The 60,948-nt window shown below is 44.0% G+C and overlaps 1 protein-coding gene and 1 long non-coding RNA gene across 3 annotated transcripts; one reads left to right on the plus strand and one right to left on the minus strand.

Moving 5' to 3' along the window:
- Positions 1 to 38,433: 38,433 nt before the first annotated feature.
- On the minus strand, positions 38,434 to 56,124 carry LOC114783792 (period circadian protein homolog 3-like). Of its 2 annotated transcripts, none has more exons than XM_028969294.1 (23): positions 55,882 to 56,124; positions 53,531 to 53,989; positions 52,515 to 52,580; positions 49,993 to 50,150; positions 49,353 to 49,471; positions 48,628 to 48,829; positions 48,221 to 48,272; positions 47,716 to 47,858; positions 47,134 to 47,212; positions 46,902 to 47,008; positions 46,075 to 46,231; positions 45,879 to 45,987; positions 44,422 to 44,550; positions 44,200 to 44,308; positions 43,707 to 43,842; positions 43,484 to 43,620; positions 43,232 to 43,411; positions 41,831 to 42,088; positions 41,057 to 41,745; positions 40,787 to 40,979; positions 39,910 to 40,093; positions 39,515 to 39,665; positions 38,434 to 39,302 (listed from the first exon to the last, which is right to left on the minus strand). In XM_028969294.1, exons 2-23 carry the CDS (start codon positions 53,947 to 53,949, stop codon positions 39,168 to 39,170), a joined length of 3,912 nt encoding a protein of 1,303 aa, XP_028825127.1. In that variant the 5' UTR covers positions 53,950 to 53,989; positions 55,882 to 56,124; the 3' UTR covers positions 38,434 to 39,167. The 2 variants fall into 2 exon arrangements, with proteins under 2 accessions (XP_028825127.1, XP_028825126.1); XM_028969293.1 differs by having other exon boundaries at positions 43,232 to 43,414.
- Positions 56,125 to 56,344: 220 nt separating this feature from the next.
- On the plus strand, positions 56,345 to 60,691 carry LOC114783800 (uncharacterized). The gene is made up of 3 exons (XR_003748557.1): positions 56,345 to 56,432; positions 57,850 to 57,937; positions 60,358 to 60,691. It is a non-coding gene; the product is annotated as an uncharacterized LOC114783800 (long non-coding RNA).
- Positions 60,692 to 60,948: the final 257 nt, after the last annotated feature.

Here is a 60,948-nt window from a genome sequence, read left to right on the forward strand (position 1 = left end):
ACCACACGACTGACATTCTTACCACTACACACGTAAATGTGAGACTCCCTCTGATTCCCTCTCTTGACATCCACCACACATGTAGTAATTGTTTTGATCCATAGCACCGGCCCACAATATATAAAATGGCCCCGTATTTTTCCATCCATTATTCTTGAACAAACTCCAGTCTTCAGCATAAAACGACACACACAATTGGTTGTCCGGTGTAAACTCTTGGTCCGTGTCCACCGAGTACAGTCTCACATGACGCTCCTTCTTGTCAAAAATATAACCGCCGACACGTCCATCAGATAACATGCATTCATATTCTTCACAGCCACCAGGGTTCTGAAGAAAATTCACCAAGGATCGAGGCCTACTCCTTTTTGCCGCAAATGGTGTATCACAAACTATCCTGTTTGTAACAGGCGTAGGTGTAATAAGTCTCTTCATAGCTGCGGCAAGCGGGCTGGCCATTGTAACAGAATCTGTCGTACTCTGTTCAGAGACAACTCTCTTTTATTACCCTATGCCACCATGGTAAACACACACAAACACACACACACATCACCATAGCCATAGGGAGGGGATGGGGTTAGAGAAAGGTCAGAGGTTGTGAGAGAGAACGGTCTGGAATGCGCAGGTGTCCAGGAGGAAACAGGGGGAGGTAAGGAGGTAATAAATCACACCTTATATCAATAAGTCATCAATAATTTTTGACATAAAGTATATTTTACTAACTACTACCAGGGGAAAAATGTTTTTTTTTTTGTGGCCAAGATGGCACCGGTGAGGTTTATCTTGTTTTTGTCTTTTAAACCTATTTTCAACAACGCTTCACCGGCAAATCCACCACCATTGAGCGCATTGAGTACAGTAGAGACACTCTTGTTTCTAGTAGTATACAATGCACTTACAATACGTATATTTTAACTTCTCTGGATCCCAGCTGGCCGAGTGAGATCCTGAGGAAGAACAAAGGACGGCGAAGCGAGCCGGCGCCAGGAACAGGCTGAGGGCCCGTGCACACCGCACACCTCTGACTAGCATCCTGCTCACCAACGTCCAGTCACTGGAGAACAAGCTCGATGTCCTCAGGACCAGGGTAAAGTTCCAGAGAGACATCCGGAACTGCAACCTCCTCTGCTTCACCGAGACATGGACGAACGCCATCCAGCTGGCCGAGTTCTTCTCGGTTCACTGCATGGACAGGACACGGGACTCGGTGAAGACACGGGGAGGCGCCGTGTGCTTGATGGTAAACAACAGATGGTGCAACAGCGTTGCTCCCCTCACTCGCTCCTGCTCACCCAACCTGGAACTACTGTCCATCAAATGTCGGTTCACTGCATGGACAGGACACGGGACTCGTGGAAGACACGGGGAGGCGGCGTGTGCTTGATGGTAAACAACAGCTGGTGCAAGAGCGTTGTTCCCCTCACTCGCTCCTGCTCATCCAACCCGGAACTACTGTCCATCAAATGTCGTCCCTTTTACCTTCCTCGGGTCGGTCATCAGCGGACATGGACACTGCCTTATGCGAGCTGCAGGAGGCGCTCACACAACACCACACAGCACCACGTTTGGTAAATCTACAGGTTTTCATATGTGTGCTACTCTCTTTGTCTTCCTTAGATGGGAGACACCGGGGGCGTGATGTCAGAAACAACAGGTTCTGATTGGTGTGGACAGCTTCCTGTAGGCCAGATGTACATTCACATTTACATTTACAGCATTTATCAGACGCCCTTATCCAGAGCGACTTACAATCAGGGACTTTTTTAAAAAAATATTTATTTACAGGGACAGTCTCCCTGGAGCAATTTAGGGTTAAGTGTCTTGCTCAGAGACACAATGGTAGTAAGCGGGATTTGAACCCGGGTCTTCTGGTTCACAGGCGTGTGTGTTACCCACTAGGCTACTACCACCCCATATGTAGAAAGATCTGTTCACATGTAGGGACTTTTTTTTCCTTTCTTAGCTGTTTTTCCATCGGAAACCTTCCGGCTTCCGAGTCTTTTCTCTCCTCCCATTTTTCTCCTGGATCAGGTGATTAAGGTGATCCAGAAGAAAAATGGGAGGAGAGAAAAGACTAAAGGCTGCGCTGTCCTTTTCTATCTTTTTCTCATGTCTTTCATTTTGGTTTTCTCTGTAACATTGGTACCTTTTTACAAACAATATTCACATGTAACTGCAATAATAATTTACTGGTGTTAATAAACTAGAAACTGTTCCATCTTTTAACCTCTAATGTGCCACGCCTCTTTCTGCCAGGAAGCATCAAGCTGGAGTGATTTGAATACAGTGCTTTTGTGTTTTTTTACTCTGTTCTCCCGGGTTTTACACTTTATTATTTTATAACTTATATATACACTGTATTCATGCCGGCCTATTTGATTTATTTTACATGTATTACTCTACCCAACCCATATCAAGAGGTCAATCCATTATTAATGTAATAACATTTACATTTATACTTAAATATCGTATCTGATCACAATTAATTTAGCAAAGAAAAAATTTCTTCTTTTGAATGGCCGCCGAGGCACTTGCGCGGAGCATTTACAGTCTCACACTCATTTATTTAAGTGTTATAAAAAAAAAAAAAAAAAGGGAATAAGAATTAAAAGAATATTCGAAAATCAAAGACTTTATGAAGTAAGAATTATAACATGTACATGATGATTATTATGTGTACTTGCTGGACAAATATTAGAATCATTTGTGGCCTGCCCCACTTGCTACCTTCTTCTTTCATGAGATAGCGGTTCAAGGTATGCTGGAAACCCAAAATATGTAGACATTCATATAAAGTATAGAAGAGTCAGAGCCCCACAACTTATATTTATTAATGCGGAATGGTAAACTCAAAGAATGTCCAAATGAACTCTAACTAGTTTTTGAGATGTTAGAAATGCTGGACTTGTGGCCCCTGCGCGACATGCTGTGTGATGGTTGTGACTCAATTTGGCCTTTGAAAATAATTCTGGGATAGATGTGGGACTGTTACGTTTCTCACGGGTTAATTGGGTAGAGTTCTGATAGCCGGCATCTATGTTCCTGCTTGGACATCTCGCTACTGTTCACTCACCAGTCTCGCTTATCATGCATGAAGAGTCTGGAAGAGAAGCGGGACACCTGGATACGGATACTGGGAGAAGACAGGTTCCTGTACCTCACTGGGAAAGTCCTGGACACACCAAACCTCCTCACCATGCAGCAACTCCTTTAGTGCCCTGACTACAGGGAATTTATAAGGATCTCAAAATACCTACCAGTCTATATCGGCCGTGATCTTTCCTTCTTTTTCAATGAGATTATTTGAATGAATCAGAGGAGACGGCAAAGCAATCATTACCGTATTTTACACACATTCTAATACAGGAAATGTGTGTCAGATGTTGAGGTGAGAAAAATATAAGGCCATGCTGAATTTGATGGCAGCAAACGGTCTCTGTAAGTGTCTGGTGATGCAGGTCAGTTACATCAAACATCTCACTTTCAGCATTTGATAGTGAATCACAACTTCATTTTTAACGTTTACGTGTACGTTCTACCTTGATGGGTTCCATTTCGTCTTTTTGGCACCTCAGTGGCACCTTGGTGTATTGGGATTCGAACCGGCAACCTTCTGATTACGGGGCCGCTTCCTTAATCACTAGGCCACCACTGATTCATCAGTCATATTCATCAATATTAAACTATGAGGACCCCAAAGTTTAAAAAAACTTGAAATCTTTAATACAAGGTACTAAGACGTAAATGGGTTAAATAATAATTTAAAAGAAGTACATTTATTGCAAAAATTAAAAAGGAGAGGATAAGCGTGGCGTTCTGGCAGGAACCCCAATCTTTCTGCAGCTGAGAGGTGAAAAATCCTAAAGCTGGGTTTCCTGGTACGCTAATATACCAAGTTTTTGTAGGAAGGTGTTTGACCTGATCACCATGGAATCTATTAAGACCCTCGTCTGGTCGTGGCATTTTAATTTTCTACTACATTTAAATTAAAACGATATGAAAGCAGGTATATTTGAATTTAAATGTAAGAATGCAAAAATAAATGTTTCTCAAATTAATTTTGCTGGCGTTTTTAATTAACACAGGAGTGAAGCCAAGTGTGTCTCTTTTGAAGGCCTATGAAAAGTTGATGGAAACCTTGTAGGAGCACCGAGTACAGCTTCAGAACCTCTCGGAGACCTTTAAACACATTGCTCACCTTCAAGAGGAGATTGGCTGGCAGCTGCGGCTCTCGTCAGCTCATTCAGTCATCTCCATTTGGTTGGAGGTAAAGAGGACCTGGTCCCACCTGGAGAGCATATTCATTGGCTCCTAAGTCATTCGTTCCCAGTTACCTGAGGTTAGAACAAGACAGAGTATATGTTTGATTAAAAACTGGCTGTGCAAACATAATTTCTTTTACACAGGACTCCAGATGCTTTGAAGGCATCGACACAGATTTTAAAGAGCTGGATGACAACCTTCACAAAAAAACTGATATTATTGAGGCCACAAGCAACCTGGACTATTACCCACACTAGAGGACCTGAGGGGAAGGTGTGGACTAGTTTATTAAATTTTTTAAGCAGTGCTAGGTGTATAATTATCATGGACATATTGATTTTTGTTTAGCCCTTTAAGCAACATTTATTTTTCCTGTGTGAGAATTGCTCTTTCCTGTCTATACACACACACACACACACACACACACACACACCTGCTAGGCTAGCTCGGAGTGAGGAAGCACTCTTTTACTACCTGGAAACCAAGAGGAAGATCTTTCCATTCCCTTTCATTCGATACCTATTGATGTGTGTCGAGTGTGGACAGGACACGGGACTCGTGGAAGACACGGGGAGGCGCCGTGTGCTTGATGGTAAACAACAGCTGGTGAAACAGCGTTGTTCCCCTCACACGCTCCTGCTCACCCAACCTGGAACTACTGTCCATCAAATGTCGTCCCTTTTACCTTCCTCGGGAGTACGTCATCAGCGGACACGGACACTGCCTTATGCGAGCTGCAGGAGGCGCTCACACAGCACCAGATTTTAATAATGCCAGCCTCAAACGTGCAGCGCCAAACTTCCACCAGCACGTCACCTGCCCCACCAGGGGCGAAAGGACACTGTACCACTGCTACACTACATTTAAGGACGTTACAGGGCACAATCTCATCCACTGTTTGGTAAATCTACATGTTTTCATATGCGTGCGTGTGTGTGTGTGTGTGTGTGTGTGAGAGGTGGACCACTCCTTTGCACACACATACACACACGCTTGGCTGTATAAGCAGTTTGTTAATGTGCAGTAGGAAGACCCATTGACGCACAAGGGCTCACAGCCTATCACACACTGACACGCTTCCGGGATGAGGGCAGAACACAGCCATCCTTCCGACATGGGCCGCATCTGAGACGTCTTACGAGCGACAGTGACCTTTCGAGACCTAAGAGTGTCTTATTATAATTTTCCGGGTATCCATGAAATGAAACCCATCATACCAAGACTGCAACATCACACAAATGTTCTAAAAGCTTGACACAGTTTCCAATCAAAATCCCAATTGGAAAAACAATGCTGTAATTGATATGTCGTGTGGCTTGACCTGTCCTGTTCTCGACTTCTTTTAGACCTCCTGACCTCTATTGTCCTCACTGCATCTTTAGACACTGTGGGTATTGCTGTGTGTTCTGGAGCGCTCCTGGTTACTCCAAACACGCGTAATGAACTGAGAGTATGTCCTCTTCTGAATTGAAGCTTGACAGTCCATTGTTAAGTCCTCCAATGTCACTTGCCCGTGATGCCATTGGCCATTAAAACCGCCCCCTGGCACCTCCCTCCGGTTCTCATAGGCATTAGTTTGGGCTCTGGGTGAACATGCGTTTCATCATGTTTGCATAAGCTGACTCCAAGCAGAAAACCGGAGATTTTTTTCCAGTCTGATCCTGCCATGGTGTCTGTGGTGCATTTTGTGATTAAATCTGTTTACGTCTCTTTTAAAGGTGAGCAGAAGCTTCCGGATTCTGCACCAGAAATGCACCAGCTCTGCAGCACCTGACACATCAAGATTTCTAGAAGATCAGGCCACAATGTTCCCCAGCTTTCTGGACAAACAAGTATATACAGATCTGGCAACCAGTCCCCTGATTTAGTTGAAAAAAGGTTGTTCATCATTTGAAGATGGCCTTGATAACAGAAATCTCAGACAGGGTCAAACCCGAGAATACAATACCAGCAGCAAAGTCTTCAAACAGCTGAAAAAGTCACTGGCCAGAGCAGATTCGGGGCAGCCGGACAGGGCCAGTGTGGCAGGGCGTGGCTTAGAAGGGAGGATGAGGGAGAGTCCGGTCCCTGACAGATGAGAAAAGATCCTGAAGATGCTGAACGTCGTGAAGGGCATTTAGAAGACTTACAACAGCACCCTGAGACAGCACCGACCCACTGGCCCTGAGCGGGAAGCCTTTTAAAAAGTCTCCGCCACCCTCGGGCAAGAAGAACAATAAGAGGTGAGTGTTCAGCAATGGAGGAGCACATCAGGTCCGGACAGAAGGTCAAAGAAACTCATCTTAACGCCATGAACACCACCGTCCAAACATGTCACCATTATGAACAACGTTAGAATACAGACCGGTACATATGGATTTGCTACTGCGTGTGAGGAGAGGAACTTCCCTTGACAACATGTTATGTGGTTATGATCAAAAATTATTTCAGCTTTATTTTTAAAAAAAAAAGGATTCCCACCTCTTTTGTAGACCAAACTTTATTCTATATATAACTTTACACTGTATTCATGCCGGCCTATTTGATTTATATTACATTTATTACTCTATCCAACCCATATCAAGAGGTCAATCCATTATTAATGTAATAACATCTACATTTATACTTAAATATCGTATCTGATCACAATTAATTTAGCAAAGCGAATAATGTCTTCTTTTTAAATGGCCGCTGAGCCACGTGCGCAGAGCATTTACAGTCTCACACTAGTCTATTTAAGCGTGATCATCTTGTCTCAAAAAAAAAAAAAAGAATGGAATTAGAATTAAAAGAATATTCGAAAATCAAAGACTGGCTGAAGTAAGAATAATACCATGGACATGATGATTATTAAGTGTAGTTGCTGGACAAATATCAGAATCATATTTGGCCTGCCCATCTTGCAACCTTCTACTTTCATGAGATAGCGGTTCAAGGTATGCTGGAAACCCACAATATGTAGACATTCCTATAAAGTATAGAAGAGTCTGAGCCCCACGACTTATATTTATTAATGCGGTATGGTAAGCTCAAAGATTGTCCAAATGAACTCTAACTAGTGTTTTTGATGTTAGACAGGCTGGACTAGTGGGCCCTGCGCGACATGCTGTATGATGGTTGTGACTCAATTTGGCCTTTGAAAATAATTCTGGGATAGATGTGGGACTGTTAGGTTTCTCACGGTTCAATTGGGTAGAGTTCTGATAGCCAGCATCTATATACCTCCTTGGACATCTCGCTACTGTTCACTCACCGGTCTCGCTTATCATGCATGAAGAGTCTGGAAGAGAAGCGGGACACCTGGATACAGATACTGGGAGAGGACAGGTTCCTGTACCTCACTGGGAAAAGTCCTGGATCACCAAACCTCCTCACCATGCAGCAACTCCTTTAGTGTCCTGACTACAGGGAATTTATACAGATCTCAAAAGACCTACCAGTCTATATCGGCCGTGATCTTTCCTTCTTTTTCAATGACATTATTTGAATGAATCAGAGGAGACGGCAAAGTTTTCAAAAACTCGAAATCTTTAATACAAGGTTCTAAGACGTAAATGGGTTAAATAATCATTTAAAAGAAGTACATTTATTGCAAAAATTAAAAAGGAGAGAATAAGCGTGGCATTCTGGCAGGAACCCCATCTTTCTGCAGCTGAGAGGTGAAAAATCCTAAAGCTGGGTTTCCCGGTACGGTAATACACCAAGTTTTTGTAGGAAGGTGTTTGACCTGATCACCACGAAATCTATTAAGACCCTCGTCTGGTCGGGGCATTTTAATTTTCTACAACATTTAAATTAAAACAATATGAAAGCAGGTATATTTGAATTTATATGTAAGAATGCAAAAATAAATGTTTCTCCAATTGGAAAAACAATGCTGTAATTGATATGTCGTGTGGCTTGACCTGTCCTGTTCTCGACTTCTTATGACTTTATTCTTATATATAACTTTACACTGTATTCATGCCGGCCTATTTGATTTATATTACATTTATTACTCTATCCAACCCATATCAAGAGGTCAATCCATTATTAATGTAATAACATCTACATTTATACTTAAATATCGTATCTGATCACAATTAATTTAGCAAAGCGAATAATGTCTTCTTTTTAAATGGCCACTGAGCCACGTGCGCCTCTAGAGCATTTACAGTCTCACACTAGTCTATTTAAGCGTGATCATCTTGTCTCAAAAAAAAAAAAAATGGAATTAGAATTAAAAGAATATTCGAAAATCAAAGACTGGCTGAAGTAAGAATTATACCATGGACATGATGATTATTAAGTGTAGTTGCTGGACAAATATCATAATCATATTTGGCCTGCCCCACTTGCAACCTTCTACTTTCATGAGATAGCGGTTCAAGGTATGCTGGAAACCCACAATATGTAGACATTCCTATAAAGTATAGAAGAGTCTGAGCCCCACGACTTATATTTATTAATGCGGAATGGTAAGCTCAAAGATTGTCCAAATGAACTCTAACTAGTGTTTTTGATGTTAGAGATCCTGGACTAGTGGGCCCTGCGCGACATGCTGTATGATGGTTGTGACTCAATTTGGCCTTTGAAAATAATTCTGGGATAGATGTGGGACTGTTACGTTTCGCACGGTTCAATTGGGTAGAGTTCTGATAGCCAGCATCTATATACCTCCTTGGACATCTCGCTACTGTTCACTCACCAGTCTCGCTTATCATGCATTAAGAGTCTGGAAGAGAAGCGGGACACCTGGATACGGATACTGGGAGAGGACAGGTTCCTGTACCTCACTGGGAAAAGTCCTGGATCACCAAACCTCCTCACCATGCAGCAACTCCTTTAGTGCCCTGACTACAGGGAATTTATACAGATCTCAAAAGACCTACCAGTCTATATCGGCCGTGATCTTTCCTTCTTTTTCAATGACATTATTTGAATGAATCGGAGGAGACGGCAAAGTTTTCAAAAACTCGAAATCTTTAATACAAGGTTCTAAGACGTAAATGGGTTAAATAATCATTTAAAAGAAGTACATTTATTGCAAAAATTAAAAAGGAGAGGATAAGCGTGGCATTCTGGCAGGAACCCCATCTTTCTGCAGCTGAGAGGTGAAAAATCCTAAAGCTGGGTTTCCCGGTACGGTAATACACCAAGTTTTTGTAGGAAGGTGTTTGACCTGATCACCACGGAATCTATTAAGACCCTCATCTGGTCGGGGCATTTTAATTTTCTACTACATTTAAATTAAAACAATATGAAAGCAGGTATATTTGAATTTAAATGTAAGAATGCAAAAATAAATGTTTCTCCAATTGGAAAAACAATGCTGTAATTGATATGTCGTGTGGCTTGACCTGTCCTGTTCTCGACTTCTTTTAGACCTCCTGACCTCTATTGTCCTCACTGCATCTTTAGACACTGTGGGTATTGCTGTGTGTTCTGGAGCGCTCCTGGTTACTCCAAACACGCGTAATGAACTGAGAGTATGTCCTCTTCTGAATTGAAGCTTGACAGTCCATTGTTAAGTCCTCCAATGTCACTTGCCCGTGATGCCATTGGCCATTAAAACCGCCCCCTGGCACCTCCCTCCGGTTCTCATAGGCATTAGTTTGGGCTCTGGGTGAACATGCGTTTCATCATGTTTGCATAAGCTGACTCCAAGCAGAAAACCGGAGATTTTTTCCAGTCTGATCCTGCCATGGTGTCTGTGGTGCATTTTGTGATTAAATCTGTTTACGTCTCTTTTAAAGGTGAGCAGAAGCTTCCGGATTCTGCACCAGAAATGCACCAGCTCTGCAGCACCTGACACATCAAGATTTCTAGAAGATCAGGCCACAATGTTCCCCAGCTTTCTGGACAAACAAGTATATACAGATCTGGCAACCAGTCCCCTGATTTAGTTGAAAAAAGGTTGTTCATCATTTGAAGATGGCCTTGATAACAGAAATCTCAGACAGGGTCAAACCCAAGAATACAATACCAGCAGCAAAGTCTTCAAACAGGTGAAAAAGTCACTGGCCAGAGCAGATTCGGGGCAGCCGGACAGGGCCAGTGTGGCAGGGCGTGGCTTAGAAGGGAGGATGAGGGAGAGTCCGGTCCCTGACAGATGAGAAAAGATCCTGAAGATGCTGAACGTCGTGAAGGGCATTTAGAACAGTTACAACAACACCCTGAGACAGCACCGACCCACTGGCCCTGAGCAGGAAGCCTTTTAAAAAGTCTCCGCCACCCTCGGGCAAGAAGAACAATAAGAGGTGAGTGTTCAGCAATGGAGGAGCACATCAGGTCCGGACAGAAGGTCAAAGAAACTCATCTTAACGCCATGAACACCACCGTCCAAACATGTCACCATTATGACCAACGTTAGAATACAGACCGGTACATATGGATTTGCTACTGCGTGTGAGGAGAGGAACTTCCCTTGACAACATGTTATGTGGTTATGATCAAAAATTATTTCAGCTTTATTTAAAAAAAAAAAAAGGAAACAAAAGAGGTTCCACCTCTTTTGTAGACCAAACTTTATTCTATATATAACTTTACACTGTATTCATGCCGGCCTATTTGATTTATATTACATTTATTACTCTATCCAACCCATATCAAGAGGTCAATCCATTATTAATGTAATAACATCTACATTTATACTTAAATATCGTATCTGATCACAATTAATTTAGCAAAGCGAATAATGTCTTCTTTTTAAATGGCCGCTGAGCCACGTGCGCAGAGCATTTACAGTCTCACACTAGTCTATTTAAGCGTGATCATCTTGTCTCAAAAAAAAAAAAAGAATGGAATAAGAATTAAAAGAATATTCGAAAATCAAAGACTGGCTGAAGTAAGAATTATACCATGGACATGATGATTATTAAGTGTAGTTGCTGGACAAATATCATAATCATATTTGGCCTGCCCCACTTGCAACCTTCTACTTTCATGAGATAGCGGTTCAAGGTATGCTGGAAACCCACAATATGTAGACATTCCTATAAAGTATAGAAGAGTCTGAGCCCCACAACTTATATTTATTAATGCGGTATGGTAAGCTCAAAGATTGTCCAAATGAACTCTAACTAGTGTTTTTGATGTTAGAGATCCTGGACTAGTGGGCCCTGCGCGACATGCTGTATGATGGTTGTGACTCAATTTGGCCTTTGAAAATAATTCTGGGATAGATGTGGGACTGTTAGGTTTCTCACGGTTCAATTTGGTAGAGTTCTGATAGCCAGCATCTATATACCTCCTTGGACATCTCGCTACTGTTCACTCACCGGTCTCGCTTATCATGCATGAAGAGTCTGGAAGAGAAGCGGGACACCTGGATACGGATACTGGGAGAGGACAGGTTCCTGTACCTCACTGGGAAAAGTCCTGGATCACCAAACCTCCTCACCATGCAGCAACTCCTTTAGTGCCCTGACTACAGGGAATTTATACAGATCTAAAAATACCGACCAGTCTATATCGACCGTGATCTTTCCTTCTTTTTCAATGACATTATTTGAATGAATCGGAGGAGACGGCAAAGTTTTCAAAAACTCGAAATCTTTAATACAAGGTTCTAAGACGTAAATGGGTTAAATAATCATTTAAAAGAAGTACATTTATTGCAAAAATTAAAAAGGAGAGGATAAGCGTGGCATTCTGGCAGGAACCACATCTTTCTGCAGCTGAGAGGTGAAAAATCCTAAAGCTGGGTTTCCCGGTACGGTAACACACAAGGTTTTTGTAGGAAGGTGTTTGACCTGATCACCACGGAATCTATTAAGACCCTCGTCTGGTCGGGGCATTTTAATTTTCTACTACATTTAAATTAAAACAATATGAAATTTAAATGTAAGAATGCAAAAATAAATGTTTTCAAATTAATTTTGGTGGCGTTTTTAATTAACACAGGAGTGAAGCCAAGTTTATCTCTTTTGAAGGGCGATGATAAGTTGATGGAGACCTTGGAGTACAGCTTCAGAACCTCTCGGAGACCTTTAAACACATTGCTCACCTTCAAGAGGAGATTGGCAGGCAGCTGCCGCTCTCCACAGCTCATTCAGTCATCTCCATTTGGTTGGAGGTAAAGAGGACCTGGTCCCACCTGGAGAGCATATTCATTGGCTCCTAAGTCATTCGTTCCCAGTTACCTGAGGTTAGAACAAGACAGAGTATATGTTTGATAAAAACTGGCTGTGCAAACATAATTTCTTTTACACAGGACTCCAGATGCTTTGAAGGCATCAACACAGATTTTAAAGAGCTGGCTGACAACCTTCACAAAAAACCTTCCGATATTATTGAGGCCACAAGCAACCTGGACTAGAGGACCTGAGGGGGAGGTGTGGACTAGTTTGTTACATTTTTTAAGCAGTGCTAGGTGTATAATTATCATGGACATATTGATTCTTGTTTACATCTATGGGGTATTTTGTTTAACCCTTTAAGCATCATTTCTTTTTCCTGTGTGAGAATTGCTCTTTCCTGTCTACACACACACACACACACACACACACACACACATACACCTGACCCATGTGTTGCTGCAGGCTAGCTTGGTGTGAGGAAGCACTGTTTTACTACCTGGAAACCAAGAGGAACATCTTTCCATTCCCTTTCATTCGATACCTATTGATGTGTGTCGAGTGAGGACATGATTGAACGTTTGTCGTGTTTCATGTGTTTGACCTTTGATGACATGAATATGCCGAAGGTGGACGCATAAGGGACCGCGCAGCCTCACACCCTCATATGGCAGCATATGGACTACAAACACTCGTATGACAGAATGGTTGTTTGCAATCATTATTTCAGTGAAATTATTTAGAGAAGAGTAAACACCATTTTGGTCCATTAAATGAAAAAAGATAAGTAAGGTTCCTAAGGAAGTATAGGCCTAAAATTCCTGATTGATAGAGGTAGGAACTGCGTGGCCAAGATGGCGCCGGTGAGGTCAGGTGCCGTCGGGACTGCTCCAACCCCGTTTATCTTGTTTTGTCTTTTAAACTTATGTAAAACGTTGGAGAGAACCAGTAAAAAACTCTCTCCTATACACACAAAAGCACTGTATCCAAATTAACAATCTAAAACCAAATAAACCGTCATTATAACAAGCTAGGTATAGCCGTAGTTTTGGCTCTCTTAAACATAAATAAAGAGTTGAAATAAATGTACAGGAAATGCCAACAAACCTTGTGTCCACTATCGACAGGAGCTAAACAAAGAAAACTATAAAAAATACACTTTCTGTAACGCTATTTCCCTTTATCTCCGTGTTTTCCATTGTTTTATGTCCTTACCCGGTTAACTTTCGCTCTCCGCGCTAATGCCGTCAACTTACGTTTTTCAAAATAAAAGTATCCGTCTCACAGGAACTTACAAAATAAAGGCACACAAGTAAAGTTATGATAGCAAAACTTAAACATGTTACACAATAACCAGAAAAAGTCATTTACACTCCCACCAAATTATGAGTGTTTTACATATAAATTAAACTAAAACATGAATGATTTCAAAACTCAAAAATGACCTTACTCTTCTTCAAGATTTACTAAACAGTATGATCATGTAGCTATATAAGAATTCAAAGAATGTCAATATATAAACCCATTTGGTGTAAAGGATATAACTAGAACGAAAGAATGATTAAACAGTCTCTAGCAACATAACCAATTTTCAGAAGGCCTGCTGGAATGCTGATCTTCCTGTCCCAACTTCTTGTCTCCAAAATGTATCTTTACCTTTCTTACAAGTCCGTCCTTAGAAGTCACTGTCTCGATAACTCTAGCCAGCCTACACTCACCCCATGGCAAGTCATCGGTCTTCTCTGTGACTATGTCGTTGACCTTCAAGTTCCTTATTGGAGTATGCCAGCGTTGTCTGGTAGCAATATTGGAGAGATATTCTCTTTTCCATCAACTCAAGAATTGCTCTGCAAGATACTGAACATGACGCCACCGCTTGCGAGCATACATGTCTTCTCTGATGAATCTCCCAGGAGGTGGTAATGTCATCACAGGTTTTATGGTGAGTAGGTGGTTAGGGATAAGTGGTTCAGGGCTACCTGCATCTCCCACTTCTCCCACTTCAGGTCCTGGGAAATGGTGGTGCCCAGGAACTTGAAGGTCTCCACAATAGACACCGGGTTGACTGATATGGTGAGGGCGAGCAATGTTGAGGGATGTCTCCTGAAGTCCACCGTCATCTCCACAGTCTTGAGCGTGTTCAGCTCCAGGTTGTGTTGACTGCACCAGAGTACCAGCCGCTCAACTTCTTGTCGGTATGCAGACTCATCACCATCCTGGATGAGCCCAATGACAGTGGTGTCATCTGCAAACTTCAGGAGTTTCACAGTTGAGTTTCTGGAGGTGCAGTCGTTGGTGTACAAGAGCAGTGGGGAGAGGACACATCCTTGAGGGGCACCAGTACTGAGGGACCGTGTTCCAGAAATGATCTCCCCCAGCCTCACTTGCTGCTTCCTGTCTGTCAGGAAGCTGGTGATCCACTGGCAGGTACCAGGTGACACGCTGAGCTGGGAGAGTTTGGAGGTGAGGAGTTCAGGCACAATGGTGTTGAACGCCGAGCTGAAGTCCACAAACAGAATCCTGGCATAGGTTCCCGGGCGGTCGAGATGTTGCAGGATGTAATGCAGCCCCATATTCACTACATCATCCACCGACCTGTTTGCCCGGAAGGCAAACTGCAGGGGGTCCAGCTGGTGTCCCGTGATGTTCTTTAGATGGGCTAAAACCAGGCGTTCAAAGGATTTCATGACCACAGACGCCAAGGCGACAGGTCTGTAGTCATTCAGACCAGTGATGGTGGGTTTCTTGGGGACCGGAATAATGGTGGAGCGTTTGAAGCAGGTGGGAACTTCACACAGCTCCAGGGATTTGTTGAAGATGTGGGTGAAGATGGGAGCCAGCTGTTCAGCACAGGCTTTGAGACAGGAGGTGGAGACACTGTCTGGACCTGCGGCTTTCCTGGTCTTCTGTTTCTGGAACAGCCGACGCACATCTTCAACGTGTATTCAACGTGCGAAGATACTGCAGTTTGGGACTGAACCATGGTTTATTGTTGTTGTATGTACAGAAGGTCTTGGTTGGTACACACTAATCTTCACAGAAACTGATGTATGATGTCACAGTGTCTGTCAGTTCATCCAAATTTTTTAGATGCAGTTTCAAAAACAGACCAATCAGTGCAGTCAAAACAGTCCTGCAGTTCCTGCTTTGCTGCATTGGTCCACTTCTTCACAGTTTTGACCACAGGCTTGGCCCGTTTGAGTTATTGCCTGTAAACTGGAATAAGATGGACCAGGCAGTGATCAGAATGTCCCAAAGCTGCCCGGGGAACTTTTATGGTGGTGTAACAGTGGTCCAGTGTCATTTTTTCCCTGGTGGGGCAATCGATATGTTGTCTGTATTTTGGGAGTTCGTGATTCAGTTCTGCTCTGTTGAAGTCCCCGAGGACAATAAAAAGAGAATCAGGGAATTTCCTTTCCAGGGTGGTGATCTGGTCAGCCAGCGTTGGCCTGAGGAGGGATGTAAACTCCGACCAGAACAAAGGAAGAGAACTCACGCGGTGAATAAAATGGTTTGCAGTGGGTGAAAAAAGTTTCCAGGTTTGGGCTGCAGAGTTTCTGTAACACTGTGACATCAGTGCACCAACCTTCGTTAATGTAGAAGCAGATTCCACCGCCAGAAGGCAAAAGCACTGTATTCAAACCACTCCAACTTGATGTTACCTGGCAGAAAGAGGCGTGGCACAATAGAGGTTAAAAGGATGAACAGTTTCTAATTTATTAACACCAGGAAATTATTATTGCAGTTAAATGTGAATATTGGATGTAAAAAGGTACCAATGTTACAGAGAAATCTAAAATGGAAAGAAAGTAAAGAGAGAGAGAGAGAGAGAGAAAAGCTATGAGAAAAATGGGAGAAGAGATAAGACTCGGAAGCCAGAAGGCTTTCCATGGAAAAACCCCTGAGCAAGAAAGCCCAGTCCCTTCCTAACAGATCTTTTATACACCTGGCCTACAGGAAGTTGTCACAGACCAATCAGAACCTGTTGTTTCTGACGTCACGCCCCGGTGCCTCCTGTCTGGGGAAGACAAAGAGAGTGGGTGGTACCGACGGCCGACACCTCACACGTTTGGCTCGGGGGAGGACCAGCAAATGTTGCAATGCCGTCCGACAAAAGACATGTAAATCGGAGGTGTTGAATCTTCATGCACAACAAAGGCACATGAATGTCATGGCTCCGCGACATCTCTTCTTACAGACTGCCGCTATGCAAAACAAAAGCGTAGAAAGGCCTTGGCCCTGCGACGCCCCATCTTACAGACGGCCGCTTGATCCCCTGGGGCACTCGAGTATTCAGGGAGATCACAATTGGTTCATGGTTGTGTATCTGTTTGTTCGTCCTTCCTGGTCAGTTGGGAATTCAAATTTAGCCGATAGTGGTGGTTCCGTGTCTTTTACAATCTTCAGGCGTCTGAGATCACCCTTGTGAGAGTGGGTGGGTGATTTCCAATCCCTGATCACTTATTATCAAAATTGTTCACTGTGGGACATGGTTCATGATGTTCAATGTAATACCGGTAATCTAAAATGTCACAAATCTTGGTTATTACTGGTTACAGTTTGGTTTGTGAGTTCATCTATTGTGCCAGCCATATCTACATGCCACATTGTAAGTGATACAGTAATTAGTCTATGTTCATTTTATACCTTGTTGGAGTGGATCTGGATTTAGAAATGCCTCAGTTTCTACAGTCCCCGGCTTTTTTAGGATATGTAGATCCTTTTTATTTAAATTAAAGCACAGAGATTCTATTCCAGTGAAACTAAAGGGAACTAAAAGAACACAGAATAATAAAGAAAATCATTAAAGAAACTCTTCAATAAAGAATTTAAATTCTTACACGAATCAATTTAAACACTTAAAAAATGTAAAATATGATACATGCAAGGGAATTTTTATCTTTTGAGCGACTCGAGGGTTTAATCCTTTAATGTATCATACACATACGAAACAACGCTGATCGCAGCAATGACTATAGGTTGTCGATTTGATTACGGTCAGGAGACTGACTAGGCCACTCCATGACCTTAATATGCTTGTTCTTGAGCCACTCCTTTGTTGCCTTTGCTGTATGTTTTGGGTCATTGTTGTGCTGGAGCACCCATCCACGACCCATTTTCAATTTCCTGGCAGAGGGAAGGAGGTTGTCGCTCAGGATTTTACGATACATGGCTCTGTCCATTTTCCTGTTGATGCGGTGAAGTTGTCCTGTGCCCTTAGCAGAAAAACACCCCCAAAGCAAAATGTTTCCACCTGCATGCTTGACAGTGGGGGCGGTGTTTTGGGGGTCATAGGCAGCATTTTTCTTCTTCCAAACACGGCGAGTTGAGTTAATGCCAAAGAGTTCAATTTCTGTCTCATCTGACACAGCACCTTCTCCCAGTCACTCTCTAAATCATTCAGGTGTTCATTGGCAAACTTCATACGGGCCTGCACATGTGTCTTCTTGAGCAGGGGGACCTTGCGAGCACTGCAGGATTTTAATCCATTGCAGTGTAATGTGTTTCCAATGGTTTTCTTGGTGACTGTGGTCCCAGCTACTTTGAGGTATATAACTTTACACTGTATTCATTCCGGCCTATTTTAGTTATTATTGGGTCTGTCAGGAAGACAGACCATTTATTATTGTGCTGAGAATGGCAAAAAAGAACATTAAAGAACGTTAAAGACCGCCACGCGAAGACCGTCAAACGTAAAGAAACAACGGATTTGTAAAATAAAACTTCTTTGAAGTGATACTGCAGTACCACAGTAAAGAAGCCCCATTTTACAAATTCCATGCCCACAGCTGTGACCAATGCCCGGACAGATTATTGATGTAATAACATTGCTCCACAGCCTCACACTCGTCTATTTAAGCATGATCATCTTGTCTAAAAAAAATAAAAAATGGAATTAGAATTAAAAGAATATTCGAAAATCAAAGACTGGATAAAGTAAGAATTATACCATGGACATGATGATTATTTTGTGTACTTGCTGGACAAATATCAGAATCGTCTTTGGGCTGCCCCACTTGCAACCTAGTTCTTTTATGAGATAGCGGTTCAAGGTATGCTGGAAACCCAAAATATATAGACATTCATATAAAGTATAGAAGAGTCGGAGCCCCACAAAAATTATTTATTAATGCTGAATGGTAAGCTCAAAGATTGTCCAAATGAACTCTAAGTAGTGTTTGTGATGTTAGAGATGCTGGACTAGTGGGCCCTGCACGACATGCTGTGCGATGGTTGCGAATCAATATGGCTTTTGAAAATAGTTCTGGAACAGATGTGGGACTGTTACGTTTCTCACGGTTCAATGGGGTAGAGTTCTGATAGCCGGCATCTACATTCCTCCTTGGACATCTCGCTACTGTTCACTCACCAGTCTCGCTTATCATGCATGAAGAGTCTGGAAGAGAAGCGGGACACATGGATACGGATACTGGGAGAGGACAGGTTCCTGTACCTCACTGGGAAAAGTCCTGGACCACCAAAGCTCCTCACCATGCAGCAACTCCTTTAGTGCCCTGACTACATGGAATTTATACAGATCTAAAAATACCGACCAGTCTATATCGACCGTGATCTTTCCTTCTTTTTCAATGAAATTATTTGAATGAATCAGAGGAGACGGCAAAGCAATCATTACCGTATTTTACCCACATTTGAATACAGGAAATGTGTGTCAGATGTTGAGGTGAGAAAAAGATAAGGCCATGCTGAATTTGGTGGCAGCAGACGGTCTCTGTAAGTGTCTGGTGATGCAGGTCAAAATATGGAAGTCACTGCACTATTCAGGATGAATGATGACTGCATTTTATGAATATGCCCCCATTTATGAGTTCATTCCAGTGGTTGGTCGTTGGTTATATGTGCGCAGTGTCTTGTGCATGTTGCCAGTTTTATTGCCTGATTATAAGTAGAATAACTGGCTCAACATGTCCTTGGTCTGCAGCTGGAGAACTCTCTAGACTTTCTGTGGCTATCTCAGCTCAGACACCGCTGGGATGAGACAGATCAGGACTGCTTTGTTAACATTTGCGATGCCCAGTTCCCTTACTCCTATGAGTACTTTGGTAACACCCCACGACTGGTCATCACCCCCCAAACTGACGGGTTAGTCACGCAGCAGGTTATGATGTTCCTGTTTCACTCCTTGTAAAGTATGTCAGACACAAATTAAAAGTGAAGTTAAGATGCCATCAAATTTGAGCTTTGAGAAATCATCATTTTGTGTGTGTGTGTGTGTGTGTGTGTGTAACAGGTGCTATATAACTGTAACTCAGTCACTTCACCTTGACATGGGCGGAGCCCTAGTTGGACCTGCAGGCACTGGCAAAACAGAGACCATCAAAGATCTGTGTCGGGCCCTGGGCATCATGGTTTCCATGTTTAACCACTATGAGCAGATGGACTACAAGATAACACTGCTGCACTTGCTCAGCTTCCTGGTGGAAGTTACTGCATTTGTTCACCCCAAACTAAACGTAACAATTTGCTGCATAGTAAAGACTGCTTTATTTCACTTGGTTTGTCATTTCCAATTAATTCATTTCACAAATAATTTTTTTTTTGTCTTTCCTTCAGTCCTGTGGAAACATCTTCAAGGGTCTGGCCCAGACCGGTGCTTGGGGCTGCTTTAAGTTCAACAGGATCTCTGTAGAGGATGGTAGCAATGGTAGCATTGCAAGTAAGTGTTAATACCTGTTTATATTCTATGCCATTTTATGCCGTCCATGCACACATGATGAATGGAATTCTTTTATGAGTTACCAGTCAAATGTTGCTGATATGGAATGCCCACTGTTGCTATTACTGCCTGTGGAACCAGGTTCATAGTGGGTTATTTCATCAGCTAAACTGGAGCCAATAAAATGTGTAGATGATTCACTGAACAACATGATCTGGCCGCACCGAGCTGCCAGGGAATCTTAAGGCTCTTTTCCGGTGAGTGAAGGCCCATCCTCTATCTGCCTTGAACTATAGACTGTGCTGTAGTGACATTCTCTCTCTCTCTCTCCCAGTCCATGTGCAATGGTGGTCCCAGACTTCGAGCTCATTTGTGAGACCATGCTGGTGGCCGAAGGCTTCCAAATCAAGACCAGAAGGTTGGCTAAGAAGCTTATCACCCTGTACAAACTCTGCAAGGAGCTGTTCGGCATCACGAGCCTGGCCACACGCGAGTGGAAAGATGGTGTTCATGTCTTGTGATTACATCATACACATTTTCAAGGACTCATGTGTATGATGACTTTGCTGTTAATCTTCTTTTTCCGCCAAATCGGTTTTCTAAAACATGGCATAAACAGGTTAAGAAAAATGTTGTCTGACTTTGGTCTGTATTTGCTCTATCGTCTGCTGTGGCAGGTCTCTTCTCGAGCATCATGCGTGATCTACATAACACCACACATGCTGGAACGAAGTGGATTGTGCTGGATGGTGATGTCGGTGAGTCTCTGAAAACAGTCATGGATGATAAGGTACAGTTAATGTGTTCAGTTAATCAAATTAATCCGAATTTCTGCCGATGGTAATAAATGTTTCATGTGACTTTTTTTTGCCTAAAAAAGAACAAATGGCAAAAAACTGAGGTCTTTTGGCATTTTAAGATTTGTGTTTGCGCGTCTATTTAATAGCGGACCATTCCATTCAGCATGTGGTTTTTGTGTGTATTACGTCTGTTAATCAGATTTTTGAGGTCAGCCACCATCTACGAAACGCCTCACCTGCCACAGTGTCCCGCGCAGGTCAGTATTGTACAAAACACACACACACACCTGTATAGCTGAGGAAGAACAAAGGAGGACTCAACGCAAAGCGGCGGCCCCGAGGGCGTCAGGAACAGGCTGAGGGCCCGTGCACACCGCACACCTCTGCCTAGCATCCTGCTCGCCAACGTCCAGTCACTGGAGAACAAGCTCGATGTCCTCAGAGCAGGGGGAAAGTTCCAGAGAAACATCCGAGACTGCAACCTTCACGTGCGCGGAGCATTTACAGTCGCACACTCATCTATTTAAGCAAGATTTTCTTAAAAAAAAAAAATGGAAGTAGAACAACAATTTAAAGAACGTTTGAAAAACAAAGAGTCTTTAGAACAACTGGACAAATTACGCTCATGGTTATTAAACCTCAGTTATGATGATGCCATGTTGGAAGCATTATCCCACGGACATGATGATTATTTCGTGTACTTGCTGGACAAATATAAGAATCGTCTTTGGGATGTCCCATTTGCAACCTAATTCTTTCATGACAAAGCGATTCAAGGTATGCTGGAAACCCAAAATATGTAAACATTCCTATAAAGTATAGAAGAGTCGGAGCCCCACAACTTATATTTATTAATGCGGAATGGTAAGCTCAAAGATTGTCCAAATGAACTCTAAGTAGTGTTTGTGATGTTAGAGATCCTGGACTAGTGGGCCCTGCGCGACATGCTGTGTGATGGTTGCGAATCAATCTGGCTTTTGAAAATAATTCTGGGATAGATGTGGGACTGTTACGTTTCTCAAAGTTCACTTTGGTTCAGATATGATAGCTGGCATCTATATTCCTGCTTGGACATCTCGCTACTGTTCACTCACCGGTCTCGCTTATCATGCATGAAGAGTCTGGAAGAGAAGCGGGACACCTGGATACAGATACTGGGAGAGGACAGGTTCCTGTACCTCACTGGGAAAAGTCCTGGACCACCAAACCTCCTCACCATGCAGCAACTCCTTTAGTGCCCTGACTACAGGGAATTTATAGAGATCTAAAAATACATACCAGTCTATATCGGCCTTAATGCTATCTCCCTTTTCAAAACATTATATCTTTTTTTAAAATGATGGATTTTTGATTCCATTTTACCAGGGTGGAGGGAAACAGAAGGTGAACGTGGACCATGCAGCCAGTGGCTGGAAGGAAAGTCCACAATATTCATTCAGGCAGAAGATTGTAAAATTAAGACTTTTGGATCAAATAATTAAATAAAGAATAAGAGAACTAATTGTGGTTACAGTTATGTGCTAATAAACAGCACATTATAAAGAACTGCATTGAAGAACTTTGTCTTTCTGCTCAGGCGAAGTTCAAATGTCTGTCCCAGACAGATGTCTTCTGAGTCTCACACTCATCTATTTAAGCAAGATTTTCTTAAAAAACAAAAAAAAATGGAATTAGAACAACAATTTAAAGAACATTTGAAAAACAAAGAGTCTTTAGAAGAACTGGACAAATTACGCTCATGGTTATTAAACCTCAGTTATGATGATGCCATGTTGGAAGCATTATCCCACGGACATGATGATTTTTTTGTGTACTCGCTGAACAAATACCAGAATCGTTTTTGGGCTGCCCCACTTGCAACCTTCTTCTTTCATGACAGAGCGGTTCAAGGTATGCTGGAAACCCAAATATGTAGACATTCCTATAAAGTATAGAAGAGTCGGAGCCCCACAACTTATATTTATTAATGCGGTATGGTAAGCTCAAAAATTGTCCAAATGAACTAGAAGTAGTGTTTGTGATGTTAGAGATCCTGGACTAGTGGGCCCTGCGCGACATGCTGTGTGATGGTTGTGACTCAATATGGCCTTTGAAAATAATTCTGGGATAAATGTGGGACTGTTACGTTACTCACGGTTCAATTGGGTGGAGTTCTGATAGCCAGCGTCTACATTCCTCCTTGGACATCACGCTACTGTTCACTCACCAGTCTCGCTTATCATGCATGAAGAGTCTGGAAGAGAAGCGGGACACCTGGATACAGATACTGGGAGAGGACAGGTTCCTGTACCTCACTGGGAAAAGTCCTGGACCACCAAACCTCCTCACCATGCAGCAACTCCTTTAGTGTCCTGACTACAGGGAATTTGTAGAGATCTCAAAACACCCACCAGTCGCTATCAGTCTTAATCCTGTCTTCCTTTTCAATAAGATTATTTGAATGAATCAGAGGAGACGGCAAAGCAATCATTACTGAAGTATAGATTATTTATAGATTACTAGATTACTTTACTGCGGCAGCAGGATCTTTCTGATCACTCTGGCATCTAGATGTTCAGAAGACATTATGGAGGTTAAATACTGGCTTGTTGAATGATCCTGCCTTCAGTAGGGCAATGGAGACAGACCTCAAACAGGACAATGACAACGGAGAGGAAAACCCTAGTATTGTACGGGATGACATCATGTAAATAGATTAGATTGACGGGTTGGGTGCTGTTTGTAAGAGTAGAAGGTCGTACGGTGACGTTTTCTTCATGGGAGAGGACGTGACAACTGGACACATGAAGACATTTTTTCAAAAGTGAATAATTTTTGATTCCATTATACCAGGGTGGAGGGAAACAGAAGGTGAACGTGGACCATGCAGCCAGTGGCTGGAAGGAAAGTCCACAATATTCATTCAGGCAGAAGATTGTAAAATTAAGACTTTGGGATAAAATAATTAAATAAAGAATAAGAGAACTAATTGTGGTTACAGTTATGTGCTAATAAACAGCACATTATAAAGAACTGCATTGAAGAACTTTGTCTTTCTGCTCAGGCGAAGTTTAAATGTCTGTCCTGGACAGATGTCTTCTTTTTAGTCTTCTGAGTCTCACACTCATCTATTTAAGCAAGATTTTCTTTAAAAAAAAAAAATGGAATTAGAACAACAATTTAAAGAATGTTTGAAAAACAAAGAGTCTTTAGAACAACTGGAGGAATTACGCTCATGGTTATTAAACCTCAGTTATGATGATGCCATGTTGGAAGCATTATCCCACGGACATGATGATTATTTTGTGTACTTGCTGGACAAATACCAGAATCGTTTTTGGGCTGCCTCATTTGCAACCTACTTCTTTCATGACAGAGCGGTTCAAGGTATGCTGGAAACCAAAAATATGTAGACATTCCTATAAAGTATAGAAGAGTCGGAGCCCCACGACTTATATTTATTAATGCGGTATGGTAAGCTCAAAGATTGTCCAAATGAACTCTAAGTAGTGTTTGTGATGTTAGAGATCCTGGACTAGTGGGCCCTGTGCGACATGCTGTGTGATGGTTGCGAATCAATCTGGCCTTTGAAAATAATTCTGGGATAAATGTGGGACTGTTACGTTTCTCACGGTTCAATTGGGTGGAGTTCTGATAGCCAGCATCTATATACCTCCTTGGACATCTCGCTAATGTACACTCACCAGTCTCGCTTATAATGCATGAAGAGTCTGGAAAAGAAGCGGGACACCTGGATACAGATACTGGGAGAGGACAGGTTCCTGTACCTCACTGGGAAAAGTCCTGGACCACCCAAACCTCCTCACCATGCAGCAACTCCTTAGTGTCCTGACTACAGGGAATTTATACAGATCTAAAAACACCAACCAGTCGCTATCAGTCTTAATCCTGTCTTCCTTTTCAATAAGATTATTGAATGAATTCAAGGAGACGGCAAAGCAATCATTACGTATTTTACACACATTCGAATACAGGAAATGTGTGTCAGATGTTGAGGTGAGAAAAAGATAAGGCCCATGCTGAATTTGGTGGCAGTAAACGGTCTCTGTAAGTGTCTGGTGATGCAGGTCAGGTTTCATCAAACATCTCACTTTCAGCATTTGATAGTGAATCAGAACTTCATTTTTAACGCGTTTACGTGTACGTTTCTACCTTGCTGGGTTCCATTTCGTCTGTGCTTAACCATAAAAATAAAGATTCTGACATAATAATAAATTTAGTACTGATTTTATGCATTTGTGAACATTATGATCCATCAGGCATATTCATCGATATTAAACTATGAGGACCCCTGTCAGGCGTGTAACCACACAGACAATCGTGAGAGATGAGGGGAGGCGCAGCCGATAGGCGACCGGGTTGATTTGAGCGGTCACGGGGTAGGGCGTCTGCCTTAGTGTTCTTGGATCCGGGACGGTAGGCCAGCTGGAAATCGAAAGATTCAAAAAACAAAGCCCAACGAGCCTGCCGGGGGTTGTGCTGTTTGGATGAGCGGATGTGGATCAGGTTCTGGTGGTCGGTCCAGATCAGGAATTAAGACTTTGGGATAAAATAATTAAATAAAGAATAAGAGAACTAATTGTGGTTACAGTTATGTGCTAATAAACAGCACATTATAAAGAACTGCATTGAAGAACTTTGTCTTTCTGCTCAGGCAAAGTTTAAATGTCTGTCCCGGACAGATGTCTTCTTTTTAGTCTTCTGAGTCTCAAACTCATCTATTTAAGCAAGATTTTCTTACAAAAAAAAAAAATGGAAGAAGAACAACAATTTAAAGAACGTTTGAAAAACAAAGAGTCTTTAGAACAACTGGAGGAATTACGCTCATCGTTATTAAACCTCAGTTATGATGATGCCATGTTGGAAGCATTATCCCACGGACATGATGATTATTTTGTGTACTTGCTGGACAAATATAAGAATCGTCTTTGGGATGCCCCATTTGCAACCTAATTCTTTCATGACAAAGCGGTTCAAGGTATGCTGGAAACCCACAATATGTAGACATTCCTATAAAGTATAGAAGAGTCGGAGCCCCACAACTTATATTTATTAATGCGGAATGGTAAGCTGAAAGATTGTCCAAATGAACTCTAAGTAGTGTTTGTGATGTTAGAGATGCTGGACTTGTGGGCCCTGCGCGACATGCTGTGTGATGGTTGTGACTCAATCTGGCTTTTGAAAAATAATTCTGGGATAGATGTGGGTCTGTTACGTTTTCTCAAAGTTCACTTTGGTTCAGATATGATAGCTGGCATCTACATTCCACCTTGGACATCTCACTAATGTTCACTCACCAGTCTCGCTTATCATGCATGAAGAGTCTGGAAAAGAAGCGGGACACTGGATACAGATACTGGGAGGAGGACAGGTTCCTGTACCTCACTGGGAAAAGTCCTGGACCACCAAAGCTCCTCACCATGCAGCAACTCCTTTAGTGCCCTGACTACAGGGAATTTCTAGAGATCTCAAAATACCGACCAGTTCCTATCAATCTCAATCCTGTCTTCCTTTTCAATGAGATTATTTGAATGGATCAGAGGAGACGGCAAAGGAATCATTACCGTATTTTACACACATTCTAATACAGGAAATGTGTGTCAGATGTTGACGTGAGAAAAAGATAAGGCCATGCTGAATTTGGTGGCAGTAAACGTTCTCTGTAAGAGTCTGGTGATGCAGGTCAGGTACATCAAACATCTCACTTTCAGCATTTAATAGTGAATCACTTCATTTTTAACGTGTTTACGTGTACGTTCTACCTTGATGGGTTCCGTTTCGTCTGTGCTAAACCATAAAAATAAAGATCCTGACATAATAATAACGTACCGACTTTAGTACTGATTTTATGCATTTTTTAACATTATGATCCGTCAGTCATATTCATCAATATTTAACTATGAGGACCCCAAAGTTTTCAAAAACTTGAAATCTTTAATACAAGCTTCTAAGACGTAAATGGGTTAAATAACCATTTAAAAGAAGTAGATTTATTGCAAGAATAAAAAAGGAGAGGATAAGCGTGGCATTCTGGCAGGAACCACATCTTTCTGTAGCTGAGAGGTGAAAAATCACCTTATTGACCTCAGTATGGCGAGCTACATCTGGATCAACACCAGGATGCACATTTTACTCTGCACCACATGCAGCGCACTGAAGTATAGATTACTTTTAGATTACTAGATTACTTTACTGCGGCAGCGGGATCTTTCTGATCACTCTGGCATCTAGATGTTCAGAAGACATTATGGAGGTTAAATACTGGTTTGTTGAATGATCCTGCCTTCAGTAGGGCAATGGAGACAGACCTCAAACAGGATAATGACAACGGAGAGGAAAACCCTAGTATTGTACGGGATGAAACTAAAGCAGTCATTAGGGGAGAAGCTCATAGCCAAGGCAGCTCTATTAAAAATGGTAAAAGGCCAAAAAGTAGAGAAGCTACAGGGAATGACTGAATGACGTCTACGCACGATCCAACAAACAGAACGACGTGACTGCAAGGAAATCCAGCCCTCCTCCCACTGATCAGGTGATGTGTCTATCGGCCGTGGTTATAAACACAGCAACTTTGCAGAGTTAACTCACGAAAGGCTGCTGGACCAGACAACATCCCTGGAAGATGCTCAGAGAATGTGCAGACCAGCTGGCAGATGTTCTCACCGACATCTTAGACACCCACTGAGTTGTTCCTACGTGTCGTGCCCAAGCTGACGAAGTCTTCAGTGTCGTGTCTTAATGTCTACCGCCCCGCTGCACTTACACCCGTTGTGATGCCTTTTGGTCAAAGGCAGTAATTAGTTCATAAATAATTTGATAAATATGTTCATAGTTAAAAAATAGTATAAGTAAATTCATGCTAAAAACTGTTAAAATGTTTTGGGTTTAAAATCTGATCCGAATGGGACATCTGTATCAAAGCAGAAACGGCACTCATCTTGTCGTGTTGTACGTGCAGAAACATGAGCGAATGGACGCTCTCACAATGGACTTGTCTTTGCCGCTTTGGCGTATTTTCTCCAGAAATGTGAACGAGTGCTTCAGCAGAATTAAGGGAGAAAACAGCGCATGTACACGCTAAATGTGCCCTACACGCTCGTGCTTGGGAAACTTTCGTCTTTGTGAGTATTGATGTGTTCATAAAACATGCAGATATATGTGTTGGAATCCCTTTTGGTTGTTAAAATATGACGCTAATGTAATGCAATGCGCATGTGTTTAAGCTAGGCTAATAATTAAGTGTGGCATTGAAACGTGTGTATTAGCTAGTCATTATTTTTCCTTTTTGTATGTTTCCGTTACAATATAAGAAAAGAGTTTATAAAAGATCTTCAGTAAAAGCAAGAAAAGCAAGCCTTGTGTGGAGACCTCTTTTATTTGTTCGCTGGCTGTCTAGCTTCACATGGTCACGTGTTGTGAGGACAGCACAGTAAAAAGACGACTACTCGGCACGTTCAAGCATACAGAGCTACATTAAGCAACATGAGTCTATGCTCAGGAAGGAATTATCTCAAAGACTACGCTGCTGAACAGCTAGATGAAGTTATCACTCAACCAGCTACAATGCAGCAACGGTCACAACCATTCGACACCAAATCGCAGGTATCCAGAGCAACCACAAGGCAGTCTCAACAGACATCCTCATCGTCTACAGCTTCTGCAGCTGCAAGGGCCTATGCTAAAGCTCAAGCAGAACGAGCTTGACTGGCCTACGCTGAAAAGGAAGCCGACATGATGAGACAGAGGGCAGAACTCGATGCTCATCTATATGTCCTACATTGCCGAAAAGCTATAGCTGCAGCTGAAGCAGAGGCTTCAGTTTATGAAGAAGCAGGAATCCAGAGCGGGGAGCTCTGCAGAGAACTTTGTGAGGAAGCTGAGCCCATTAGTACAGTGTAGACGTACAAGACAGTACACAAATAACTAATCCTGTTACAACCAACACTCAAACGTAAATAGAGGAATGAAACAGGAGCAAACAGTGAACACATGTACAATCGACACATACCTGCCCAATCCTCCAAAGCACACCTGCAACCGTAACAACTTCATACCCGAATTAAACAATGCACAATATTTTGCAAGATACCTAATCCGCAAAGAATTAGTGAGCACAGTGAGCGATGATAAATCTGAAAACTATTGGGCATGGAAAACCTCATTCATTAGTGCAACCGAAGACCTAAATCTGTCCCCCAGAGAGGAATTAGACTTGTTAACAAAATGGATGGGTCCAAAGTCATCTGAACAGGCTAAACACATCCGTGCTGTACACACCCTCAATCCTGCTGCAGGTGCCAACATGGTCTGGCAACGCCTTGAAGAGTGCTACGGCTCAGCTGAGGCTATTGAGGACGCACTCTTGAAAAAGGTAGAGGACTTTCCCAAACTAACAAATAAAGACAATATTAAGTTGCAAGAGCTTAATGACATCTTAATGGAGCTACAGTGTGATAAACAAGATGGTGCTCTCCCAGGACTTGCATACCTGGACACAGCTAGAGGAGTCAGACAAATAGTTGAGAAACTTCCTTTCAACCTACAGGAAAGGTGGACAACTGTAGGAACGCAGTACAAAGAGACTCATAATGTGTCATTTCCTCCTTTCTCAGCATTCACGCAATTTGTCCAGCGGCACGCGAAAATGAAAAAAACTCACAAAATGGATATTACAGCAGAGCCTCACCAAAACAGTCCTAGTCCAAAGAAGATGGAGGAACCAGATCGGCAGTGCCCGATCCACAAAAAACCACACCCTCTCAAAAAGTGTAAGCTTTTCAGAGACAAACAGATTGAAGAAAGACAGGCCTATCTAAAAGAGCATCACATTTGCTACAGATGCTGTGGGTCTGTCCAACATATTGCAAAAAACTGTAAGGCAGTGGTTAAGTGTATCGAGTGTGACAGCCTTAAACACTTATCAGGAATGCATCCTGGTCCTGCTCCAAAGAGCACTACACCAGACAACAATGACAGTGAAGAGCAAACTGAGAACTCACCTTCAGTCATGTCAAAGTGCACAGAGGTATGTGGCCAAGGCGATAGCCCACGCTCATGTTCTACGATCAGCTTAGTCAAAGCATATCCTGCAGGCCAGAAAGAGAGAGCAATAAAATAAATAAAATTTATGAAAAGTCCAATAGTTCACTGGCTAAGTCAGAGTTTTTTAGCCTTTTTGAAATTGAAGCTAGACCCACTCCATACACCTTAAAGACTTGCTCTGGCAAAGCACAGACATCAGGCAGGAGAGCCGTAAACTTCTTCCTCGAGTCCATGGATGGAAAAGTCAACATCCAGTTACCTCCTTTAATCGAATGTGACTCTATTCCAGACGATAGAACAGAAATACCCTCTGCAGAGATAGCTCAGCATCACCCACATCTACTCCCAGTTGCAGACAGCATCCCACCGGTCGACCAGCATGCTCCTATCCTTTTACTCCTGGGAAGGGACATCCTTAGGGTCCATAAGTTACGGGAGCAAATAAATGAACACAATAATGCACCTTACGCCCAAAGGCCAGACCTGGGTTGGGTTATTGTGGGGGAGGTGTGCTTAGGAAAAGCACACAGTCAGTCAGAGGTCAACGTCTACAAAACACACTCCTTGGATATTGGCCGTGCATCTTACTTTGAACCGTGCCCAAACACCATTCATGTCAAGGAGGATTATGGGGTCACTATAGACACTATCTGTGACACAGACAGTTTAGGACACTCTGTGTTTGTTAGAGCTGAATGTGATGATAAACAAGCTATGTCTATTGACGACAAAGCATTCATGACAATAATGGACAATGAAGTTCATCAAAACCAAGAGAACAGCTGGGTTGCACCTTTACCCTTCCGCTCTCCGAGAAGAAGGCTCCCAGACAACAGAGAGCAAGCCTTAACACGCCTCCGCTCTCTTCAAAAGACTTTAGAAAAGAAGCCGAAAACGAAAGATCATTACATCCAATTCATGCAAAAAATGTTGGATAACGATCAAGCTGAGCTTGCTCCACCCCTGCCCGAAAATAAAGAACATTGGTATCTGCCCACGTTTGGTGTATACCACCCACAGAAGCCAGAACAAATACGGGTCGTGTTTGATTCAAGTGCAGAATGTGATGGAACTTTCCTCAACCAAGTGCTGACGGCTGATGTGCAGCAAATGTTTTACTGCTTTGTGGTGCACAAAGACCACAGAGATTATTTGCGTTATCTGTGGTATGAGGATAATGACATCACAAAAAGCATAGTTGAGTTTAGAATGAAAGTCCACGTGTTTGGGAACAGCCCGTCACCTGCTGTTGCCATTTACTGCATGAGACGAGCAGCACGACAGGGTCAAGGAGAACATGGATCTGAGGCGAGACAGTTCGTTGAGCGGCACTTTTATGTCGACGACGGGCTCATATCAGTCGCCACACCTGAAGAAGCAATTGACCTGCTTGTGAGAACGCAAAACATGTTAGCCGAGTCTAACCTACGCCTTCACAAAGTGGCATCAAACTGCAGTCAAGTCATGGAAGCTTTCCCTGCTGAGGATCGTGCAAAGGACTTGAAAGATTTAGACCTAGGAGTAGACCCTCTCCCAGTTCAGAGAAGCTTAGGACTCTGTTGGAACCTACAATCTGACAGCTTCACTTACCATGTATCAAGAGAGACCAAACCATTCACACGTAGGGGCGTGTTGTCAACGGTTAATAGCCTCTATGACCCTTTAGGCTTTGTCGCTCTCATAATAATGCAGGGCAAAGCACTACTTAGAGAACTGTCATCTGACGAGATTGACTGGGACACACCCTTACCCCCTGAAAAACATGAGTTGTGGGTCTCATGAAAAGACTCTTTGCAAGTTTTTGAAAACCTTCAAATACCAAAGTGCTACAGCCCAGGTTCATCAAGCACAATGGAAGTAAATGAACTATGCAAAGGAACCATGCATTTTCTCAGCAGACTATGTCTGCTGATAGTTTTATCAATGCATTAAGAAGGTTCTTCTCTATTCGGGGCCCAGCCAAGCTTCTGCGCTCAGACAGAGGCACTAATTTTGTTGGAGCTTGTAAGGAACTGGGCCTAGATTCAGAAAACACAGCAGTAGGAAAGTACCTGCAGGAGAGAGGATGTGTTTGGACGTTCAACCCTCCTCACGCATCTCACATGGGAGGCTCGTGGGAGCGCCTCATAGGGGTCGCCAGGCGCATTCTAGACACAATGATGTCACAAACTGAACAACACGTCACAAAGTGTGAAGCACCTTTATGGCCGAGGTGATGGCAATTATTAATGCGAGGCTTCTTGTCCCCATATCCACTGACCCTGACAGTCCTGCAGTACTTACACCAGCAATGTTACTAACGCAGAAGATGAGTGCCGTTTCTGCTCCGTCTGGGAACTTTTCGTCAGGGCAGTTGTTTGGAAAACAGTGGAAACATGTTCAACACCTCGCTGATACTTTTTGGAAAAGGTGGAAAGGGGAATATTTGTCCACTTTACAAAGCCGTACAAAATGGACTGAAACGAGGCCTAATGTCAAAGAAGGAGATGTAGTCCTGCTAAAGGACTCTCAAGTCAGCAGGAACGAATGGCCAATGGGACGAGTAGTAAAAACATTCCCCAGCAGCGACGGGAAGGTCCGCAAAGTGGAAGTGCGGACTGTACAAGATGGAACTGTTAAAGTGTTTCTCAGACCAGTTTGGGAGATTATCGTTTTGCTTGCAGAGACTGAGTGAATGTTCTTTGATGCAAAATGACCTAATATGTTTGTGTATTGATCCTTGTAGTGATATAATGCGGTTATATCAAGCGGGGAGTGTGATGCCTTTAGGTCAAAGGCAGTAATTAGTTCATAAATAAGGTGATAATTAAAAATAGTAAAAAAAAGTAAATTCATGCTAAAAACTGTTAAAATGTTTTGGGTTTAAAATCTGATCCGAGTTGCGTTGTACGTGCAGAAACATGAGCGAATGGACGCTCTCACAATGGACTTGTCTTTGCCGCTTTGACGTATTTTCTCCGGAAATGTGAACGAGTGCTTCAGCAGAATTAAGGGAGGAAACAGCGCACGTACACGCTAAATGTGCCCTACACGCTTGTGCCTCCGGAAACTTTCATCTTTGTGAGTATTGATGTGTTCATAAAGCATGCAGATATGTATTGGAATCACTTTTTGGTTGTTAAAATATGAGTTTATAAAAGATCTTCAGTAAAAGCAAGAAAAGCAAGCCTTGTGTGGAGACCTCTTTTATTTGTTCGCTGGCTGTCTAGCTTCACATGGTCAAGTGTTGTGAGGACAGCACACCTGTCATGATGAAGTGCTTTGAGAGGCTGGTCATGAAACATATGAAGACCCTGCTGCCCTCCACCCTGGACCCACTGCAATTCGTCATCGCCACCACCCTGCATCTGACCCTCACCCACCTGGACAATAAGGACACATACGCACGAATGCTGCTCATAGACTTCAGTTCAGCATTGAACACCATCGTCCCTCAGCACCTGGTCGAGAAGCTGAGCCTGCTGGGCCTGAACACCTCCCTCTGCAACTGGACCCTGGACGTCCTGACGGAGAGACGTCAGTCTACTTTTTAGTAGACCGGGGTGAAAATAAACAGAAAGTTCATGGACCATGGCAGCCAGTGTCTAGAAGGAAAGTCCACCATATTCGTTCAGGCTTTTCAGTTGGACAGGAACCAAAATCACAGTCAGAAACCAACAAAAAAAACATACAATATACATTCAAAATGTATAATCTGTTCCTGTGGCAGCAGGTTCTAAAATGCAGACTTTTTGGATAAAATAATTATAAATGACAAATAATGCATTAAATAAAACACTAATTATGTGCAGATAATCAGCTGCATTAAAGAAGTTTCTCTCACCGCTCAGGTGAAGTTTAAACGTCTGTCCCGGACAGACTTCTTCTTTTTAAATAGCATCTATTTAAGCAAAAATTATAATATATATTTAAATATATATATGATATATTCTTTTTTTTAAATGGAATTAGAAAAATATTTTTGGGGTATCTAAAAAAAAAAGAGTCTGTTGTGCAACTAGAGCAATTACGTTCACGTTTACGGTACTATTTACCTGAACATGCCATGAATGAAGCAATGTACCATAGACACGATGCCTACTTTGTGTATTTGATGGATTAGTATTGTGATGAGTTGGGTGTTGCCGTAAGGGGGGTCTTCTACTTTAAGTAGAGAGCGGATGAGGGCAATCTGGAGACCCACATTGTGTAGGCATTTCTATAAAGGATAGAAGAGATGGAGCCCTACGACTTATACTCACTTATGCAGGACGGTAAATGCAAACAAGACTGTCCAAATGAACTCTATGTAGTGTATGTGATATTGGAGAAGCTGGACTTGTGGGCCGTTCTCCACTTTCTGTGTGATGGTTGTGACCCAATCTGGCTCTTGAAATTAGTCCTGGGATAGATATGGCACCATTACGTGTTTCCTGCTTTCCCCGAGTCGAACTGTGATAACCTGCATGAATATGCCTGCTTGGACATCTCGCTAATGTTCACTCACCAGTCTCGCTTATCATGCATGAAGGGTCTGGAAGAGAAGCGGGACACCTGGATACGGATACTGGGAGAGGACAGGTTCCTGTACCTCACTGGGAAAAGTCCTGGACCACCAAGCCTCCTCACCATGCAGCAACTCCTTTAGTGCCCTCTATACATTACATTTAGCAAGAGCCTGAATTATGGACCCATAAATTATGACACAAATAGCATGCTCGTCGTTTTCTAGATTCCGTAAGATGGAATCATTCGATTTAGATGAAATGTTTGTCAGAAGTTTGGGGGTGTAAGGTTCCCGGCAGGACCAGGCCTGTCCCAGCAGGGGACATCCTGACACCTCAGAAAAACCACGAGAACCAGGAAACGTAATCGATCCCACAGACTATTCTCTACCAAATGGTCACAAGATCAAAGATTGACCCCCACGGACAATTATTACCAAATGGTCACGAGAACAGGTGGATGAGATCTCTCCCACAGATTCATCATCCTGAGGATGGCGGGAAAGCCCCTCTCACCTCTGGGGGAAGCAGAAAGGTTCCTTGAGTGTTTAACTTGAGTACAATATATATATATGGAGGTATCATGACAATACATGCGTGTTTAGATTGATTTTCATTGGCTTATGTCCCCTGTCACATAAATTAAACAGATATAAGATACAACAAATATGTTATTACTAAAACCAAATCATAAACAACATCAAAGATCTCCAACACTTGAGGGGGTCGTATAGTGACCCCCCCAAAGTGACCCAGATCGAGGATACAAAAGGGAAGGTGACATGCCGTTATAGGAGTTACTGCATTCAGGTTCTCCCACACATGCGATGGTTTTAAGAGCTCTGCTACCTGTTCTTTAATCCAGTGCTGTGTGTAACATCTGTTGGGTATGTTGGATTGATTTTCATTCTATCATTCTATTTTGTTTTGGACAATTAAGGAACTGCATTTACTATATCTGTAGAACTGTGAAGATTATGTATCATAATAAATGTAACTATTGATATCCTTAATCTCCAGTCTTGTTATAGAATATTCTGTCAACTAAAGTTGTTGGTTATAGGGGGAACTTTCTGATCGTATGGCAACACGCCAGATTTATGTATGTTTAAAGAACTTCTTGATCCCATAGCACGTAAGTAGGTATTTTATGTGAACCGTAGAGAGTTCCTTTTCTCCTACCCCTGGTGTGATCAGCCTATCAGTCGGTGCAAATCCGCATGGTAGAAAGTTATTTTATTAATTATACTTGATCTATTAACTGGCCACTGTTTTGCTGATCAAGATTCATTAAGTCAATGCAAATTTGCAGAGTCTTTAGTTCTCCCTGACTTTATAAATTATTCAGTTCCTATTGTTCTCTTCATTCCAACTACCCATCTAAAGTGAATAGTCTTGGTAGTTATATTGGAGTCAGATTATACAGATCTAAGACTATTTATCCGGTTGATAAATAAATTAGTTTTGTAGATTCGTTATTTTATTTTGCGTCAAAAAACGTCATACACGTTAAACCCTTCACCGTCGTATCAGGTTCCGTTATTGGGCTGATAGGCGGGTTTTACAGTGGCGAGAAAAAGGTGCTGAATTTGTCTGGCTGATACAGGTCGGTCACCTCAACGTGTTCACGTGTGCCATATCAAATTGTATCATATCACTGTCCCTTTAAGCATTTGATCCCGATTCACAAATTAATTTTAACGCGTTTACGTTTCACCTTGCTGCGTTCAATTTCGTTGGTACGTAACCATAAAAATAACGATTCTGACATAACAATAAATCACTGCATTTTCTTCTTCATTTTTTACTCAATAATGAGGGGGTTTTCCAAGGTAGCAAAGTAAAATACTTGCAGATAAATGTACTCTATTACAGTAATGTGAGTACATGTAATTTGTTTCTTTCGAACCCAACCCCAGAGGTTGCACACTGTTGCTGTTGAATACTCATTTCTGTAACATCACATCTTTATAACATTCATACAAATAGTACATTTCATTTACAAGCAACAGTCAGTATCATGTTCAAAACCATTTTAAAAAGTCCTTTTACACCCTGCGCTTGGAGGTCCCCTCTGAGCCTCACTATCTCAACAGTATGGTCATCCCAATCCCAACCAATCAGTCTCTGCTCCCCCATAACTACGCCAGGCCCGTAGTCGTGGCGTTCGGGTGACTGGACGTGGTTTGGACAATTTGCTGCGGCCTGTTGTGATCCGGATATCTACAGAGCTGTTCTCCAACACTTATGTTTGATAAAGTGATTTATTTGAAAACTGCTATTGCAAGATAATATATAATTATTTACTAGCAGCATATTAATGTGTGTGACGTTGGAAAGAAGTTAATTCAGTTCACTCTTTAGCATCACTCTTGCTGAGGCTGATGTAAGATGGGACGTTGCGGAGCCATGACATTTCTGTGCCTTTGTTGTGCATGGAGATTCAACACCTCCGTTTTTGCATGTCCTTTGCCGAGTGACATTGCAACAGTTGCCGGCCCTCCCCCGAGCCAAACGTGTGGGGTGTCGGCCGTCGGGACCGCCCACTCTCTTTGTCTTCCCCAGATGGGAGGCACCGGGGGCGTGAAGTCAGAAACAACAGGTTCTGATTGGTCTGTGACAGCTTCCTGTAGGCCATCTAGTATAAAGATCTATTCACATGTCGGGAGGGGGCTTCACTTTCTTTCCCAGCTGCCTTTCCATCAAAACCGGATTTTCCGGTTTTCGAGTCTGCTCCTTCCTCTCATTTTATATCATGGCTTTTCTCTCTCTCTCTCTCTCTCTCTCTCTTTACTTTCTTTCCATTGTAGTTTTTTCTGTAACCTTGGTACCTTTTTACATACAACATTGACATGTAACTGCATTAATAATTTACTGGTGTTAATAAATTAGAAACTGTTCATTTTTTAACCTTTATTGTGCCACACCTCTTTCTGCCAGGTAACATCAAGTTGGAGTGGTTTGTATACAGTGCTTTTGTGTGTAGAGAGAGAGTTTTTTGCTCTGTTCTCCACCCACTTTTTACACTGACAAGGAGGAATTTAATTATTTCCCCTTTTCACCAGGACATAACGTATCCAGAGGTGTTTCCCTGTATCCCACGTTTCTCCAATGGGAAGTGTCTCTGTGCTTTTGCCTTCTAGTGAACTGGGACGCAGCAGTACTTTAGAAATAAATATGACAGGGTTATTTATCTTGGTTATTAATTGCCCCTGTTTGCGTGTAATTAATGCATGTAAATATGTAATTTTTTGTAGTTGAAAGTAATTGCTATTGTAATCGTTAAACTACCAAAGCCCTATAGGAAATATTACCATTATGTACAAAGACAATGTAACAATATATTTTTAATGTTGTAATAGATGGCAACATAAGGAAATCAGCTACCCAAGTCAGTGGCTTCAGTCAGACGTATAAAACTGTGGTGTGTTTCATCAATCACACATGAGAACCTTCTAGAAGGACAACCATCTCTGCAGCAATCCACCAATCAGGCCTGTATGGTATGGTAGAGTGGCCAGACGGAAGGCACCTGAAGGACTCTCAAAATTCTCTGGTCTGATGAGAAAGAACTGTTTTTGCGTGATTACCAGGCGTCACGTTTGGAGAAACCAGGACCCGCTCAGATCAGATTCTCTTTCTTCCTGGCGGCCTCCTTTCTCTGCACGCTTCACCAATTTCCTCCACCCGACCCAAACCCCCATTACAACCTGATGCCACAAGCGGCAGAAAAGCGGCTGGTCCAGACGTCCGTGGCGTCGGGTGAGCGTGGACTTAACCCAGACCGCTTTTCTGCTCATTGGAGGAAATCTAAAGCCGCTTTCAGTTCCTAAACTCGCAGTAAGACGATAATGTTGTGTTGTCGCTCTCTGGACACTCAGAGACCGTTAGATCAGCTGGTCCTCCATTCCCGCTCCGAAGTGGCGGAAAAGAACGCTCGCCCGCTTTGAATCTATTCGCATTCGGACACAGGATGGTGTGGGCAGTGGTGGCCTGGTGGGTAAGGAAACACGCATTTCAACAAGTTCACACACCCAGGGGTTCCTACAGCGAATCAAAGCTTTCCGCTTGTTCAGATGCGGTTTTTGTTTTCAGTGAGAGGGTACAATAAACGGAACAGACACGCACACTGCTGAGCCAAGGTCTTTATTTAGTGATTTAAAAAAACAAAGCTAGGGTTTTTTTTTTTTTTTTTGTCTTTTGTAATATTTTTTTTCTAAAAATTGTACAATACTTAGGACTTTCAGGACAAACTGTTTAAAACAGCAGTTGTATCTTTGTGCCAAACATGGGACTTTTTGGCTTTAAATCGCCAACGCATAATTCAGACCAACGCTGCTTGATGGTTTAGTTGGTGGATAGCCATTCACTACAACACTAACTGTTTATGCAACAGTTTGAGAATATAATAATAATAATAATAAATCACAAAACAACAAAAGATCCTCATCATTTGCTGTCATAAAACTAATACACAGTGCAAGCAGGGTCCCTATCATTGGAAAGTTAATGCATGTGCTCTCACACACACACACACACACACACACACACTCGGTGTGCAGACTGTGCAGAAGTGGACAGACATCAGAGCAGAGAGATCCGTTTCGATGGTGAAATATTCACAGTAATTCACTACAATATAATACGTGTCAGAATGGGCAGAATGGAGTCCTCACCTCCACATGATTCTGGCTGTCCTGTTAAGGTCTGAGAGGGACACTGTGTCAACGTGTCACCCAACCCATACTGACGGTCACCGTGGGGTCTGACCGGAGGAATGTGTATGAGACCTGGTCTGAGGAAATGCAACACGAAAACAAAATGTCTTTCCAGGGTTTCACTGGTGCTGCCTCGCTGGAGTCTCTCAAGTGTCTGAGTCTGGCCTGGGGTCCGGCAGCGGGTCGTCTTTTGGGATGGAACAGTTGGGTGTGGGAGGGTCAGTGGGGTGGGCGGGTCCGGTCTCTGACTCCATTACTGACGTACTGCAGCTGACGCAGCCCTGGAAAAAAAAAAACTGGAATTATTACAAACTTTATATCACTTATCATGTTCAATCAATTCATTTGTTTAATTTGTTTCAGTCTTTTCAGCTAAGCGGCCTACTGTCAGAGCAGATGCTCAAAAATTTAATCTCGATTTTTAAATATTCTGTGCATGTTTAAAATAGCATGATGTTTTATTCTACTGACGAATGTGAGTGCAGGAACCGACTTGTGTGTCTATCTCCTGAGGGACTGAGCGGTGGTGCATCCAGGTGTGAACATCCGCCAGTTCCTCCTTCTGCTCCCGCGTGAACCATGGCTGCAGCGGCTGCATCATTCGAAGCTTCTCGCGGTCTTCCTGCAGGACCTTCACCCGGTCTCTGTGGACGGTCAGGACAGTCAGCCAAACATCCACTGTGTATCGAGGCAAGAGAACAATTCTGCTGCTTTTATGTCCAGGAACTTGACCAGACGCTTCCTTTTACGAGTTTAAAGTTTACAGCGCCACCTACCTCTGGCGAGGTGAGTGAGTGCACACACACAACTACCCTGCAGAGAACTAGCCCTGTGGAGAGAGACGTTCCAGACAGGGAAGTTCCTCTCATGCGTGCAGAGCTTTGGTACCTGCTGTGTATCTGATAGGTCATCATCACCGGCTCGGGCGTGTGCTGGATCATGGTCCAGATGGAGTCCTCCACGCACTTGTCGAAGGCGCCGCGCTCTGCGGCCTCCTGCGTTTTGCGCGCCTTTCGCGACGTGTCCGACGAGTCGTTGCTGGCGAAGTATTTACTGCTGTTGCTGCTGCCTGCTGTTTTGTGTGTAGAGATTAGAAGAGAGCGTCAGCAAGGCAGTCCAAGTTGGGATGTAACATAATGAGGAAATGCTCGTAAAATACATCTTGACATTGCTCAAAATGCTCATGATGAAATGTGCATGACAGTCAGGAATATTTATATATATATATATATAAAAAAAAGAGAGAGAGAGAGACATTTATATGGATACACCTTAATAAAATGGGAATGGTTGGTGACATTGAAGTGGTCAGAAACTTGTAAATAACTCATGAAAGAATAAAGTTACATTAAAACCAAAATAAATTTGATGTGTCACATGACCCTCTTCCTATTGAAAAAACAAAAGTTGGATCCAAAATGGCCACTATGGTCACCACCCATCTTGAAAAGTTTGCCCCCTCACATATACTAATGTGCCCCAAACAGGACGTTAACGTCACCAACCATTCCCATTTTATTAAGGTGTATCCATATAAACGGCCCACCCTGTACACATACACACACACATATATACACACACACACACACACACACACACACACACACACACACACATATATATATATATAAATGAATATAATATAATGAATATAATATATATATATAAAAAATCTATTATATTATATTCATGTGGATGCTGATACGTAATTAAAAAAAATTGCAAAAGATGCATTCTTAATACAACCCGACATCAGGACCTGTACCTGTGTGGCTGGTGGTAGTGCCATTGGAACCTGATCCAGACCCAGAGCCCAACGACCCCCCAGATTCTCCGGAGCCACTGCCGGAGACATTAGAGCCGGTACCTGAACGAGCATCTTCGTGCAGCAGTAAGTCCAGCAGCTCGCTGGAGCTGGACTGAGCGTCCTGATTTCCAGAGTCGCAGGGAACGTCGTCCTGAGGGTCAGAGGCAAGTAAAAACTACAGGACAGCGGTAGCAGGCCTGGTATCAGGGTCCACGGACTGGAACTCACCCCTTTGGCACGCTGCTCGTGGAGGTTCTCAGGGTGGCCGGCGCTGGGCTGGAGATCAGCTGGTTTAGGCAGCTCCTCCTGCAGGAGGTTCAGCTGTAATGGCGAGCTGGACCGTGAGCTGGAAAAAAGGGCGGGGGGCTGCCCGTCGTCCACATCCTCCTCTAGCCAGGAGGGCGGCGCTGGCGAGCCTACGACCGGAGCAGCCACAGGACCCTGGGCAGCGAGGTTTGGTGGGAAAGCAGTGAAGCTACTCGGGGGCACCACAGGCACGTTGGAGGCTGGGCCGGGGGTAGCCACGCCCTGCGGGAACATGACACAGTTTGCTGGGTACGAGGGGAAGTTGGGCAGGATTACTGCCATGACCGGCGTCAGGTAGGGGCTCATTGCTGGTGTCTGCTGCTCCGGGTGGAGCATGGCAGGCATCCCACCCCCTTGTTCTTGCATCACTTGGCCCATCATAGTGAAGTAGGGCGGCATGATGACAGGGGCCACGGGGAAGGCCATGCTGGACGGCTGAGGCTGGGAGGTCTCAGACGAGGGCCAGGACGAATTAGGCGGCTGAGGCAGGCGTCGCGGCGAGCGGTAGTTCCCTGGTTGTGAGGCGTAGCTGTCGGAGGATCCCTGCGGTTTCGGCCGTTTATGTTTAGGCTTTCCGGATTTAGACCGGTTCCAGCCGCTGGCGTAGTCACCTGAACAACGGGGGAGAACGACGGTTTTCACAAGAACTAATACTAGTAACGTGCCGCCGTACGGTGCGGAAACTAATGAGTTCACCTCTGTGGAGCGAGTGCGCCATGCTCCCGTTGTCCTGCTGTAGGTAAGAGCTGTAGGGACTCTGCAGGATACGGTGCCGGAAACGGTCCACATATTCCTGCTCCTCCTTCTGTGTGTGTGCCGACAGGACCTCTTTGGTGAGTCCCACCATGCGAAACTCCTCCGGTGCAGCCGCAGAGCTGTTGGCGGGACGGGCAGCGGGGAGGGCCTGTTCCGCCGGTTCACTGCCCATCGGAGCATCTTCCAGCGCGGTTACTTCTGAAATGTCAACACCAGTTCTACAGTTTACATTTACGGCATTTGCCAGACGCCCTTATCCAGAGCGACTTACGACCAGTAGTTACAGGGACAGTCCCCCCCTGGAGACACTCACTGCTCTGGGACACGATGGTAGTAGGTGGGGTTTGAACCTGGGTCTTCTGGGTCATAGGCGAGTGTGTTACCTGCTAGGCTAGTAGCACCCTAACCTCCAACCTCAGCAGCTTTCATCTCACTCTCACAAAACACCACCACCACGATGAGCCTCTCAGCCACACTTTTTTTCTATTTACATTTTACATTTACACTTACAGCATTTACCAGACGCCCTTATCCAGAGCGACTTACAATCAGTAGTTACAGGGACAGTCCCCCCCTGGAGACACTCAGGGTTAAGTGTCTTGCTCAGGGACACAATGGTAGTAAGTGGGATTTGAACCCGGGTCTTCTGGTTCATAGGCGAGTGTGTTACCCACTAGGCTACTACCAGCCCTCTATTTGTGGTTATTATTCTTTATAACGGGGGCCCGATTTTAAGCAAAGACTGTATTCTTCTACGATACGGATCATGCTCTTACCTTTTATAAAATATGATGTTTGCCACAGATAAAAAACTGTGACATTCAGCTATTTGGGATTGAGACGTCCATAACTAGCTTCAAGGCGCTTGTACATTTCTGACCACAACCCATGCCGTTTTTTACCAGCGTACGGGTACTTTGACCTGCACTTAAATCTAATCCGAATTCTAATGAATACATGTTACGATGCTACACGCTGGGTATGCAACGGTGCATTTAAAAATGTTTCATTTCTCGTCACTTTTTGCTAGCCCTCCATTCTGGCCTCGTCACGTTTGCTGTCCACTTTAGGCAGCAGCAACAGCGGCGCTGTAATTCTGTAGATCACTACTTTTTAAAGCGAATTTTTATACCGCAACGTCACTACGGTCTAATCGATTATGCTCTGCACTGCATCGATGCGATATCATCGATTAAATTGAACACCCCTAGTTTCTAGTGTATGTAGGTGTACGAAGTCGTCCAGCTACACTAATCCACATATGTGTTTGATGAGTTGACATAGTCGCATCAGTTTAAACGGTTTAGTGTTTGTGGAATCGCTGCGACGTGCAACACTCACCAGACTCGGGCTGTGGGACATGGACAATGGTGCTGCTGTAGCTGCACTGGCTGGTGACAGACACAACGCTCATGGCCTTATCGGACAGGGCTCCCACCACCGCTGCGGTAGTGTGCACCTCGGTCACCGCGGAGCTTGCGGACACCTGGCTGTTCAGAGTAACGGCGCCCCCCAGTCTTACTGCTGATTCAGATGGGAGACGGGGGTCAGGAGGGATTCGGAACGCGCTGTGCGTTTAGTCACGTTGCTCACCATCAGGGTTGGCCACACTCTGCATGGGAGCAGCAGGCGTCTTGTCTTCCTCAGTTGTAGAGGACGAGGATGAGGTTGCTATGGAAAGCGACTCACTCTTCCTCTTCATAGCAGGCCCTGTGCAGCTCTCCAGGTATCTGAGACACATATGCAGGCACATGTTGGTTTGAGGTCATCCATTTAGTCTGGCCACACCCACATCCGGTGTGGAACAGATACAGACCTGATAATGCTGTCCACACAATTGATCTGCTGGTAGGAGGGAACGTGTGGCTGCTTGCGGGATTCCTCAAGAGACTGCTGCAGATGACCTCTGACCTCAGCGTTCTGGGTACCATTAGGGATGGGTGTTCTCCTCTCTAAGTCGGGAATAAAAAACCAACACCGCAGTGGAACAGAGCTTTTTTTACATTTACAGCATTTAGCAGACATCCAGAGCGACTTATAATCAGTAGTTAAAGGGACAGTCCCTCCCTGGAGACACTCAGGGTTAAGTGTCTTGCTCAGGGACACGATGGTAGTAAGTGGGATTTGAACCTGGGTCTTCTGGTTCATAGGCGAGTGTGTTACCCGCTAGGCTACTACCACCCTACATGAGCTCTAGAGCAGTGGTTCCCTACTCCTTTTTTCTTGTGGGTGTTGGGGTGCTAGCGGTATAGTTCCTTTAAAAAGCTCCAGAATGAACCACCGCTGCATGTTGCGTTGACTTGATTTACCTGAGCCGGCTTTGCTGAGTGGAATGAGTTTACTGCGTGAGTCCAGGTAGGCCTGCTGGCCCCAGCTCTTCACTTTAGTCACATCAGCACAGACCTGCTGGAGTGTCATCTGCACACACGCACACACACACATTATTCATAAAAACGTTTATACAATAGATATATGTGATGCATCTGCATTTAAAAGCACAGATGCAATGACAATGGGAACAGGTGCCCCACCGGCTCTCGATGACAGTCCTCCCACAAGTTGCCGTTGCTGTCACTTGAGGACGCCACGCTGATGTAGTGCTCATGGGAGCCATTGCTACCCAGGCTGCCGTAGCCACTGGAGCCGGTGTTATGTACGGGCTGCAGAGAGACCAGCAATTTCATTAGGATCGGAATTCAGCCAAGCCACGTGACACCTTCCCTCGAGCCCCTGATCTCCAGCAGACAGAGGTCAACATAACAGGTAGGATGGACAAAAGAAATCAGAACATCGGATAGGGCTGCACGATTTGGGGAAAAAGACATATTGCAATTATTGAGATCAATATTGCGATATGCGATATGATAAAGGGCACTTGCTTGTATATCAATGAAAAGTCGCAAATTACTAATGGTGAAATGTTTAATTTCAAAGTGAAACATACAAACTACTTATAACAACTTGAAATGCCCAGTGCTTTCAAAATACAATATTCTACTAAATTAAATAATTACGAAAAACTCTTTACATTACTGTCGAACAACAAACCCTGGTAAGGCTAAACAACTGTTTTGATTATATTTGGCCATTATAAAATCCCGTATTATAGTTCTTACGTAACCAAAACGTTGTTTAGAGGCTGACTTGAACACAGGGATGCATAGCTTCGCTAGCTTAGCTAAGGTTAAGATTTGTAAACTGAGGTGAATTTCTTTAGGAAACATTCAAAGTTTGAGAAAAGTTAACTAAACAGCTAAGAACAGTCTAAATAGTTAATACCTACGTTTAGCCAAAACGTTGTTTGGAGGCTGACTTGAACACAGGAATGCATAGCTTCGCTAGCTTAGCCTAGCTTAGCTAAGGTTAAGACTTATAAAACGGGATTTTATAATGGCCAAATATATTCAAAACAATTGTCCAGCCTTACCTATGAAATGTAATCCCCCGGGATCTGGTTTGGAGCGTACAGGCATTTTTATACACTTCTCTCCATAGACATGTATATGCTTCACGCCACAGCAGAGCCTGTCACAATATGGCGGCGACGTTGACGTACGTGTACTCATATGTCTATGTGAGTCACGAATCTGAGGTCTCCATTGAACCAAGTCATGTGACCAAAAACGTCACATTTAAATTGCAGCTTTTTGCGTTCATGTAATCGCACAGACTGACATCGCAATTACGATTGCGATTAGATTAATCGTGAAGCACTAACATCGGATGTCATTTTTTAAAACGTATACCTCTTCCACTCCTATGACCAGGGTTGGAAACATGGGTTAATCCCTGGCCAGTTCAGGTAGGACCTGGGTAACAACCCAGAAATGAGCTGCAGCAGCAGCAGGTCTTCACGCATGGCACAACACCACTTAAACAAGTTTCAGTGTTATACTCTACGGTCTCGCTTTAGGTCAGTGGCTGCACAGATGAAATGTAGATGGGTTTTTACAGACCACCTGGGTCCACGTGCGTCCCGGGGACTCACCTGCAGGAAGAGCTTGTAGATCATAGCCTGAAGCTCCCTGATTTCCTCATACATGACCGGCACATCTTCTTTGCTCCGTGCAGAGAACACGTCCTCATTCAGGGGTCCACTGTGTGAGACAGAGTGTCAACCAGGCCAGCAGTACATATGCCTTGAGAAGGAAGAGATCTGAAATTATGAAGGCATGTGCTCGTACGTGCGGACTTTATGCCTCCCGATGATGAATGCCACTTTGCGACTCCATGGGTTGATGAAGCTGGACCAGCTGGTGTCCAAGGTCACATAGTCTCCATTCTGGCAATGAAAGCGGATGGGCGAGTGCTCAAATGGAGGTTGTCCCGCATACTTCAGAACTGAGAATAAAAGAGGGAAAGATGTGATGATGATGATTGTGATGAGAACTCTATTGCAGTTGCAATACAACACGTCACAAGTACCAGTGAAAACCTGGCCATCAACCCGACCGTACATACACACAAACATGACATATGGGGGCTAGGAAGATGGGGGATATGAAAAAAACTAAGAAAATGGAATGACATGGGGAGAGAATAAAAAACAAAAACAGCCCCTAGACTTTTAAGCAATGCAATTATATTTAACTCTGTTAACCTGGTAGGACAGACATCCATTCCAGACACGGAAGACGCTCAGATTTTTTCTATGTTTCTCGACACACATCCTGTCTTTCCACTTCAATATAAAGAAAGTGTGTCCAAAGATCGGTTGGTCATCCCAGTCATCTGCTAAACCATCTAAGTAATGAAATCGAATTCTCCTGTTTGAACGGAAAGGGAGATAAAGGAAACAGAAACAGCGATATAATAACTCGATTTTGCCAACGAAAATGAAGACATTTTAGTCTAGTTTTTATTTTGTAAACAATGTTGAGTCTGTTTTTTATTCGTCAGATTTTGGTTAGTTATGTTGTCCCACGACCAGAATTGACGTCTCATCTTAATCGCGTCAAGAAAACGCTACTCTTATGTGAGGTGAGACTGATGAATGTAGGGTCAAACGTACTCTTGCGGTGCATGGCCAGCATGTTCGTTCGATCCTCTGGGTGCAGACAGGTCAACAAAGATGTTCCAATTAGGTCCTGAGGGAGGTATCCCAGCAAAGGCACAGCGCTACAAACATGCAACACACACACACACACATATTTACACAGTGTGCGTCCGCATCAGAAGAGCCATTTATGGCCTTAACGAATCATTTAGCCTGAAATACAAAAGGGTGAAGAGAATTTGCTGACCGGTCATCCACCTCCAAAAAGACACAGCCTGGGGAATGTGTAGTGGTAAAGATGCGCTTGTCCATTGGAATACGAGGGGCTGGATTGGAAAGAAACAAGGGGGGGGGAAATGCGGTTATAGCACAACTGAAAGCCTGTCTTAGCACTTTTACAAGGCACGGCGGCCATCGTTCTCTTCTGTTTGGGCTGACTTTGTGTGGAGGCGTCTAATCACGCTGAGAAATGTCTGAAGTTCTGGTGGTCCCATATTTTATTTGCTTCATATGGCTCTGCTGATCTGCATGCACTTAATTACATGGCCTCTACATTAGAACTGTCTCAAGCAGACAGTGGGATCTGACCAGGTTGGGTTGCTGCCACCCAACCACCCAGATCAGTAACTGTAAGATAAAAAAACATGTAGAGCCACCAGGGACACAATTTAATTTAATTTAATTTCATGTCTCATAATTTGGCAACAGAGAGCTGCAGTGCACTAAACATCAGTTATTAGACACTCCACACTAAAACTGACGTACAGTTGACAGGTCACTGGAGTTTACATCTAAACCATCAGCACAGGGGAGCCATGCGACTTCGTACCCTCATATCCTGAGATGATGCGCTCAGCCAGCGCCAGGCAACATGGCTGCTCCTCATCCCCGGCCGCTCCCTGCACCTTCAGCAGGTATGGCGTGATCCGGAATGGGTTGTATCTCATCTCCCCTTCACGATCTTTACCACCCCTGTAACCACACGCAGAAAAAAAATGTAATAAAATGCAGAAAAACATTTTCTGTAAATTCCTGTTAACTTCGGAGGTTTAATTTTGGTGTAAATATAATTCATATTATCTGAACATGACAAATAACCGAAGGGAAAAGCAGATCTGTAACATTAAATATACACAACACTATTTAAACTGCTTGGACTGTATTTTTGCTTCAGTGCACTAAAAAATATACAGAAAACTGTAGAGCAGGTTACTCTGGGTTGGAACACGTGGAACACTGCAGCTGATACTCATACATATGAAATGCTGTCCTTGGCTTGATATCACCTATTGATTAATATGGAATCAACAGTGGAGGAGAAAGACGTGAATAACCTGATTCTGCAGAAGAAGGATTTGACCTGGGCGCATTCAAACAGGACTGTAGCTGCAAAATAAACAGGTAAGTACATTTAAAACGGTTTTACTGAACAGCTGAAAATTGATCAGTCACAGAAATAAAACCCCCGGAACACGGAGTGGTCCTGTGCTTTCATTAAATGTCATTACTTTATGTCTAACTTGCAACCCCGCCGCTGGGGACGCAGGTGACAGTGTGTATCCGGGTAAATGGGGAGGGTTACGTCACGAAGGGCAACTTTTTCCCAATTCAATTATTATGAACAATCAGACCAATTGATTCGCTGGAGGAAGACAATGGCGTTCTGATTAACTTGCACCTCGCTTCACCTCACTCCTAGATTTCTACGTTTCTGCGACGCTGTTTGCGAATGCCATCTCACCGTGGTCGGTGCCCACGTTCCAGGGTGGGAGGTGTGGTTGGGCAGTATAGGAGTAGAAGACGTTGACGTCTTGGTGGAAAAGCATCTCCACGAACCGGGCCGAGTCAAGAAACTTGCGCTTGCAATTTAGGATGCTGTGGGCCTGTTCTGACGCATACACCACACGTCCGGTGGCAAGAGAGAATACCACCACAAAGGTGTCCTGCCGGAAAAAAAGAACGGAACAGAGAGACCCTGCAAACTCAGACCCCATTTCAAGCAACTCAAAACTGTGTTAGTGTGTGTTTAGAGTTCAGGACCGTTTGAGGTGATTAGAATATTGCTCACAGTAGAATATCTACTCACAGTTCAATTCAAATTAAGATAAGATAAGATCAACCCTTATTAGTCCCACAAGTGGGATATTGCAGTAGTCAAGTATTGCAGAGTAAAAAATGCCGGACAAAAATGGTCAAAACCTGCACAAAGCGGTAGTGCATGGTGTCGGATTCAAGTAACTGGATATTAAAACTACAAGGTAAAGAGAATAAAATAGGAAAAATAAGAAAGAAGCTCAGAAATGAATAATAAATAACAGGCTGCCACCTGCTGGGGGTGCCGGAAGTCCACTTGAGTAAGTGGACTTCTACAAACTGACAGTTTTACAGTGTTTCCGGAGGAGCTAATAAAGATGCCGAGCAGTAAACGGTGGCTGGTCTTTCTAAATCAGCTCGGCGAGTTTCTACCGTGTTTTTGAGGGTGTGTTCCGATGTAATGCCCTCCAGTTCCTCCAGGGTGCAGACGGTGGCGTCGCTTCGCTCCTCTACCCCGTTGCACATCAGTAGCTTGTAGTACTCGCTGTTTGCTGCAGGGGCAGCAAAGAGGCAACAATGAGGCCTAAGCTCAGAGCAGCAGGCAGTCCTGTAGGGACTGGATCAGCTTGACCGTGACCCAACACCCTGATTCAATGGTTCTGGCACCAGGCGCAATGCTGACTGGGTAGTGATGCATAATAGTCATTCCAGGTCTGACAGCTTGTGTCTGTTTTCTGTCTCAAATAGGACAATCTGAATCAGGCCCCGATGTGATGGTTTGTGTGTTGTGTGTATTTGTTATAATGACGATGCCATTAGCTCGCCAACGGATACCTGCACTCTATTGTAACAGATACAGGACAAAATATGTGCATTGATCCGTATTTCACTATAAAATAATTACAGAAATATGGGTTCAAATGGGTTCCTGCAGATTTTTCGTGGTTTGTAGCCCAGATTACATACTTTTAATTGCGCAGTCTGAAAAATGAATCAATTCGTACGGAAACACACGCTTTGCTGTGTATTTTGAATCCTCACTTCCGACCACAAGTGTAAAAGCAGCTCTTACCCTGTACTTGTTTGACGCAGTTGAGGGCGTAGTTGAGGGCGGCGACGGTGCTGGCTTTACTACGGCTCCTCTTCTCGGACGGGAGCCTCTTCTTCATCTCCTGCACCGTCTGCATCATCTCCCGGTGAGTCTGATCACGCCAAGAGTCTGTTGGCTCACTGGACACACGTGACAGAAGAGTAGCAAAGAAAAGGAATTCAGAAATATGGAACAGCTAGAGGTCAAACAAGCAAAACCGCCAATTAAAACAGTTGTTCGACTGACACCAAACGTATGGGCTATGGGTGCGGTATGAAGAGGGCAGTAGTGGCCAAGCGGGTAACACACTCGCCTGTGAACCAGAAGACCCAGGTTCAACCCCACTTACTACCATCGTGTCCCTGAGCAAGGCACTTAACCCTGAGTGTCTCCAGGGGGGGACTGTCCCTGCAACTACTGACTGTAAGTCGCTCTGGATGAGGACGTCGGGCAGCTTTTCCCTCTGAAGCAGTAGATCTAGCGCACAAAATTAGCAAGGAAGCAGGGAATTGTGTGCATCACTGAAGCAGTGCGGTTAAAATTCAGCAAATGAGGGTTCAAATGGTTAAATACAGAGGACACATATCACGTGCGGGAAATGAGCGGCCTGCGTAAATAGTCGAATGTTGTGATGTGTGTTACATGGACATTTAACACAGTTTTAATAGGCGGTTAGGTGCCGTCTCTGTTGCACGGTGCTGGAGAATAAGAGCAGCTACGTTCAAAATGCTGACTCCGCCTACCCTGTTAAAAATAAAAAGCTCTTATTCCAACCAGAATCTTCCCAGTTTGGTGAAAGCTAGCTACATGATTTAAATTTGCATATCCAGACAGCTCGGCCAGAACGAGTCATTTATGCCCGTTAACATAATTTATTAATCGTCAAACTGGAGTTTGGTGTTCCACAAGGTTCCTTATATGTTACTTGTAGGTCACATCATTCGTAAACATGGTATTCATTTTCACTGATATACCAACGACACACAGTTGTACATCAGCAATGCCAGACGAGAACAGAGAATTGTCTGAAGGACACTAGACAGTAGATGCTCACCAACTTTCTTCTGTTAAACCCTGACAAGACAGACGTTCTCGTACTCATGCAGCCAGACGTAAGCTGGCTGACTTCATCATAACTCTGGATAGCTGTTCTTTCTCACCAAGTACAGAAGTAAAGGATCTAGGTGATTTCTAGATAAGAAATATGATAGCACGATGCAGAAAAGTTGGTCCATGCATTTATTACATCAAGGTTAGATTACTGCAACGCATTACTGTCTGGATGCTCTAGTAGGTGCATGAGTAAACTCCAGCTAGTACAGAATGCTGCAGCCAGAGTTCTAACTAGAACTAAGAAATTTGACCACATCACCCCAGTCTTACAATCACTGCACTGGCTACCCATCAAATGAAGGATTTAGTAAATCCTACTTTTGACGTATAAAGCTCTTAAATGGTCTCGCCCCACAGTACCTGAGTGAACGCTTAGTAATTTACGATCTGCAATGCCCCCTGCGTTCGAAGGGAGCGGGGTCACTACTGGTACCCAAAGTACAGAAGGTCACAGCAGATCCTTGTGTGATAGAGCTGAATCAAGCGTCCAGAGTCCAATAAAGAAACCAGCAGAGGGATCCAGGTCCCTGGCAATAAGCTGCTGCTGACGAGACAACTCAGCATGACATCACAGCCACCACCACCGGAACAACTAAAGCTTCTGGGATCTTCAAATGGACCAGTATCATTATAATGGACTTGCAATGTACACCATGACACTGGATTAAATCCTACTCTGGACGGTCCAGTACCTCCAAACATGGACAGATGCTCTTTACTTTGGACTTTTCCACCACTACAACTGTAGGACTTTTCTGTTCTTGGACAAATCATCCCCAACCCTGCACTGACACCACTTGCAGGCTCACTCTACCCTGGAAGGGGGTCCCTCTCTGTATCACTCCTTCCCAACATTTCTTCCTTTCTTTTTTCTCTCTCCTAGAGTTTTTTTTTGTGTGGAGTTTTTCCTTGTGTGCAGAAGGGTCAAGTGTGTGGGGGGGGGGGGGGGGGGGGGGGGGGGGGGGGGGGGGGGGGGGGGGGGGGGCTCAACTGTAGGGCCTGTCAAAGCCCATTGAGACATACTGTATGTGATTTTGGGCTAAATAAGAAATAAATATGGTTGACTTTTCCCAAACTTTATATTTTTATTTCCAATTCCCCAAATTCTCTTCTCAAATACCATGACTTTCCTAGGTTAAAGTACAGGAAGTGCTTCTAGAACCTTCTTTGTGACTGTGCGTGTACCGCATCTTACAAGAGTACTTACAACAGTCATGTATTTTCAGTAATATTTGCACTATTTTACTTTGCACATTTATTATTCATTCAGCCTGTCTCACTGTTGTTTGCACTTTATGTAGCCCAGTGTCTCACACATGCACTTTACGTCCCTTTATGTCACTTTGTTCAATATGTTACAGTCCTGTCCAACATGTACGCTGTGAAGTCACCTGCTCTCTGTATGACGGGAGCTGCTGTGCAGGCTGCTGGAACTTGGGGCTCCGGCTGACTTGGAGCTGCAAATGGAGAAAACGTGAATTTATTAACGCATTCGATTAAATTACCACGTGTGATTTTAACTTTAATTAGACAGATTTCCTAATCTAATTATAAGAATCTGATTATACGAATTAATCTTATAATCGATGCATCGCGAAGCAGACGTGGACGATTTTGCATCGACGCAGCACGTAATCGATGGTGTCATATTGACGTGATTTTCTGGTTAAGAACTAGTGTGCGCGCCACAGTTGGAATTGGTTGAAGGTCACGCTGCACGCCGTGACGTATTTCTGCTCGACCAATAGAGTCAATGCGGGCTAGTGTTCGGTCTGCCCCTTCAAAACGTGGGAATAGAGAAAAGCGTTGAGCACCAATTGCTGTTTTTTTTCCGTGGACTGAACGGAGACAGATTTTCCGCGGGTGAGCGAGACCTGAACTCGTAGAAAGTGTATGGGATGCATCGCGACGAATCGATAATCGAGGCACTGATAATCGTAATGAAAATCGATTACGTGACACCAGTGCGGGGCCGTATGAAATCAGTTTTATTTTTTCCTAAATTCCATTTTATTTCTTCTGAATTCCATCTTTCCCATTAAACACATTCATTCTCCTAAAAACTGTGATTATGGAGTGGGTGGGGAAAAAATAACCTGCAATATGACGAATCACATTTAATCACCGTTCAACAACGTGCTTGGGCATTTACTTTTTCCTTTTGGAAACCATTTACATGTAAATAATATGTGCAGTAAACTAAAAGTGACCTCTACTTAAAAAACGTACCAAATAAATACGAGTTATGATCTTACAAAAGAGTTATTCTTCTGATTCATAAAAAAATGGTTTGGCATGGAACCAATCAGGCAAGTGGTCCAGAATTGGCACGGACCGCCTCTTCGCCATCGCTTTTCAGGTTCACACCTCTATGATTTAACAATGATAACGAAAGCTGGGTGCCCACCTTTGGCTGTTTGGTGCTGTGATGCTGCTTGGACTTTGACTGGCTGAGGAGGTGTGGCTGTTTGAAGATGCTCCGCCTCCTTTCCTTCTCGTCCCTCCCCCACTGGCTTCATTTCCGCTGCTGGAGTCATGGCTGCTGTTCATCTCCACATCATCCGCCGATGAGCCATCCTGTTGGCGCCTGGGCCGTTCCTCCCCCTCCTCATCCTCCCCTGATCCCATCCCGCTGGCGCCGCTGCTCGGATGCTCCGGCTCAGCTGCTGCTCTCACCTCCTGTCGGACCGCGGTGTCTGGATCCTGGCCGTGCTCCCCCTCGGTATCCAGGCAACCATCCTGTCCTCCACTCATCTCCGCCCTGGTCCTAACTGCACCGCCTTGCTGTCTTCTGATGGGTTTGTGCTCCTGCTTAACAGTAGTCATGTACGGATGGACCCATCTCAGCTGCTCGGGTACACTGGGGCTTCAGAATCACAAGCAGAAAAACTTTATTAATCCTGAACAAAATTGCTTATGCTACAACTGCAGAGAGGCAGACATACATTTAGTTTACATTTACAGTATTTACCAGACGCCCCAATCCAGAGCGCTTTACAGTCAGTAGTTTCAGGGACAGTCCACCCCTGGAGACACTCAGGGTTAAGTGTCTTGCTCAGGGACACCATGGTAGTAAGGGGTGTTTGAACCTGGGTCTTCTGTGTGTTACCCACTAGACCACTACCACCCTATTTATTTAGTTATTATTTATTATTATTTATTAATGAGTGTAAACTGAAATAAGAATAAAACAAGCACTAAACAATAAGCATGCAATTCAATTCAATTCAATTCACCAGTTCCCTGATTACGGCAGCACCGCAAATACAAGACAATCATTCCGAGCTGAATGAATTATGCTGATACAACCGGCTAATTAACTGGCTAAAGACTGCATGTCAAGTCAGCTGAAGTCTCCTTTCATGTTACCAGGGAAATGTAGGTGTGTGACAGCTGTCAATCACGGCCACAGGCTCCTCCCCTTTATGAACTTGTTTGTTTTTGTTCATTTCTCAACGAAAACATAAAATCTCGTAGGAAAAAGTTGGCAGGCCCTTTCACAACAATTTGTTCTAAAAATATAAATCTTTAAAAACGGCATGAAGCAACCGCGCATCCCTACTGAAGCGAGACCGAGCCGCCGGACTCCGAATGCTGCCGACACGATACCAGAACACAGTGTGTACATGCCAGAGTGATCGAAGTCGTCTCCTGACAGACATCGGGTCTTCGGTGAACATTGTCTCTAGGCTGAAAGACAATAACTTTGGTGACGCATGAGATAAAGTATGGATTTAGAACTGGTTCCCTCGCAAATTCACTACAGTTGTAGGTCGCTGTGGTGGGAGGAGCTTCATGCACTACGGCCCCGCCCACCGCTGGCTGATTGGATGCTGGAGATGTTTTAAGGTGACTGGGTTCAGAAGGCCTGCTAGAGACCTCGACCGTGTGGTTGTCTGTTTAACTGCATAGTGAATGTCTCCGTGGTCGCTTGTGTACAGCTTCACTGTACATAAATGCACTCTTGTGCCGTGTGTTAGATGAGGACGTGACAACATTTCATCATAAATGATGATGGGATCATTTAGAAGCTGGACAGCTGACCACCAGGGGCGCTATAAAGACTGGAACCACGACAAACGTTTTTACTAGGTTTTACTGGGTTACTAGGCTTCCATAAAAAGATCCAGATGATGCGTGGGTGCCTGTGACTGGACATGAAAGGTGCATGAAGAAGTTTTTGACTGATCCTAAATGAAAGGGCAGGGGACATTCTGTAGACACTTCGGCAGACATCCTGTTGCAGAGTTTCGCTGATAAACCGTACGGGAAAAGGGAGAGAGTTTGGAGGGAACCTTCTCACGTTTCGGGTGAAAGACCTAGACTGGACGTGGGGGACTCTGTGACTCCCACAAGGCCACGTGATCGGCGATTTCATTAAAACGGACCTGGTTTAAATATCCATCATCACGTTCGCCGATTAAGCTGAACTGAGTGGGGGTGGACAAGAAGAAAGCCTCCACCGGCGGCTAACCTGTTAGCATCGGCTCGGCCCTTCAGCTCCCGCTAAAACCAACAAGCCGAGATGAAGACATTTACATTTACGGCATTTACCAGACGCCCTTATCCAGAGCGACTTACAATCAGTAGTTACAGGGGACAGTCCCCCCCCGGAGCAATTTAGGGTTAAGTGTTAAGTGTCTTGCTCAGGGACACAATGGTAGTAATCAGGATTTGAACCCGGGTCTTCTGGTTCATAGGCGAGTGTGTTACCCACTAGGCTACTACCAACCCGTAGACCGACGAAACGTGTCTTACCTCCCAGACGCTTTATGAGCTCCGAGGAAGGAAGGTGTCGCGAACAAATGACTCCAGTGGCCGCTTCTCCACGATTTTCAACAGACTCCCGAACGCCTCAGTGTTCCCTCCATCGCGATCTACGACAGCGCGCCGAGCAGAAATTCATAGTTTCGTCTTTTTTTTTAATTTACCGGACACTCGTCTACGCCTCGACCATGAGCTCTACACATTACAGCAACGTGAGTTGGGATCCCAGAGCCCCGCCCACGATGCGCCCATTCGTTCGATGTGTGTAGCAGCGCCCCGCTTGATTGGCGGAGGCGCGGCTGTGGGCGTGGCCGCGTGGCCGTCACCGGCGGCCGGGCGCCTCACGTGTAACTCCATGTTACACAACGCAGGAAAACACGGCCGCCCGACACCTGGGCGGGGCCTGTCGGGTTTCCCGCTCCCTGATTGGCTGCTCACCTCCACTCCGCATGAACGGAAGTGCCCGGTGCGGGGTGGCGTGTGGCTGGAGATTAAAAAAAAACTAGTTCATGGGGTGAAAGGGGCTAAGACGGCCTCAGGAGGTAAATCTTTATACTCTTGTTAACAAAAATCTATTACGGGCACATCCCTAGAATACTAACGTAAAAGTGAATACTTCACTTTCTCCCCCCTGCTGTACTTTTTAGTGCAAGGTTGCATTTTAAAGGTCCCCTGACAGGACATGTATTTTTTTTCGGGCGTCTGTAGCTTTAAATGCTAATGAGGAGGAGAGAGGCGGGACGAGGAGGAGAGCGGCCTATAGAAGTTGAGCGGGTGTTGGCGAAAATGACGTCGTCAACACCATCCACCAACCACAATGATTGGCGAGGACAGGAAGTCGTGTTGCGTTCTTCCAGAAAAAATAAAATGAACCCGCTGGTTCTTCAGAGTCTCGCGTGACGTGTTCAATTTTACATCCAATCACCGAGCGACTGCGATGCTTCATGAAGGTCGGTGGAGATTTTTAGGGGAGGGGTGGGTATTCTTTGTGAGGAAAAACATGACAAATGGGAGGTAACCTTTCTCCTTATGACGTCACAAGGGGACAAATTCCAGATACGATTGTCTGAGCTATAGTGAAGTGATTGTCACTTGTGATACACAGCAGCACACCACACGGTGCACACAGTGAAATTTTTCCTCTGCATTTAACCATCACCCTGAGTGAGCAGTGGGCGGCCATGACAGGCAGTGTGTGGGGACGGTGCTTTGCTCAGTGGCACCTTGGTGGATTAGGATTCGAACCGGCAACCTTCTGATTACAGGGCCACTTCCTTAGCCGCTAGGCCACCACTGCCCCAGCTGCCGCTCTCTGAATGGTGAAGCAGAACGACCAAACAGTCTTTACACCTATCGCCATTTCTAGCCACTGCAGGACCGTAGACAGATTCTGGGAACTCGTATTAATTTTAAATCAACTCAGAAAGTCATATTTCCATGTCAGGGGACCTTTAAACAGGGCTTTACGTCTCTGTTAAACAGCAGCAGTTGGTTTCTACAACAACTGCATCTTCTAAATGCTGTAAATGTGAATAAAGATATAGGCTGGGCCACAACATTCACCAACATCTCTGTCCACTCCTTTCCTGGAGTCACGCTGGGGACTGTACCAGTCAGACATTTTCAGACATGCTATGCATTTGCTTAATGTGAAAGTAAAATAGCTAAATAGATAAAAGTAGAATATTAAAAAGTCTGAATGCGAGTGAAGGCTGTTGCGCTAAGAAAAACTTTTGGATCTTCTCCAGTTTGTGCTGTTCAATTGTCTACCATTTTCCAGACTTACATCACGTTGTATATGTGTAGCTCTTGACCAGGCCACTAGATGGCAGCAGTGGTGTCAGTAAAAGTTTATATACGCCGACACCCCGTTTAATGAAGTCTTTTTCATCTTTTCATTCTGCCATGTGCTGTTTAAATCATCGTTTCTTATGAAGTGGTTTTCTCTGCTGACCTCAGGTCTGCTCCAGCTCCAGAAGAACAAGGCTCCTCAGCCATCGCCGGGAGCAACCGCAGACTCCAACAAACACAAGCTCAGGTGGATGAGGTGAGCATCACCGGTCGTTCAGGGTCCTTCATCACACAGCACCTAGTCTGTGGCGTTCCACTCATCTACGGTATTTTTTGGGGAGACTGGCCCAGTTTTCTGATCCAGTATTGAGGTCAGTGACGTGAGTTGGCCGATATGGCCGAAAAATGGATTTATGATATGCTTTCCTGTATTGAATGATTTGATTATTTGTCCCATTTTGGAACCTGACAAGGCCAGAGCCCGTCAATCACAGCTTTTTAAAAGCCCGAACCAGTTTACAGCCCGACATTATGGTGGCGGCAGAGGCCAGTTAACCTGGCCGGACCAGCATGCTTTGCGCACTACAAGCGCTAGCCCGAGAGCAAATGGAAATGAGCGGGTCGGGTGTGAATATTTGAATGTTGCATGTTGACATGTGTGTTGCATGCAGGTTAAACACAGTTTAGTGTAGGTGGGCGTGTTGTACTGTTGACTCCGCCTACCAGCTTGTACATTAAAAAGCTCTTATTTTACCAAGCGTTTCTTCCTCCAGGTTTGGTGAAAGCTCGCCATGTTATTCAAATGTTACGTCAAGAGTCATTTAAAAAAAAACAAAAACCTCAAACCGTAATCGGCAGAGACTTGCGCCTGTTTCACCACAGCAGCGTCCATTTTCATCCTTTTTTTCATCGTTTTCAGCCATTTCGCTGCTTCAATATTCCAGCACCTCAGCAGCCGTGTGTCTACTTTTAAAATGGAATGTAAATACACACACAATCGTGAAAAATGCCTGAAGCTGATCACAGAGATGGTATATCGGGAACTCATGTATGGCGCCAGCAGCTTAAAATAGGCGTATTTTGCGAGAAATGATCGTACACAATTTGCATTCTGACGTTGCTCAGAAAATCTACTCCAGCAACACATATTACCATAGACTGTGCATGTTATGATGTATAGTGCAACTTTTACCTACAGAACGCGTTCTGGATTGCACTTGGCAAGGCAAGTGAAGCACTGCATTATGGGATGTGTAGATTGTGTTATATGTGCTTCATGTCGCTGGGCCATGATAATAAATAATGTGTTACGTCGTGTATTGATTTGGCTGTAAAGGTGCGAGACGACTGCATTAACAGGCCAAGTATGTCTGCACAGCCGGATGAAGAGAGATCTGTACCCCGTCGTGCTAATGAAGTAACTTAAAAATGAAGGGAAAGTAAATTGTATATTTTATGGGGGTTTTGCAAGTTGTACAGCGTATAGACAAATTGTTATACAAATACGATAATTATCATACACTTTCAACACTTTCAACGATACAAAAACAGAGTTCGAGCCCAAATTATTTTCTCTACATGATTCCACGTTTTTGATTTTTAATTTCCTGCTTGACACGACCGAATATTTGACTGTACGTCACCTCGCTTTCTGGGGCCAGTGGTGACCTAGCGGTTAAGGAAGCAGCTCCGTAATCTAAGGTTGCCGGTTCGAATCCTGAACCGCCAGGGTGCCACTGAGGTCCCCTTGATGAAGGTCCCGTCCCCACACACTGCTCCCGTCACCAAGGGTGATGGTTAAATACAGAGGACACATTTAGTCGTGTCACAGTGTGCTGTGCTGTAGTTGCCTGCATCTCTCTGTTGGACTGAAGGACCTTGTCCTCCTCCTCATCAGCAGCTGTTGTGAGCAGCTCATTGGCTGGGCCCTGTTATATAATGCCCGTCTCCATGGTTATGTAAGTCAAGCATGGGCTCCGCATGTGGCCCCTCCCACTGCGTCCGTCTCACAGCAGGGTGAGCTGTGGTGTTGGGTTCCACCTTTTGTTACATAATTAGGAAGGATTCCCCGTTTATACTAGAACGTCCGACAGATCAGCTGCTAAAAGCACTGATCCCAGAACAGCTGCAGGTTGGAGAATTGTCCTAGACCTTACAGATTCCGTGGACTTCTTCTGCTTAATGATATAGTCCTTCCAGACGCTGAATAGCAACATATACAAAACTGAATTATGGTGTAAATTACACCATCAGAATTGCCTGTCGTGTGTAGGTCTTGGAGAGCAGATTTCTCTGTATATGACAAACACGGAACTCATGTCATGAAGAGGCCTTCTGAGTCACGTGCCTTTCATCACCGCTGGTCAATATAATAAGTTATTGAAGGTTGTCGCGACTGCTTGAGTCCATCCCAGGACATGGTTTAGTCCATTCGCCTCCTCTGGTCAGGACTGGATCACCCCGGCTTGTTCATGTACAGTCCTCCGTAAAAAACACATGCCTATTTCCAGTCACCAGTCCTCAAAAAGTTCTGGAAATGACGCCCCCGGACGAGCACCACAAGAGGGTTCAATTCTTCTAAAACCCACAGAATGTGAAGGTCCGTTCTCTCTGTAGGCAACTACACGAGTGGAACGGGGGAGACACACTGACCTGCTCGACCTCATCTGTCCACAGGTGGTGCGCGTGAATGTGGGCAAGGTCCTGGAACGAGACCAGAAGCTTTCGGACCTGGAGGACCGGGCAGGGGATCTTCAGGCTGGAGCCTCCCAGTTTGAGACTGATGGCGTCTCTTTTACCCTGCATACTACAATTTATGTCTGCTTTTTCCACCAGATGGCACACACACTATCCATCCCTCTCCCCCCTCCAGCCAAAATATCAATGTTGATATTCTAAAAGAGAGTGTGTCAGCAGAATATATCGGTGATTTTGCATATCTTGAGATACGGACACGTCCACAAATTAGATAATAAACGCGAATGTGTAAAATCACAGAATGTGCATTTTCCATATCCTCCGTTCCATGTGTACTTTATATGCAAATGTTCAAATTACCTTGACATATTTTATTATAAAATGTATGAAACATACATCTACACAGAGATGCATGCACAGCTTTGTAATAAACGACACTTCATTTTTTAGCACAGACAGTGTTGGGAAGGTTACTTTTAAAATGTATTCCACTACAGATTACAGGATACATGCCCCAAAATGTAGTTTGTAACGTATTCCATTAAGTTACTCAATGTGAGTATTCTGAAT

The sequence above is a fragment of the Denticeps clupeoides genome, unplaced genomic scaffold (genome assembly GCF_900700375.1).
Source record: "Denticeps clupeoides unplaced genomic scaffold, fDenClu1.1, whole genome shotgun sequence".
Taxonomy (NCBI): Eukaryota; Metazoa; Chordata; class Actinopteri; order Clupeiformes; family Denticipitidae; genus Denticeps; species Denticeps clupeoides.

Excerpts from the sequence above, each read along its gene's own strand:
- LOC114783792 (XM_028969293.1), bottom strand. The coding sequence starts at position 53,949 with ATGACTACTGTTAAGCAGGAGCACAAACCCATCAGAAGACAGCAAGGC. Across the intron at positions 43,621-43,706 it reads TGTGTGGACAGCATTATCAG|ATACCTGGAGAGCTGCACAG; the intron begins GTCTGTATCTGT and ends TATGTGTCTCAG. Across the intron at positions 40,980-41,056 it reads ACGAGCAGCGTGCCAAAGGG|GACGACGTTCCCTGCGACTC; the intron begins GTGAGTTCCAGT and ends TCTGACCCTCAG.